Source organism: Pempheris klunzingeri, chromosome 3, assembly GCF_042242105.1.
Source record: "Pempheris klunzingeri isolate RE-2024b chromosome 3, fPemKlu1.hap1, whole genome shotgun sequence".
NCBI classification, from domain to species: Eukaryota; Metazoa; Chordata; class Actinopteri; order Acropomatiformes; family Pempheridae; genus Pempheris; species Pempheris klunzingeri.
Window position 1 is genome coordinate 1,697,548 of NC_092014.1, and position 60,948 is coordinate 1,758,495.

Consider the following 60,948-nt stretch of genomic DNA (forward strand, 5'->3'; position numbering starts at 1 on the left):
CTCATTCCCCAGATTCAAATGGTGCTTTTCCATCACACAGTTTTAGCTCTGCTCGCCTCGCCTCGACTCGGTTTGGGTCGTTTTCCTTTACAGTAGCGTACCACCTCAAAGTGGGCGGGGTCGTCATAGCAAGGTGACCCGAAACTCCAGTGACGTCATTTGTATGCGACACAATCAAACACAGCTGAGGACCTGGAGCGTTTGGTTTGTGTGGAGCCGTTTAACCTCTTCACAGAAATAATAAAAACTGTTTCCAGCGTTTTAAAAACGGAGGGTTTGATTCTTGTGAACGAGTCGCTCTCATGACTCATCCAGTGATGTCACTCCCTGGCCAATCAGTGGCCTGCAGTCTGGTGACGTCACATTGTCAGCTCGACTGGAGGAGGAACTAAGAAAGTACCTGGAACCAGGAACTATCACCTGGTGGGAAACCATAAAGACTGTGCTGGTTTGTCCTTTAGCAAAATGCTAAAGCAGCTTCGGTGTGTGAATGATGTGTTCATGGGTAAATGTGGATATAGCGTGGAGGCGCGGTCTAAACGACTAGACTAGATGCTCTCCAGCCATCAGCAGCAGGTTGTTACTGTGGATATCGGCTCCGTGTGACCTCCTCGTTTCAGCTTCACCGACCTGCTCCTCGGCCTCGTCCATCACACGGCTTACTGAGACAGAAAGACCTGTTGGGACAGTCCAGTGGAAAACAAGGCTGCTGGAGGAGCTCACCTACCAACTGATGCAGCCGTGGTCGCTCCACAGACGAGCCACTAAAAGATTCTCGTGTCACCTCCGTCCTCAGGGGACCAGGCCCGGCTCTCCGCTCCCCTTTACTGTCGACTTTACTCCGTCGGCTTCAAAGAAAAAGGGCGTATCGTTTCCGCAGGATGTCCAGCGCTGGAGGAGGGAGGCCGACCTGTCAGTAATCCGTCACCGAGCTGCCTGTTTACATAGCTGGCCTCGTTTAGAGCAGAGCCGGGCGGACGGAGGGGAGCGTGGCTGCAGATCATTCCCATCCGTCCCGTCTGCGAGCCTGGCTCCTCCAGGAGGAAGAGGAAGAGGAGGAGGACAATGAGGATGTAGATCGACATTCTTCAGGGGTGAATAAAACCTTCCTCTGGAGGCCCCTGAACAACAGAGGAGGAGATGTGGACGGAGAGTCACGTGACACGACGTGGACGCAGGTTATTCTATCGTTATTAACGCAGCCTTTTCAAACAGGCGTCAACAGAAACATCCTTCAGGATCAGGATCAGCTTTTATCGGCCAAGTATGTGAACGGGAATGTTTTCACATAAACAGAGAAAAAGGGAGAGACACAGTATACAGTGTAAATGTGTGAATATAAAAGCTTAGATGTAAAACCTGTGACAGAAGCGTCATGATGCTGGAGTAAATATGGAAGGACTGTATAGATACAACATGTGCGTCAGGCTCAGTGTGCACACAGAATCAGGTTTACTAGCAGTTAGCTGTCTACATTTCAATGGTTTTATCTTTTTTTCTTCATTACTGCACAGTGCATGCAGAGGTTATGAGCGGTCGAGTGAAGCGGCTGATTCATACAAGCTAGTTTTTGGAGAATTAAAAAAAAAAAGAGTCAGAAAACGTCATCAAGTCTCTTTTTAAAGAACTCTTTCCTACGTTCAGACCGAACTTTGGTGATGAATTTAGACTGAGAACTGTGTGATTTTAGGTTTCTAATCATCTGAAGTCACCTTCTATAAATACGTGGGTCACAATATTCAACAGTATTGAAGGAATCAGCCTGGAGGAGGCTTTTTTCATGTCATGTATGAAAAACACACTGTTGCCAATAAAGTTGGAATCAAATGTTTTTCTACCTCTTCTCATAAAATGATTGTGACAATGTGATTTATTCTTGATAAATAAAGTTTAGATCTTGTTTAACTTTATTGATCAAACTCTTCCAAACAGATCACAGTGAAACTTAAACCACAGTGAACCTTTGCAGACTGTGGATTCAGGCTTTAACTAAATTGGGGGTATTGAACAATTATTCCAACTTTATGGGAAACAGTGTAGAATATACAAATGTTGTTTTTACCTTTTCATTTTTTAATTTTCTTCAATATAAAATATATTAATACATCAAGAATGCTCTAATTATTAGTGGTGTGCGGATCGATACTGAAATATCGATACCTCAGATACCAGATATTTATGTTCTAGAATATTAACATATTTTAGTTATTAGGACTAAACGTGTAGTTCATCATTAACAGGAACACGGTGGAAAGTAACTCTACTATGGGGATCTCGTCTAAATGACCCCCAGCTGGTCGGAACTACTTTCTCTTCCGCCTGTCATAGTGTGAAATACGGCTGCGACGCTAACGAATCTTTTCAAAGGACTTAAAGGGAAAACTGTAAATATGCTGCTGAATGTTTGTTTTCAAATGTTCAGGCGAGCGTTTTAAGATGCCGTCAATTAACAGGCAACTTTTCAGTATTTAGTTTTTCTCGTATCATAATTCTTCATAATTAAACAATCGTCTTAAGCTTTTGTACAAAGTATTTGAGTTGGTATCTGATCGGAAAGGAAATCTGTGGTGTCATCACTACTAATTATAAACACCTCAAATGGAAATTTATGTCAGCAAAGTATAAAACTAAAGACAAACAGCCAAAAGTGAGTCGCAAGAATGTAAAATGTGTCCAGTGTTTTCACACTTTAAAGCCAAAACCGACTTCTCAGCTCCTCTCGAGTCTGACAACGTCTTCTTGTGCGATCGAGTGCGAAAGCGGCGGCTCGTGTCGACCCTGAGGACGATGCTGGGCTGGGACTCATTTAGCACAGGCCCGATAAAGGCACAAAGACTCCAGGGACGATTCTGCTTTTGGTTCTGGAGGTCGTTTGGTTTAATTTCCCCCTCGTTTTTGTCTGATTGTACACAGACGTCTGGTGGAGGAGCTGAAAGAATCCAGACAAAGACGTTGTATTTCAGGATTTCCTCGAGATGCTTTTACTGTTTTACGCGGTGGGTTGATTCCCAGGTGGAGGTGGAGGCACAGAGTGATCAGCCAAGAGGAAGAAGGTCAATGACGTCACACTGCAGCCCTCAGCAGATGTTGGCAGTTGGCGTTACAGCTCTTTTACAAGCCTGGATTTAAAATGCTCAGCACATGTTAACTAAACAATCTCATCTCAAAACACACCAGACTCCATTGACAAAAACAGCAATTTTACCTCACAGAACACAGGATTTGCTGGTCTAGCGCTGCCTGGATCTGTAAGCTTGTTTCTGTTATTGTGTGCTACACAAATATTGTGTTGGATCAGACTAAACTATAAAAACACCAAAGTCACACAACACAAACAAACTAACTGATCAAGGCCATGGTAGACTGGCAGCTCCTGTGTTCTGTGCTGTACTAAAATGGCTGTTTTTGTCAATGGAGTCTGGTGGTTTTGAAGTAGTTAAACCAAAAGGATCTACTAGACCAATTTCAACACTTTGTTCTACCTATTAGTCATGTAGACACCAAGGAGTTGCCCTTTAACATCTGCCACTTCCTTCCCTCCACAGCTGGTGCGGCCTGAGGTGCAACATCCCTGAGAGCTAATCAGCACGGAGTTACCCTTTAACGTTCTCACCATCTCTTCTCTGCCCACTTCCTCCAGACGGCCACCGACAGCTCGTCCAACTCGTCCCAGAAGAGGGAGCCAGCGATGCACTCACTGGCTCCGCCCAACGCCTGCGAGGCCCGTCGGCACCACTGCATCCTGGGACATTTCTACGAGCAGCACCGGCCCTCTGAACACTACTTCCTGGACCAGGTGAGTAGGGTCAGAGTGGGGGCGCCAATAAAAAGCCCATAACCCACAAGGCTTTGCCGGGAAAACGGGGGACTTCCTTCATGACCGTTTCCATCTCCTCTGTCTCCGCAGGCGATGCACATGTTCCCTCGTCACGTCAGCTTCCAGGTGGAGGAGGAAGAGATCGTACGCATCAACCCCCGCGAGCGAACCTGGCTCACCGGCTACGGGGACTACCGCCACGCCAACTCCACCCGTGACAAACTGCCCCAGCCCGACAGCCTGGACGCCTACGTACGCTTCGCCAAGAACGAGCCGCCCAAACACGACTACACCTACCCGTACCCGCTCGGCTGTGACGTGCAGCGAGGCTGCGACGGCAAAGCCGGTTGCCTGGAGCTGGCCGGCGGCCACAGGGCGGTGGTGACGGTGCAGCCGCGAGCGCTGCAGCCTAAAGGCAAGAGGCGGAAGGAGGACGGTGAGCGATCGCGCTGCGTCTACTGTCAGGACATGTTCAACCACGAGGACAACCGGCGGGGCCGCTGCCAGGAAGCGCCGGACCCCATCCAGACCTGCATCCGGCGGGTCAGCTTCATGTGGTGCGCCGACAGCCTGCTGTATCACTGCATGTCGGACCCGGAGGGGGACTACTCGGACCCGTGCTCCTGTGACACCAGCGACGAGCGTTTCTGCCTGCGCTGGTTGGCGCTGGTGGGCCTGTCGCTGCTGGCGCCGTGCATGTGCTGCTACGCCCCCCTCAGGGCGTGCTACCGCTGCGGCGTCGCCTGCCACTGCTGCGGCGGGAAACACAAAGCTGTGGGCTGAGACTCCGCCCTCCTCGCACAGGCAGCAAGGACTCATGGGAGGAGGCAGGGAAAAACGGGGGCCGCTGTGATTCTCATGTCGTTTTTTCATCGTTATCGTTTGTCTCGTCTACGATTTGCAGAAGGAGGAGATCAAGAACTTTGTCTCAACAGATGGAAAAAAATAGTTCCCTGTTGTTTTTCGTTTTTATGTCTTTTGTGACACAAAGACAGAACAAAGGATATTAATTTCTATGTAGAATTATAGAAACATATATATATATATGTATGTATATGACAGGTACTTTATATTTTTACACTCATGTGTTTTAAAGGCTTGAATATGTGTTTTTTGCAGCGTTGTGAGGTCAGTGTGAATGTGGTCGTGTTGCAGAGGGAACAGCAGCTCGCTGACACGCTGCAAAACATTTTCACATTAGCGGGACGTGTTAACACGTCATTAAGTCAGGAAAGACAAAAAACACCAGATGTGTCGAGATAATTCCACTTTAGAGGGGTTAGTTTTAAAACTTTTGGCTGAAAGTTAGATGAGAGGACGGATTTAAATCTCCCAGAGCTGGAGTCAGGACGTGGTTAGCCTAGCTTAGCATAAAGACTGGAAGCGGGGGGAAACTGCTAGCTTGGCTCTGTCCAAAGTTCAAAATTCAAAGCTACAAATTAACATGTTAAATCTAGTGTTTCATCTGTACACAGACGTAAAAGTCAAAGCAACAATAGTGGTTTCCCCTCCCAGTCTTTATGCTAAGCTAGGCTAACTGGTTCTGCACCTTTATGGGCAGTATCAGTCCTCCAATCAAAGTCAAACAGCAGTTGTCTTTTCATGTCTTGCACCGTGCCAGCAGCTCTGGTTCCCCAGTGTCCAGCAGAGGAGCTTCACCGGTCTGAAAGCTGCACCGCTGAGCTCCCAGCAAACTGAACAGATGAACCAGTTTGGCCGACCGGTAGGACCCACAGTCCTGACCGGGTCAGAAATATGACACCAATTTGACAGAAGATATAAAACTGTAGCTCGGCATGTTGGATTTAGATCTGGGTCCCTACAGTTTTGTCCTCCGTACTGGTCAGACTGGTCCGTCTGTGCTGGTTTGTGGTTTAGAGGAACAAAACTCCCAGTGAGAGTAAAGCTATAACAAGAGCTTAATGTGTGTGTGTGTGTGTGTGTGTGTGTGTGTGTGTGTGGTATCATGTACCTGAGACTGTCTGTCAAAGCGATGGGTATCAATAATGATCCTTTTGTTGCTATAAATATGGACAAGAAGGCAAATCATCGTGTCTCACAGTTACAAACTTGACCTGAAGACACTTTACTTACTTTACTTTACTTTACTACTTCACGTTAGACAATCTTAGGTCGGCCTCCTTCGTCTTAACAGAGACGCGCTTACTTTAAAACGAATGGTTTAAAACAGTTGTAGAAAGTCTAGCCGATGCCAGCCTGATCCTGGGGAGAATAAGTCGATCCCACAACCTTTTTACGAAATGAGCACAAAGTCTGAAAATCCAGATAAAGATTTTTGTAGTGAAACTTTGTCTTAAGGAGCGTTTTGTGGTGTCAAAAACATAAAAGGAGGATTATTTAGATTTTTAAAACTCGTCCATACTCTCACAGTGATTTCAAAATGAATGGTGGGTACAAAAAGTTTTTGAATTGGTCCAGTGGAACTGTTGTTATATCGCTCTCTTCAAAGCGACCAAACTCCATTGACAAAAACAGGAATTTTGCCTCGTAGAGCGCTGGACTGTGTGTTGTGACTTTGGTGTTTCGAAGGGTTAGTTCTGATCACAACTAACAGTTTAAAACACCAAAGTCACACAATAACACAAACAAACTGATCGATCGAGGCTGCAGCAGACCAGCAGCACCCGTCTTCAGTGAGATAAAATAAAGCAGCAGCTCCTGTGTCCTGCGAGGTAAAATCACTGTTTTTGTGAATGGAGTCTGGTGTGTGTGCAGAGAGCTTAAACCAAAAGGATCTTCCAGGTCTCTCTCTGTAGGGATCCTTTCCATACTGCTGTCACACACTTACAATAACAATCTGCTTGGTGGCTGCAGGCTGAGGTGATCTACTGGACCATTTAGACACCAAAATGTGTACAAATAGGACCCAGGTTTAAAAAGACAAGAGTAAAACTTGAAAGAGCTTATTATTAGAGGCTCCCCTTATTATGAGATCCTCACCTTGAGGTTATTAGTTTTAAACAGCTGGACTGATGCTGGCAGTTGTGTTAGTCCGGTCAGTTAAGGATGGAGCCTCAAGAAGCGCTTGTCAGATGGTTGAATAGCTTCGGAAACGCCATCCCTCTGCACCACACATAAAAAAGAACAGGAACATTAATAACAAAAAGAAGTTCAGTACGGGGAACAAATATACGGTGCAAAGTAGATGAATAAACAAATAAGTAAAACAATATCTATATAGAATAAAGAAATCAAGAATATCTTAAGATTTTGTGCTCATTTCACAGAAACCCTGTGAGTCTTCATTAGCGGAGCGAGAGGCGTGAACACCGACTCTCCCAAAGCTGAAACTAGTGAATAAGCTGCAGCAGTTGTGCACAACCTCAGTCCTCATCACGACTCAGAAGAACAAACCTCAGCCGACGTGTGATGTTCAAATTATTTACTGTCCTCGTCACTTTCTTTCGCCGCTTTGTTGTGTGTTTGCTTCGACTCTCTCGTCTGTCTGGTGTCGGTCTCATTCAGCGCAATTTACTTTGGTCTCCAAAGTCCTTTAATGATCTCATGGAAGTTTTAACAGCTTGTGTAATTCCTCTGCTTGTAAACGAGCCGTCTGCAGCTCCCACAGTTTGTCTTCATTTGTGTCTGAAAGCCGCTGAACTTTTTCCAAGCCATCAGTTTTTAGTTTGGTTTCCTTCCTCCGGGGCGGCTGCTGGTTTCACTTCAGCTCTATGAAACTCAGCTCGCAGAGATATGAAACTTAAACCCGTCGACGTGTCCTCGTGTACCGCAACGTCAGATCAGACTCGCCGTTTCGACTCGACTCGGCCTTTTTGGTTTTCCACCAGGTACTTTTTTAGTACCTACTCGGCCGGGGTTCCCAGCGAGCTGAGTCGAGCCGAAAATGTGACGTCACCAGACTGCAGGCCACTGATTGGCCAATCAGGGAGTGACATCACTGGATGAGTCATGAGAGCGACTCGTTCATAAGAATCAAACCCTCCGTTTTTAAAACGCTGGAAACAGTTTTTATTATTTCTGTGAACGAGGTAAACGGCTCCACACAAACCAAACGCTCCAGGTCCTTAGTTGTGTTTGTTTGTGCCGTATACAAATTATGCCGCCGGAGTTTCGGGCCGCCTTGCTATGATGACCCCCCCACTTTGAGGTGGTTATTACGCTACTGTAATGGAAAACCAACCAAACTGAGTCAAGTCGAGTAGAGTCGAGCTAAAACTGTGTGATGGAAAAGCACCATAACTGTTCAGTTACGTTACATTTGTGACGAACGATAACGCTGTGAAATGGTTGCAGTTTGGTTTCGGCAACAAAACTACTTGGTTAGGTTTAGGACAATATTATGTTTGTTTGGTTTAGAGGAGTTCGTTAAACACGGAAGTGAAGTTATGTTACAGAAAAGATGTTAAGTTACGTTTAAAACTTTACGAACCGTCGCTTTGGTTAGGTTTGTGCACCAAAACTAGTGAGTTAAGTTTAAGAAAAGATGATAGTTTGAGTTAAAAGAAGTACGTTAGTGATGTACGTTAAAAGTTATGTTACATAAGTTACATAAGTTAGTTTGAATTCGGTGAATACGTTTCCACAATAAACAGCATTGACTTCATACAGCAGGTCGGTCAGAGTCGCTACGTTATCTCCTCATTTGCACATTTTCTTGCCAAAAAAATGCAAAATCTGCCTCAAACGAGCTCAGATTTATTTTTTAAAACGAGGAAGCTTTGAAGCTTGAAACGTAGCTGTTTCTATCAACTGTTTTTTCTAATGCGATTCTTCAAAATGCTCATAAAAATACATTGATGGAAACAATTATTGTGACTATTATTATCATAAAAACTACTAAAAACTTTGGGAAATACGATCTGGTGGCGCTTTTTAAATTTTTGAGATATTTTGTGGCTCTGTAGCAAAATTTTGCGAAATGAAAAGCTTCAGTATTTCAGCCTTTATACCAGATTTGGGAATTAAAATATATTAATATGGAATATTTAGATCATATTCTTGGATCCCTGCACCAAATATTTGGAATTTTAGACTTATAATAATGACTTGAGTTGAAATAACTACATGTGAAGTGGAGTTACCTGATGTTACGAAACTTAAATAACTCAATGCTGCCTTTTGATTTCACGTGGGACATAAACAGCAGCCTTAATGGTGAAAGTCCAGTTTAACATTAGTTACTGAAGTGAAGTTATGCTGCGAGCACGGCACAAGCAAACATGTTCGCACTTTGGTTACGTTTAGGCACCAAAACGACTTGGTTAGGTTTAAGAAAAGATGATGTTTGGGTTGAAATAAGTAGAAGTGAAGCTACCTTACGTTTGCATTTCACACAGGAAGTTATGACACGAGCAAACACTGTGAAATGTTTTGGTTAGTTTTAAGAAAAGATGATGTTTGGGTTGAAATAAGGACGTAAGTTATGTTGGAAGTCACATTATGTCCGTAACTTAAAATAACTTCGGATCCATCCACCCCGACCTTTAAACTGCGTCACCTGACTTCCTCCTTTGCCATAATTACTGGAGGTCGCCTTCGTGAACATCAGTCATTTTAAAACAAACATCTAATGTCGTCGTTTTCCGTATGAGGACACAAACACACACACACACACACACACACACACACACACACACACACACACCACCAGTACGCCATTAAAATCCAACATGTTGCACCTTAAATTTAAGAAAGACACTTTAGGCTCAGTCCCGTCCGTCCGTCCGTCTCTCTGCTTGGTTTCCTCCTGCCATCGTCTCTGCAGAGAAGATTCCCATGTTTGCGTTTTTTTCTGTCCGTGGCGAGGAAAGTGAACCAAAAGCAGTTTGTGCGTCGGACGCAGCGTCTTCGGCCTGCGCTCACGTCACTGCAGCTGTTAAAGGAAAGTGCCTGAAGCCTCCTCTTCATTTCTGTCCCGGTGTATATTTCAGATAATAATAATAATAATAATAATAATAATAATGATGATGATAATAACAGTGTAGGTTGAATTCATTGGTTTGTCTTTTTTATATAATTCACGTTTTTACCTATGTAAAAAAAACAGAATACATATATATGTATATGTATATGTATCAAGTGTATGATGTACATTTTCAGTTCTATTTTTTTATTGTTTCTAATATGATGGATGTAAATCTCTTCTAATGAGACGATGAGACATGAATAAATACAAATACATCATCTGGAAACTAAAGAAACGGACGGTCTTTTAATGACTTGTTACGCCTGCAGACGAACTTTTCACTGTAACCACAAGTCTTTTATTTCTATTTTGTCATAAATGAGCACATAATGTTTATGAACAGTCTCATGGGGGGGGGGGCATTTAGTTTACTGAGGCCTTCAGGTGTTTTCCAAAGGTACAGAAAGGCTCAAATGTTACGTCCAAAGTCTCTGCGATAAAGACAAACTGGCCCACTTCCCTCCAGAAATGCTAAATGCTAATTTTTGACTTCTGATTCTGGGTAATGAATTTTTAAAAAAAGCTGTATAAGTGTCTTCCACCAGCAGAAAGATGGAACATTTCTTCTGTAATCACTAATTAGCTTCCTGTTGGATGCAGTAAAGCTTCTCTAGAGTTTGCAGATGATGCGATTTTAGTACTTTTTGAATCACAGGCATCGATAAATATTTGCATTATTCTTGAGGGTTTTTATTTCCTTTTCAAAAAAAAATGGCGGATAGGTAGCGACGCTGTAACCGTAATTCTGAGTGTGCGCCGGGACGAGAAGAGGATTCGCCAACTTCTGCTGACACGACTGGTTCAATGTGAGAGATTTCGCTTAATGTCAGAGATATTAATTAACGTCAAACATATTGATTACTATCGGACATATTGAATAAATGAGCTCGCCTGTCTCACCAAACTCACTCCTGTTTAAATTCATGTTTTTAGACCAACTGTCTTATTTCCTCTTGACATGTTCGTTATGCACTCAAAGTCCCTACAGAAGCTCCTCGTGTGTGTAAACTTGCTTGGTAATAAACACGGTTGTGATTGTTGGTTATTGATCAGCAAACAGCAGAGTAATCAGCATCGGATCCTCAGATCAGATCAACGCTCCTGTTAATGTACAGCTGCAGGAAACAAACGCACAAAGTCGTGTCTGTGTTTCCGAGTAGGATGGGTGTGTGTGTGTGTGTGTGTGTGTGAGTGTGTATGTGAGTGTGAGTGTGTGTGTGTGTGTGTGTGTGGGGGGGGTTCGGTGGTCTATCGCAGTCACATTTGTTTCAGATTTCATCCGAGTAAACAAAGCGAGGCAGGCAGACTCACTGGGGCCTCGGTAAATCAGGCCCAGACGAGCGTCCCGACCCGCTGGATTCCTCACACACACTGCTCTGCTGGGGACACACACACACAGGGTGTCTGATCTATCTGTGCAGGGCTGATTTTCCAGCCATGTTTATGGTGGTTGGGCTGTTTTTATTGTTCATCTTCAGCTCAACAACAACAATAAAGAGCCGATTCTTTTTCCTCCACTGAGTCAAACCAGGAACACACACACACACACACACACACACACAGTGTGTGTGTTGGCTGACAGAGGACAACATGTGTCTGGTACTGACCGCGATGGAAGAACTACTCACATCTTTTATCTGTTTTTCAGTTAAAGTAGTGACGCCCCTCTGCAGAAGTAAAAGTCCATCCTGCACTCAAAATCTCACCAAGCACAAAACTATAACCAGCAAAATCACACACACACACACACACACACACACACACACACCAGAAAACACTCCTAAAACCTGAACATCATCGGCGTGTCCCAAACGTCTTTATTGGAAAACGTTGAGTCCTGATTCAAAGCGGTTCAGGAGGTTTGTGGTGCCACAGTGACCCTCTGAAGCAGCAGGTTTCTGTCCGATCGGCTCTGGAAATCCTTAAAAACCCACACGATAAGAGGCGAAGCGCTTCCCCCCAGACCCTCCCTTTAATCCGACCATCTCACCGTAATTTAAGACCACAGACATGAAGACACGTGAACACCAGGCATCTATAAATCACTTTGCTTTATTTAAATCAGCGGTTGGCAGTTATGCTATAAACAAAAGACAAAAAGGACGACCAGCAAGAATAACTGTACTTGGCACTTGATGACCGTGTTGTCAAGAGGAAACTATACATTTACATTTGTCGGCCAAGTGCCTCCGATGTACACGTTAAGAGCCGAGACGGAAAACCACAAATACCAGCTTTGACGTGGTCTCCTTTTCCTGACACCAGATTCTCAATAAGATCACAAATAACCAAACCACTTTCTCTCCTGTGATCCCAAACCCACAAATTCATCTTCAGTACAGCCAAGAAAGAGGCAGCGGCGGAGGAGAGAGAAGAGCGGCCACGAGGAAACCTTCAGATTCCTGACTGACTGGACTCTTCAGTCCTCTAAACGTCCCACAGTTGGTCCATTCGTTGAACCCAGGATGCGTTCAGGGTTCGACTTCACATCCGTCACACAGTTTTTGGTCCTGATGACGTCGCCAAAATCATCCCGACATGCAACGACTTCAGCTGACGTCGTCTCCGCGGAAAACTGAGGCGTTTTTCAATGGAAAAGGTTGTAATCATATAAATCATCTCGCCTGACTTAAATATTCACGTGACGTGACAGTCGGTCAAAATTACTTCATTCCACTCTGTAAAAAGGAGTCTTGTTATTGCTGAGGGACAAAGTGAAACGATCACCTGCAACTAAAACTGATGATGTGGACGAAACAACCGGGCTGGTTTGATCTCATCACTACGACGGCGTATCAGGGCCACTGTACGTTAAACAATAACTGGAGATTGAGGTCATAAATTGGGATAAAAAACACCTTGGATGTTCTGAGATTCAAGTGATGAGTTTTCAGAGAAAAAACTTGAATATTCTCATAAATCTGGGTTTGAAAAAAAATAATCTGGTGATTCTGGGCTGAAATTATGAATTTTCGCTAAATCCAAAATATTTTACGATCCGATCTTATAAACGACGAGCAGCACGTCTGTGGTTCATTTTCCGTTTTCATCTCCAATATCCAAGATTTTATCACATAAATTTTGGAGTTTTTCCTCTGAATATTGCACCCCTTCCCCGGCTACGTAATTTCTAAAATTGTTTTTGTATTTCTTTTTTACATTCAGTGGCCCCGATACGCTGCTGTACATTAAAAATATACCGTGTTGGCTGATTGGGTTACGAGACACTGCGACACAGAGTAGAAGCAAAAGGCAAAACAGCTGAAAACGATAAATAAATCATGTCGACAGCTGTGTTAGCATCGCAAAGCTAAAGTTGATACCATTAGCTCTCATCTCATCACTTTTTAATCGAATTTCTACGTCGCTTGGCGAAAGAACACTCAGATTTAGCTCAACCAATGAGATCATTTATGATCCCAGAATCATTCGCATCATTAACTCCCACTGTTTGTCGGCGCTAAACTCCTTTTCTCCTCCCCGACCAACACGAGGAGTTACTCCCAATTGGAGGTTTCCTCTTACAAACAGGATATGTTTCATTTTGTTCATATGTGAACTATGAATTTCGTTCACCGCGCTGTAGAACTGCAGACTGACTGAACCCAGATCAGCCGTTCAGGGCAGAAAGCTTCACTGTGACCCTCAGTGAAACAACAACGAACAGAAGTCCGTCAGAGGAAAAAGGCAAAAACAAAACACACAAAGCACATTAATGATCAGGAACAGTGAAGGAAACAGAAGTAAGTAAACAAAACGTGGAATTGAAAGCGCGGTGCATTATTGTCACTAGAGGAATGAATAGCGATGATCCAGGACGGTCACATAACGGATCACAGTCCAGGATCCCAGGATCTAAAACTCTCCGGCTGGTTTGCATCGGTTAATTCCAGTATCTTTAAACCCGAGTTCTATTTCATATATCCTGGTGTTTAAATGACTGGTAGGTAGTAAAAGTGTTGGAATTGGTCCAGTAGATCACCTCAGCCGGCAGCCGCGAAACAGGATGCAATGATATAAGAGCTGTTATATCACTCTCTTCAAAGCCACCAGACTCCATTGATAAAAACAGTAATTTTACTATGTAGAACATGTGACTGTGTGTTGTGACTTTGTGGTGTTTGGAAAGGTTACTTCAGATCTAAACTAACCGTCTGAAAAAAACAGTCACAATAACACAAACAAACACAAACAAACTAACCGATGGAGGCAGCAGCAGAGCAGCAGCTCCTGTGTCCTGTTCTCTAAAATCCCTGTTTTTATGAATGTAGTCTGGTGTGTGTGCAGAGAGCGATATAACGGCTGTTTGTGGTTAAACCAAAAGGATCTTCCAGGTCTCTCTCTGTAGGGATCCTTTCCATGATGCTGTCACACACTTAGAATAACACTCTGAGCCTGTTAGTGGATCAAACAAGCTCTTTTAGTGGACCTACTGTGATCAGGTGCAGTTGTCCCAAAGGATCATGTTGCAGCCCGTTTGGTGTCTGCTGGCTGAGGTGATCTACTGGACCAGTTCCAACACTTTTAATACCTACCAGTCACTCACACACCAGGATGTGGACACAGAGAGGATCATGGGTTTAAAACTACCAGTATTACCCATTAAAGTTTTAGGTCTGCAACTAACTAATTATTCCTGCTAATTATTTTCTCTCAAATCAAATAATAATTTGCCATATGATTATCAGCAGTTTAATTTGTCAGCTGACTTAATTGATTTATCAGTCGAGCTTTGTCCTAAGAGGCTTCACATGCTCACAAACATGCTGCTTGTTTTAATTAACCTGACATGTCAAAATAAGAGGAACACCTCTGAATGTGAGAGCCATGTGGGTTTGATTGAGGGTAAATCATGTTTCTCGTTACTTTACAATCACAATTTCCCACATTATAGGACAATAAAAAGACTGCCTGCCATCTTTCTTGTAATTAATTCTTCCCCAACTAGTTTTAGGAGCTGCTCTGTGACTTAAATGGCGACGCAGGACGTTGACATGAAGTGTGACGGTCCTGGATCGAGACTAAGGAATGACCCGATGCTTCGTAGTCGCTGGGGAATGGAAACTGTTCTCTCACGACTCCTCTGTGATCTGAAATCGCTGGTTTGTTGTTGGTAAACTGGATACAGAGACAAATCAAACCCATTAAAAAGCTCCAACTGGCCCGTTTCCAAACGCCAAAACTCTGCTCACCACAACAAATCAAACCCTCCAACACCGAAGACAAGAAAACTCAAACATTTTTTTTGTCATCTCACGTCTTTGCACTTAAATCAGACCTCCTGTGGAAGATAAGAGCCGCTCAATGAGGCGAGCAAATGTTCCCACAAAGAGACGACGCGAGGACGGACAAGCGAGGCGCCGAGTTAAAAATGGCCGCCAAACTTTAAACCGGAAACATGTCGGGGGGGGGGGGGGGGGGGGGGGTGATCTGTGTTTTAAAGGACACAGCATGTAATGATCATGTGACACATTTTTCACATGGCGGAGGCCTCGTTTTCAAAAAAGGAACTTAAATGCAACACTAATAATCATAATAATAATAATAATAATAATCGTCATCATCTTCAACTTCAAAACAGCCAGGAGGTCATTGTGACCACAGGTGAGCTGCTCTCAGAAGGGGGGGGGGACTAAATTAGGACACCTGGACTTTATCAAAGTAAACTGGACTGTTTGAGCCTCTTTAATGCCTTCGGTGCTTATTTCACCTGTAAAGGAATAGTTCAACATTTTGGAAGACACGCATTTGCTTTCTCGCCAAGAGTTAGCTTAGCTTAGCTTAGCATAAAGGCTGGAAGGGGGGGGGGGCGCAAGAGTAAAACCAGCACATCGTGGTTTTCCAGGAGGACGTGAGAGGGACTACCTCTCGGCCGGCAACAACAACTTCAAAAAGTCGTGAAAATGATTCTTCCGCTCTGCTAATTATTCAGCGTGTGCACGTTTTCTTCTTCTTCTGCTCTCCTTGCAGGGGACAGACTGACGATTGTTCCACCGCTATGCTAATTCAGAGGAGAAGAAGAAGAACTGTTATCCCGCCGCGACACGTTTTCTGCTCCGTGTTCTTCTTCTTGTGCTCCTTCATTTCAATCACTCTCCTCAGTGCAGCGCCAGTCTCCCTCTAGTGGTGAGTTACAGTATGGCGACATGTTAAATGCACAAAAATAACGAACAGAGAAGGATTTTCTCCTCGTGAAAGTAGCAGAAGAAATTAATAAATGTATAAAAAAAAAATAGAAATGCTGTGTGAACCTCCGCATTTTAACGCAAAAATTTACTTAAATCATGTTTAGGTTCCTTCACAAGTCAAATTATTTAACAGAAAAGCACGCAGTGGAGGTGGAGCACTGTTTCAGCCCTGAGAGGCGTCTGCAGGTCTTCCTTTGAGGGCGGGGCAGCCTGTATGTAGCCTGAGAGGCGACACCCAGGGTGTTAAAAACCCCTCTCTGCTGCTCATTACTGTACTGTTACTATCACTACTAATGACTTTTATCAACTCTGCTCTGCTTCATGCCGGCCTGACGGTAAAGGGACAATGTTTAGAAATTAGTCAGCCAGGAAATAGTCAAGCAAAAACCCCCCACCCCCAAAAAAGCAGCTCGTCCAGGGTGCTGGCAGGCAGATTTTGTTACCTTAGCAGAGACGCTGACGAAGCCCGAAGGCTGAAATGCATCAGTTCTCTTGTGCTGCTGAACAAAAGGATAAACAGACTTCTCTGCTGACGGCTCGGTGGTTTTACACTTGGAGTCGAGCCGGCCAGGTGAGTTGTGTTTTACCTTCGGACAGCAGCAGAAGCTAAGCTAACCACCTCCAGCTGCAGCCCGACGGGAGCACTTATGAGAGCACTTCCTAAAATGTTGTACTATTCCTTTACATGGCACTGAAAACATCATTCTCAGTATTTCTGTGTTGCCAGTAAATATTCAAAAACTCCGCCATGAGACTTCTTACCCCAAATCTCCACATCCTTCATCCCTCTCTCCCCTCCTCCCTCCCTCCCCTACGGTGTGACCATCCAGACACATCAAGGTAAGCGATGCATGGATACCAGCTGACGGGGTGGATGGGTGAGGTGGGGTGGAGGGTGTGGGGGTGAGTGGGAAGTGTTTTTGCTCGTTTGTTTGCGTTTTATCTGACGGTGACGCCGAGCTTCTCCAGCACCCGCGTCCCTTTCTCCTGGTACTCCTCCCGCGTCATCCAGAAGTTGTCCTTGTCCTTCATGATGTCGGCCAGCACGGCGCCGCCCAGGAACACCATGTGCTTACGCCGCGGGGGGTCCTCTATCCTGATTTTGAATTTCTGCAGTCGAGGTGAGGAAAGGAACAAAAGAAGAGGAGAGCAGGGAGCGTTAACAGAGAACAGGAAGCGATAACAACATGCCGAACCGCCCCCACACCCCCTCCGTCTCTACGTCAGCTCCCTAAAACAGACAGAAGAAGATCGTCTTTTGATTACAGGTTGGAGCACCCCCCCCCATCTCCACCACCACCACCCCCACCCCCTGAGCGGCTGCAGCGAGCTTCCTCTCAGGGGGGGGGAGACGCAGGAACAATGAGATATTTTCAGCTTGTCATGGAGGCGGCTGAGAGCTGCTGAGGGCTGAAGACTGTGGCTTCAGCGCCGCCTGGTGGCAGGAACACGCTCAGCTCCCAGGAAGCTGAAAACTGACTCAAGGGGCAGTTTCCAGGTTTCCAGCCACCTTCCAGCTGTGGAAACCCACTTCCACTCAAATCAGTTAGTGTCTTTCTTTATCTAAAAAGTCAGTCAGACCACCATTTATTATAATAATGCAAACTGTGAAGATACAACCTGTAACGCTAAACCGAGTAACTGATTCACACTAATCAGTTTATCAATAATCAGCTATGGAAATATATTACTGTTGCTTATTAAGTGTAGCATAAAGTGTACAAACAACATAAAGCAGGAACAGCACAGTCTTGGCAGTGGGTTAGAGATCATTAACTGCTCTTTATGGACACGTTTCTCTTTGTGCATAAATAAAGATTGATTGTTTGACTGACTGAGTGACAGAAGCCACTTTGGATACATCAACAACAGCAAGTGTGCTGCACAATATAAAACGCTTTCTTGTGAAAACATTGTTTGGGTAATTTTCTGAAGGGACATTTGTCCATTTTAAATATATACAGTGTTTAACAACTGTCTCAGACCAGCTGTCATAAAAAGGAGAAAACACAAATATTTTAGAAATCTGTCAACAACTTGTTTCAAATTAAACATTGTATTATTATTTATCAGGCAAATAACAAAGTGGAACAACTAAATAGTCCTTATTCACATGTTTTAACCAGAGATCTTAATATCTAGTTTGACCTCCCTGATTGTTTTCATGGACTTTTCCACCGTCTCTTTTGTTATTGAGCTCCAAATAGTTCCCAGCTGTTCCCTCAGACTTGCTTTGGATTAAATTAGTGTGTGATCTATTTTTTAATCCAATAAATCCCAGATCTGTTCGATAGGATTCAAGTCTGGACTCTGACTTGTCCAGTCCATCAGTTCCTCTACTCCAGATTCCTTTTCCATCATTTCAGATCCATCATTGTGATTAAAGAGCTGCACATACTGGAGGGTTAACCATCACAGGAACTAAAGAAATAATCTGGTGATCAGTAATACTGTTAATTTAGGGCAGGGGAGGGAAACACCTTCCACTGGGTGGAGGTCTGATACATGTGTTAAGCTCTGTATGTATATAAAACATTATGTGACTGTTACTGATTATCTTTCCATGTAAAATAAGCTGAAGGTGAGGACAGATGTTTACGGTGCTCCAGTCTAACTCTGACAAGTCAACTGCACGCCTCATTTAGTTCATGTTCTAATTAGCAATAAATGCTAATAACAATAAGAGTCTGAGGGCTCATCAACAGCAGGAAAATCCAGATGTTTGACCTGCTGCTCCGTCTTAAACAGCTTCTGATCTATTGGGGGACGTTTCTGAGGCTGCACTCACCGACAGCTTGTCCACGTCTCCCTTCAGCACCCGCTCCAGGTACAGCTGCTTCAGCTCTCGCTCCAGGCGGGACGGCAGGCCGGGATACATGGTGGAGCCTCCGGACAGGACGATGTGCTTGTAGAACTCCGACCTGATGGGACCGGCAGAGAGACGGAGGATTAATGACGCGTTCTCGTGACGCCGCTCCGCCTTCGCCGGCTGTGAGGCGACTTCATGTTGACGTGTGAAGGTTGTTCATCATCGTCATTCTGCGTGGCGTGAAGCTCCGATCCCGTCCTATCTCTGTGAAAGCCGATCAGATTTGATTGACGGGCCGGCGACAAGGTGAGCAGCTGCTGCATCGTCTCTTTTGAGTCCAGTCTGGTGAAAACGGAGGATTTTACTGGATAAAACTGACAAACAAGCAGGCGAACCACAGAGTTTTTTATCAGGTAAAATCGTCTGTGGTTGCGGTACGCTACGTCACCACGGTGGCCACATCACCATGGCAACTCATGCTGCAAACTAAACCAGGTTATGTTCAGAGTTTGGGCTTAAAAATCAGCCGTGAAAAGCTCGGGCCTCTCTCTTTCTCCTCTCTGGGGGAGGACGTTACACAGACAAACCCGCTGAGCCCTTCATCAGCATCGGGTTGTCATGGTAACCTCCAGCATCCAGTGGGGGATGCAGAGGGTCTTTAAGCCACACAGTGAACAAACGTTACGCAGCAGATCATCCACACACTTCAGTGTTTATACGTGTATAATAATATAAATATGTATTTGGCGTTTTTACTCTTGTACATTTTATAGTGTACATTTCATTTGGTACTTTATTTTACTCATTTACAAAAAATAAAAATAATCCTGGTACTTTCTATGCTGCTACTGTAACACCAGAGTTCCCCCCCAGGGATCAATAAAGTATTCTATCTATAATATAGTATATATATTATGGCAACAACTCTATTTATCAGGTGTGTGTTGGGAAGAGTTTAGTGTTAAATGTTGTAACAATCTTTTTAAGTTAATCAGTCAAATGCTACACAGAACTTAATTCAGAGCACCATGAAAGAACAAACTAATTAATGTGAACCCTCCTGAGCACAGACCCAAAAACAGAAACATATAATATATCAATAAATTCATTAAAACAGACAGAAGACAAAGAAAACGGCTCCTCGTAGTAAAACAGAAGTGCTGCTCCTTTCAGATGAGTTCAGTTCAGTTCAAAGCACTGAAGGGGCTGGGCTGGGTGTGTGAGAAGGAGGTCCCTTAATAACCTCCTGTGGTGCAGTTATTCTAACCCAAACCGTCATCTTCTCCTAAACCTAACCGGCCTGCAGCTGGAGACAGACGACAGCTAAAGAAACCTGAAGGATGGAAGTTAACCAAGCCTACAAATGAAGCCTGAAAGACCTCCATCACCTCTTCACTCCAGTGAAACACAGGGATGAGGCTGCAGGATGCTGTGAATCGAGGAAACGAGTCCCGCCGGCTCACCTGGTGTCGATATCCGCGGCCTGGATGGTGTTGAAGAGCAGCTCGGCCACGCCCACCCCCTCCACGTTGATCAGGTGCGGCTGGAAAAGAGCTTCAGGGGCTTCGAACCTCTCGCCTCCCACCTTGATCACCCTGCCGTCCGGGAGCTGAGGACACACACACACACACACACAGGACGTCATCAGGCTGTTACACACACACACACACACACACACACACACACACACACACACACACACACACACACACACACACACACACACACACACACACACACACACACACACACACAGGACGTCATCAGGCTGTTACACACACACACACACACAGACACACACAGACACACACAGACACACACACACACACACACACACACACACACACATACACACAGGACGTCATCAGGCTGTTACACACACACACACACACACACACACACACACACACACACACAGGACGTCATCAGGCTGTTACACACACACACACACACAGACACACACACACAGACACACACACACACACACAGACACACACACAGACACACACACAGACACACACACACAGACACACACACACAGACACACACACACACACACAGACACACAGACACACACACAGACACACAGACACACAGACACACAGACACACACACACAGACACACACACACACACACACACACACACACAGACACACACACACACACACACACACACACAGACACACACACAGACACACACACAGACACACACACACAGACACACACACACAGACACACACACACACACACAGACACACAGACACACACACAGACACACAGACACACAGACACACACACACACACACACACACACACACACACACACACAGACTCTCTCTGAACTGACCGTGTACGACTCCACCAGCACCGTCGTCTCCAGCGCCAGCTTCTGCTCCTGCTCGATGTTGTAGCCGACGTAGCAGAGCTTCTCCTTCATCATCCTCACCGTCTCAAAGTCGGCCGAGTGGTTGAAGGCGTAACCTCGCAGCAGCAGCAGCTGGTGGACAGACAGACAGACAGACAGACAGACAGACAGACAGACAGACAGACGGTGACATCTTTACCAAAAATGAACCAAAAAAGAAAACCGGACGGTTCAGATCGTAAAACGAGTTTTGACATGTGAAAATATGAATCATTTTCACATCTAATTCAAGATTCCTTCAGAGAAATTACTTTTTTAAATCATGTACTTGTGTATCTGTCAAAAAGTCCTGATGCTTCACAATAAAAGCCTCCTCGTATGGCAGCTGAATGCTTTTAATGTGAAGCAGCAGGAACCTTTTTCAGCTCTACCGAGTCGCCGTTTCGGTCCCGAGAAGAAGCTTCTTCAGATTCTCGGTCCAACTGTGTGACTCGGTGCATCTTTACATACCCACATGTTCAGAAGGAAACGTAGAGACAGTGAGCTGCTGCCGGTACCTTGATGAGGTAGCGCGTTATGTCCCGCCCTGCGATGTCCAGGCGTCGGGTCAGGTGGGGCAGAGAGAAGCCTTCGTACACCGGACAGATGTGAGTGACGCCGTCACCGGAGTCGACCACCACGCCGGTCAGCAGTCCTACAACAAGGAAGAGGAGAAGCGTTCCTGCTCATCACAGCTGTTGGTTTTGTTCTTGGATCCTCTCCAGCATTTCTTATCTTTCTGTCTCGTCTGATTAATGGAGAAAATGTGTGATACACAAAATTACAGCCCGCTAAAGCGGATTGTTAAACAGCCACCTTTCAGAGGCAACGCCACTCTCTTGCACTGAATTGTGGGTAAATCGTTGCGTTTATACAACTTCATGGATTTCACGAACTTACTGGGAAGTGCGAACTGGACAAGACGAGTGCGTCAAAGCTGCCTCACAAAGAATAAATGCTTCGGTGACACGAGGAGCCGCTTTAGCCGCGGTCATCTACTCGGCCACAAAGAGCCCGGCGAGTCCGGCCGGTCCAATCAGAGAGCAGCGACCCGATCTGTGGCAGCTTTAGTAGCTCAGCACCTTCGGCCTCATTCGGCCGTACAGAACCCCGAGGATGTTAACTTTTAACACTCTCTACGGCAAAACCAAAGCCAGTGATTCACCTCAGGCTCCTGGGGGTTTGTTCACAGCATGCAGGCTTGATGAGCGTTAACGGAGGCAAACCCACCTTGAGCGTAGAGAGTGAGGACGGCCTGGATGGCGATGTAGACTCCTGTGAACTGGTACGTTTCAAACATCACCTGGCAGGAGAAACACAGAGTATCAGCCGACTGGACAAGAGCACAACTTAAGCTGCGTCGTCTTAAATCACACTTCACCTCGATGATCTTCTCCCGGTTCTTGGTGGGGTTCATGGGCGGCTCCGTCAGGAGGATCTTGCAGTCGCGGGAGTTGATGTTGAGTTTCTCGGGGCCGAAGGTGTAGTCCCACAGGTGCTTCATGTCGTCCCAGTTCCTGACGATGCCGTTCTCCATCGGGTAGTTCACCTCCAACATGGAGCGCAGCTCGCTGGCCTCGTCCCCGACCATCAGGTCCTGCCAGGGGTCAGAGGTCACCAGCTGGCATTAGAGCTTCACCTGGAGTCTCTCTGTCACAGGAGCTCACAGCCACAACTGTCTGATTAACTCTTGTAAGGTGTTCAGGTTTGTGGTCTCCGATTACATCTGTTCTGATGTTCTTCATCAAAAGAAAAATCATACAATTAATCATTCTTTCAAACTCAGACTCGTCAATATGAGCCAAGGCCAATGCGTCTGAGCTTGAAAAAATTATTAATCATGTCATTTTTTCTCCACATAACCTGACCGAGGATCCACTTTTCACCACAGTGGAAACCTCCAGATGAACCCAGTGTGTTTCCACTGGGTCCAAATTAAGCTCCCAGGAGGTTGTTTTACCCCCCAACAGCCCCTGATGGTCCTTTTCACTAACACAGGGACTCTGGCGCTGAGTATTTCGGATTAATCGAGTACTTGCATTTTATTTCAGCCACTGTTTTTCAAGGCAGATCAGTAAAAATGCGGCAACCAGATTACATGGCCGACTCCATGTGTGTGTGTGTGTGTGTGTGTGTGTGTGAAGAGCTGCAGGTCTAAGCCACACACACACACACACACACACACACACACACACACACACCTCTGTTAGCGTTGTGTGGAGGTGTGAATGTGTTTATTTGTCCTTTAGAACATAACGGCTGTGAAACAGCCAGAATACAACGTCTCTTTTCTCTGATTCTCTTCACACCTGCACAGACTGATTCTCCTCCTCATCGTCGCCGGACTTTAAGACTGAAGGAACCTTTTTAAGCTCTTTAGCTTCAGGTACTTCAGGAGGGGAAGTGAGAGCTAGAGCTGATCACTGTGATCTGAATGAAAAGAGACTTACCTTGATTTCTATGTTGCCCACTTTGGCTGTGGAGCGGATGATCGGCCGGCCAACCAGCGCCGGGAAAATGTGTTCGGGGAAGTTGGAGCCAGCGTAGCCGCACTTGACGAACTGAGACGGGAAAGAAAGAAGAGAAGAAGCAAAAAGACCTGTTACAGTATTTATAATAATTACATTTACCGAGTCACAGGTTTTACTGGAGCTCAATCTGGTTCGTTAAAGTCAGACAGAGTAAAATGATTTTACAGTCAGACAATAATTGATCAGGCCTCCGATAAACAAACACTGTTTGAACTTTTTGTTGTTGTTTTTTACCCGTTTTTACTTGTTGTATTGCACTTTTATTTGTATTTTGTACGGCGACCTTGAGAGCCTTGAAATAAAATGTATTATTATTATTATATAAATAAATGAGACTGAGAACTTTTAATCAAGTCTAGTTTTAGTTTTTATGACACTTTTCCTCAGATAATCAACACTGCAAACCAAAAACACACGATGATCATGTCAAAAGTTCCACTAATATTCAGTGTGAGATCATATGAGCCACTCTATGGACATTTGGCTTCGGCACAAACCCTCTCAGTATTGATCCAGACAGGTGACCACAGGTAAAAGCAGAGAACACCTTAGTGTGGCTGATCAAAAATGTCCTCTTACACTTGAGGTTTAACTGAAACTACACATCAGTTCTTAACTATCAATGTTGATGTTCGCACACAATCAGGCTCGACAAACACTTCTTTTCATTATTGATTATTACTCAGTTTAAAACACACAGACTTTTGTTGTTTTGTTTTTTTGGCCGTATCTGCTTGAAGAGTAAATCAAACTGGGCGAAGGTTTCTTTATTGGTCTCTTTCACTTCCTTTCGTTTTGCTTTTGAATTGAACTGCTTTTGTTTGACTGGGTTTAGTGGAAGGAGCCGTTTTCTGTCTGTGCTGTACGTTTCTGCTTTCGCTTTTCTGTACAAGGTAGAGAGTTTGTTTTGTTACCTTGAGTTAAAAGTACTGACACAGGATTATTAGGCTCTGATCTAACCAAGCAAATGGTCATACAGTTAAACTTAGACTCTTTTTTAAAAGAGCTGCTGATTAATTATTGATTATTGTTTCAGCTCTGCTACACAAACGTCCCTCTGAGGCTTGAGACCAATTTAATTCTAATGTTTAGAGGGTTTATTATTCCATTTCAGCTTTTTTTTTTACTGAGAATGACTCACCTGTGGTCAGTATTTCTCTTTTTATCCGTGTTTCTCTGATGACTTTCTTACCCTGAAGCTCTTGTTGTTGTTTTTTCACTTCTACTTTCTACTTTTCTCTGACTTTACTGAGGCAACTTCCTTATTTAGTACACGCACTTGGAGATAAACCTGTTGGTACAGAAGTCCTGAGGTGTGTATCCCAGCAGGGGCAAACACCCCCCCTCCTCTGTGTGGCCCTGGCGCGTGCAGACAGCGCTGAAGTCCAGTCAAGCTGCTGAAAGCTGCTGCACATCTGACAAGTTTCCTTAAAAGGACGAGCCGACTGAGCGAGTCACGCATGCGCACTGCTTCACTTCTCACTGAGCTCCAGTCATTTCGCCAACAAGCATCGTGTGCGACACTTTTAATAAAGACATGCATGCAGCTGGACGGGTGTCTGATGAAATCCTGCTCAGGTGGCACAAAGTGAGGAGGCTGCTGCCCTTTTTTTAACGAGGGCGGGGCCGTTTGCATGAGCCACCGAGCTAACCTGGCTAACTGGGGGTGACATACAGGAAATGGTGATTCTGCTCAGACAAAATAAGCTTCATCTCTCTGATTAAAACTCGCCCATGAAGCTTGTGTCTGCTGGTTCTGCTTCAGGCTCTCAGTTTTTAATAAACAAAGCGTAATATGAAGCTAGCTAGCTAGCTAGCTAGGGCTAACCACAAGTTCGGAAGTCAGTATTTTAAGTTATGGCTTAAACTACTCAGACACCTGAAGATGTTTAAATCCTGCCTGATGACTGGAAGAGATGGTTGTTGTTATAATGTTCAGTTTAACTGTGCAGCAGCTAGCTAGCTGTCAGTGCTGCTACACCAGCAAAGTTACGAGCTAGCCAAACTCAGCTAACTAGCATAACGAGCTTAATGTGACTCTTTTAATGTGACTTTCGTGGCTAAACGGCGGAAAATTCACAGATCTCAGCTGTGTCCCTGCAGCAGGTCTGAATGAGGAGGTGAATCCAGCTGACAGACACATTCCTAACACATCCCACCCAGGCGAGCTAACGCGTTAGCCTGCTAGCTCCTCGTTACTTCCTGTTTCCACTCCTCTCCCTTTTCTTCCCAGAACTGCGCCGCCGAGAGCGACATTTAACAAGACCGCCGGTTGTCAAACTCACCCCGGTTCCGTTGTCACAAACCACGACTTTTCTCCCTTGACTGTCCATGTTTGGTCCCTGAATTCAGCAGCAGCCTCCCACTGCCTGCACAACCAGCTAACGCCAAGCTAGCCCAGCACCCGGAAGCAACACGCCCAGCACTTCCGGCGTCGCTCCTTCAGAATAAAACCACTATCTCCACAACGAGGAGGCTGCATTTACTCCAGTTCTGCACTTAACTAAAATTTTTAAATACTTACTTTTCCGCTGCTTCGCTACAATTCAGAGGCAAATATTGTGGCCCACTTTTTACTCCACTGCAGATCCACCTTAATAATTCAAAATACAACTAACAGATACATTTTGATGTAAAAAATTTAGCTCAAGAAAAAACCTTAATTGGTGTCCTGGGGAGAAATGTAAAAGCTTTGCAAGCAAGTAGTTAAAATTCACGAACACATTACTGAGTACTTTTTATTTGTAGTACTTTAAAGCGTTGGAGCTTTGAGCTGTCAGACAAATGAGTAGAAGTAGGTTGTAAACTTGCATAAGATGGAAACACTCAAATAAAGTACAAGTACTATGAATGTCTACTCTTGCACAGTACTTGAGTCGGTTTAGTTGCATTGCTCCACTGAACACTGAGTAAAGAAAGTTTGAACTCAATGGAAATAATAATCAGAAATATGTAATTCTGATAAATATTTCTGATGGTAAAATGGTTCCACACCAATTTGTTGAAACGTCATTACTACTCCAAAAACCTTTTTAAACCAGCAGCAGCTGAATTCTTGGTCACGTTGGGAGGCGGCACAACCAGTAATAAAAACATGATGACTCAGGTGTTTATCACCAACTGTGTAAATCAGAGGGAGGAAACAGAGGAGGAGCAGAGCTTCAACGTCACACTGCAGAACTGAAAGTAAAGTCAGTCAGAGTGGCAGCCAGGCAGCCGTGGAGACACGTCTGTGTTTCTGTCTGAAGAAAATCCAGACTGACTTCATCAGGTCTCCTCAACAACACAGCAGAGCCTCTGCCAAACACTGGTGAGTACAGATGATCACATTTACAGCTTCAATCACCAGGATCAACACAAAGCTTCAGCTCCGCTCAGCAGGAAGTTCCACATTTCACACTTGTGACGTTGGTTAAAGTAGAACTACGGCTGTTTGTCCAGCGACCACTTTAACAGCTTTAAACAGCCTCTGTGTGTCAGCTCTCAGGACTTTAGGGACTTTAAACTGATTCTCTGTGGTTTGGAGTTTAGTTTCACTCTCACTTTCCTGCTGTCATTACTGTTTACTGATCACTACATGCAGCCATACTGCTTCCTGTTTCCTCTACTGCTTCACAATAAAGGCTTTCCAGCAGAGAGCCAGCAGGAGGCTTTTAATGTGAAGCACCAAGAGGAAATGGAACATGTTTCTCATCAGGTATTCAGGGAACAGTGAGGATCCTGGGCGTCGGCCAAAACAGTGATGTCACATAGATGAAACTGAACACGACTGACTAATATCATCACTTTGCACCCAAAGTACCTGAAACATTTAGTCCCAGGAATCTTTTTTCAAGGAACTTAAAGGCTCCTTCAGCCAGTTGTTGTCTAAAAGACCTGTGAAGATCAGGAAAGTTAGCCCGCTGACGCCTGTAGGCTCCATCATATCTTAAAGAGCTCATGGTACCGTACTACCCCACTGGAGCTCTGAGCTCCCAGACTGCAGCCGACTGGTGGCTCCTAAAGTCCTCTGAAGTAGTGATGGAGCCAGAGCTTTCAGCTATCAGGCTCCTCTCCTGTGGAATCTGCTTCCAGTTTGGGTTCGGGAGTCAAACACCTCTACATTTCAGAGAGGGTCAAAAACCTCCACTTAGTGATGAAGCCTATAGTTTAGGGCTGGTTCAGGCCTTGGACCAGCCTCTAGTGATGCTGCTGTAGGCTCAGACTGCCGGGGGATGTTATTATTATTCATGTATTAACTATTGTCATGTTTTCCACTGGTACCATGTTTTTAGTTTTTTGACTACACTGTTCTTCCTTTTCTTTCCCACTGTGTGCAGACATGGCTGCTGCAAACTATCTGAGATCTGAAGATCAGTTTCTGTGCTCCATCTGTCTGGATGTGCTCACTGATCCCGTCACCACACCATGTGGACACAACTTCTGCAAAACCTGCATCACTGAACACTGGAACACTAACGACCGGTTTCTGTGTCCCTTGTGTAACAAGGCTTTTACCACAAGACCTGATTTGTGTGTCAACACTTTGCTCTCTGAGATGGTCTCTCAGTTCAGACAGTCAGCTCAACAGGACGCCAGCAGCAGCAGCTCAGAGCAACAAGTGTCCAAACCAGGAGAAGTTCCCTGTGACGTCTGTGCTGGAACCAAACTGAAGGCCCTGAAGTCCTGCCTGGTGTGTCTGGTCTCCTACTGTGAGACTCACCTGGAGCCTCATCTGACAGCTTCACGTCTGAAAAGACACCAGCTGATCGACCCTGTGGAGAACCTGGACAGCAGGATGTGTACGAAGCACGATAAACCTCTGGAGCTGTTCTGTAAGACCGACCAGACGTGTATCTGTGTGCTCTGCTCTGTTTTAGACCACAAGACACATGAGTTTGTTCCTCTGAAAGAAGAATATGAAGGACAGAAGGCCGAGCTGGGGAAGACAGAGGCTGAAATCCAGCAGATGATCCTGAAGAGACGACTGAAGATTGAGGAGATCAAACGGTCAGCTGACCTCAGTCAGGAAGATGCAGACAGAGAGATAGCAGAAGGTGTTCAGGTCTTCACTTCTCTGAAGGAGCGTGTTGAGAGAGGCCAGGCAGAGCTCATCAACACCATCAAAGAGAAGCAGGAAAGAGCAGAAAAACAGGCCCAAGCTTTCATCAGAGAGCTGGAACAGGAAATCTCTGAGCTGATGAAGAGGAGGACTGAGGTGGAGCAGCTCTCACGCTCTGAAGACCACCTCCATCTCCTCCAGAGTGTCCAGACCCTCAACACCAACCAGCCTCCAGCCACCAGGGACTGGACAGAGGTCAGCGTCCCTCCACCGTCCTATGAGGGGACTGTGAGCAGAGCTGTGGCTCAGCTGGAGGAGGATCTCAGTAAAGAGATGATCAAAGCTGAGCTGAGGAGGGTCCAGCAGTTTGCAGTGGATGTGACTCTTGATCCTGATACAGCAAATCCTGATCTCATCCTGTCTGATGATGGGAAACAAGTGTATGATAGTGATGTGGAGAAGAATCTCCCAGACAATCCAGAGAGGTTTTCTAAGTCTACCTGTGTCTTAGGAGAGCAGAGTTTCTCTTCAGGCAGATTCTACTTTGAGGTTCAGGTTAAAGAAAAAACTGAATGGACTTTAGGAGTGGCCAGAGAGTCGATCAACAGGAAAGAGATCATCATACTGAGCCCTAAGAATGGTTACTGGACTGTATGGTTGAGGAATGGGAATGAGTACAAAGCTGCTGGTAACCCTTCAGTCCTTCTCTCTCTGAGGTCTCAGCTTCAGAAGGTGGGGGTGTTTGTGGACTATGAGGACGGTCTGGTCTCCTTTTATGACGTAGATGCTGCAGCTCTCATCTACTCCTTCACCAGCTGCTCCTTCACTGAGAAACTCTTCCCCTTCTTCAGTCCGGGTAATAATGATGGAGGCAAAAACTCTGCCCCTCTGATCATCTCTCCTGTACACGCAGTAGACTGATGACTTCTCTTATTTCATGTGATGATTTACTGCATTTAAGAGAGTGAATGAACATTTATAGTGTCAACGAAATATCTGATTTCATACAGAATCTGTTTGCTTTGGTGATTGATTTATATGGATCCATCACAGAGGAAACACGTCAGTTTGCTGATTTTTGGGTCATTTGTTTCTGTTTTATTACTGTTCTTCTATTTGATGTGCAGCCACAGAAAACATGCTGCTGAATATTTCACTGTGTCGTCAACAGTTCGGTCCATTACATACCTGCAGTGTCTACAGAGAACAGCTTGTCTTTGTTATGACGGCTACAAAAACTTAATGGACAAAGTCATTAATAGAACTGATGCAGAATTTTCTATGTGATGTGAAAAGTGGTTTGGTGAATTACTGGTGGCTTTGGTCAGTTTTTATGTGGTTTGTGAATAATTTGTGGTTCATGGTGAATAATCTGTAAATGTGTGACAACAATGGAGAGAGGTAATTACTGGATTTAAAGACATTAAAGAGCTGTTTCTGCCAATCATCAATAAATAGTTTGAAAAATGGGCTTTGATTCTGTGGAAATCTTCAGGGTTTTAACCGTTTGCCTTCAGCCCGACCGTGTGCTTCCTGCTGTTTGACTAAAATGACTTTTACCTTCTTCACATGTTCAGTAAAATCCACACGTCGTCCTGCTTGTGAATCATTTCATTGGTGCAGCCTGAACTCACTCATCTCCCTGGCAGGTTTTGGGGTGAGTACGGGAGAGACGGCCGGGACGGATATGATGAGGGTCACATGACTGACGGGGGAGGGCGGCCGACCAGACTGCTCCTCTTCCCAGCTTCTCACAATAAACTCACATATGAACTCATCCTTTCTGTCTTAAACTGTAACATAACACCTCACTCATCAAAAACACTTCATTCACCTTCAAACTCCTGAAAATGCTCAGAAAAGGGGAAAGTTTGAACACCTACAGTTCTGTGACAACTGAAGACCATGTGACACGGTCAAAAACTCTGGAAGAAGACAACAAGTGGCCCTTGAGTTGAGAGTTTTTGGCAGACTGACGTTTTCAAACTAAACAAAATGATGTTTTCCAACGGCACACTCTGGTTTCACTTTATAACAAGAAGAAACATCTGTGGTATCAAATACTGAGATATCACATGATGTAAATATAAAGTATTGATTAAGATGTGGTAGGAACTGATACACGATGGTTAGTATGACAGGAGTGTTGATCAAATAACCAAGGTAGTAGAAGATGTAACCAATCAATAAGCATGAAACAATGCAACCAAATATCACATTTTATACTCTGTTTTAAATATAGGATTTTTTTTAACACTTTGTTTAAAAAATGCAGAAAGAGGAAACCAGAACCTTAAAGGTGTAAATTGACGTGAAAGTATTGTTTAAAAAGTGTTGAGGAGGAGCTGGAACCTAATAGTGCCAGCAGATGGTGCTGTAGGATAAAGACAAAATAATAGCTGCTCAGTGGAAGCTCACAAGGTCGGACAAAGTGATCAGGTCAAGTGGAGTTCAGAGGGACAAACTCCTCCTCATCAAAGGTGGTATAATTTCATTGGGTGGGGAAAGATGCTAGGGGGCAGGCAGATGCTGGTTTTGGGTTATAAAAGATGGAACCTGTGCATTGTTTAGTCAGAACTGTTTGTTTGGGCTTTGTTGTCGACAATAAACCTCCACTGTGCTGAACTCTGAACTCTCCCGGTGCCTATTTGGATGATTTACTCTTTGGTTTTTGACACTTTGAAGAACCTGGATGGAGAAGATTGACCCAGAAAAGATAAGAATGACGATAAAAGTGATGAGAGCACAGAAAGAAAATGTAATGTTGATCACCATAAACAAAGTGGTGTAAACTCTTTAAAGCTTCCCACTGTCACCAGACGTTACAGTTACACTCCACAGCCTGATGGTAACGTCAGTACATGATGCAAAACACAATGTCTGCTTACCTTCATCTTCATCAGCAGCCACTGTGCAGTAGAAACTCTATGACGTCTCTATTGAGGCTAACAGACAGTTTTAGACTCTGAAGCATTAGTCCAAGACTTAAGAAGCACTCATTGTGATGATGGAATGATTTCACCAGTACAGACAGTTTAAAGTCCTGTTAAAACTGGGAATAAAGGAGCAGTTTCCTGTTTTCATCTGTAGTTTCCTGCAGTGCTTCTTCTTGCAGGCAACAACACAGACCGACAACAATAATTCAAGTTCTGTTTGCTGAAAGTCGACCTCATTGTTTCAGGTTAAATTTCAACACTGACTACAAAATAATATTGTCTGGTCTCTCTGGAATGGAATCCTGAGAACCTGGGAGCTGTGTTGTCGGGGGCTATGGCCCCTGATAGGGTCTCCAAACGCAAAGTGGTTCCAGGGGAGGGGCCAGAGTAAGAGCGGTTCAAAAACCCTGTATGAAGAAGAAGCTAAAGAGCAACGTACCCTCACCCGGGTTAGGGAATCCGGGACCCCCTTCTGGAGCCAGGCCAAGCCCAAAGGAATACCGTAGCACTGCAACCCTGTGGGTACCTGGCATGCAGACCCCCAGCATTGTAGACTGGCTGTAGGGACACAGAACATCACCTCTCTTTTGAGGAAAGAGTTGGAGCTGGTGCGGGAGGCTGAGCCCTACCAGTTAAGACATAGTTGGGCGTCGGCTCTGGAACCAAACTCCTGGAGAAGGGCTGGACTCTCTCCTTTTCCAGAGTTGCCCAGGGTGAGAGGCGCCAGACGGGTGTGGGGATACTCAGGAGGGAGTCCCCGGCTGAGTGTTGGAGTTCTCCCCAGTGAACAAGAGGGCCGCCTCCATGTGACTACGGGTTGCTGATTGTTGTGTGTGCATATGAACCTTACAGCAGTTCAGAGTATCCGGCCTTCTTGGAGGCTCTGGATGGATCAGATGGTGGGAGAGGCGGCCGGACAGACCTGGTCGGCCCAAAAGTGTAGTGAGGGTTTGCTGGGAATGTCTGGTGGAGGCCCCTGTCCTGGAGGTCTTCAACTCCCACCTCCAGAAGAGTTTCTCTTACATCCCAGGGGAGGTTGGGGACATGGAATCCCAGTGGGCCATGTTCAAAGCCTCCATTGCAGAGGTGGCTGCTGAGAGCTGTGGCCAGAAAGTCATCGGTGCTGGACCAAGAATCCGCTGTTGGATGCCAGCGGTGACGGAGTCCATCAAGCTGAAGAAGCAGGCCTTTTGGGCCTGGCTGGCTCAGGGGTCTCCTGAAGCAGCAGATCGGTATCAGGCATCCAGAAGGTCGGCGGCTTCAGTGGTCACTGAGTTCGAGGAGGCTATGGAGAAGGACTTTTGGGTGGCCTCAAGGAACTTTTGGCAAACCATTCAGCGGCTCAGGAAGGGAAAGCGGGGCTTGGCTCAGGCTGTATTCAGCCGGGGAGGAGAATCGCTGACCCAGACTGGGGATATTGTTGGGCGGCGGAAAGAACTCTTTGAGGAACTCCTGAACCCAATCAACACAGAGTCTGAAGACTCGGGGGAAGCAACACAACAACAAATAGTGTTGTCTGGTCTCTCTGGAAGACTCATCCAACAAAAACTGGTGTGTACCTTCATTTCAGCAGGGCACATTTCTGGAGGCCTGACAGCCTCCTCATATCTGACCACTTGTACATGACTCCCTGCTGCACTGCAGCAACAACAACAGGTGGACCACCGACTGCTGCTGCCAACCAGAACGACCACTAGATGGACCACAACAGAGGGATGATGAGCCCAAAGTGAGTGTACTGCTGCCATGCCGAGGACCAAACACTCCTGGTACATGTGAGCGAACACACCGTCCGTCATGTTCAGGATCATCACTCATGATGGCCGAGGACCCGACCAACAGCCTCACACCAGTCTCTGCAGGAGGAGACGCCAGCTACAGTAAAACCTCCCTCCTCCACCTGTTGGGTGCAGAACCACCTTTGTTCCATATTAACAGAGAAGACTGGGGAGTTTCCCACCAACTGTGTAAATCAGGGGGAGGAACCAGAGGAGGAGCAGAGCTTCAACGTCACACTGCAGAACTGAAAGTAAAGTCAGTCAGAGTGGCAGCCAGGCAGCCGTGGAGACACGTCTGTGTTTCTGTCTGAAGAAAATCCAGACTGACTTCATCAGGTCTCCTCAACAACACAGCAGAGCCTCTGCCAAACACTGGTGAGTACAGATGATCACATTTACAGCTTCAACCACCAGGATCAACACAAAGCTTCAGCTCCGCTCAGCAGGAAGTTCCTCTTTTCTCATTTCACACTTGTGACGTTGGTTAAAGTAGAACTACGGCTGTTTGTCCAGCGACCACTTTAACAGCTTTAAACAGCCTCTGTGTGTCAGCTCTCAGGACTTTAGGGACTTTAAACTGATTCTCTGTGGTTTGGAGTTTAGTTTCCCTCCACTTTCCTGCTGTCATTACTGTTTACTGATCACTACATGCAGCCATACTGCTTCCTGTTTCCTCTACTGCTTCACAATAAAGGCTTTCCAGCAGAGAGCCAGCAGGAGGCTTTTAATGTGAAGCACCAAGAGGAAATGGAACATGTTTCTCATCAGGTATTCAGGGAACAGTGAGGATCCTGGGCGTCGGCCAAAACAGTGATGTCACATAGATGAAACTGAACACGACTGACTAATATCATCACTTTGCACCCAAAGTACCTGAAACATTTAGTCCCAGGAATCTTTTTTCAAGGAACTTAAAGGCTCCTTCAGCCAGTTGTTGTCTAAAAGACCTGTGAAGATCAGGAAAGTTAGCCCGCTGACGCCTGTAGGCTCCATCATATCTTAAAGAGCTCATGGTACCGTACTACCCCACTGGAGCTCTGAGCTCCCAGACTGCAGCCGACTGGTGGCTCCTAAAGTCCTCTGAAGTAGTGATGGAGCCAGAGCTTTCAGCTATCAGGCTCCTCTCCTGTGGAATCTGCTTCCAGTTTGGGTTTGGGGGTCAAACACCTCTACATTTCAGAGAGGGTCAAAAACCTCCACTTAGTGATAAAGCCTATAGTTTAGGGCTGGTTCAGGCCTTGGACCAGCCTCTAGTGATGCTGCTGTAGGCTCAGACTGCCGGGGGATGTTATTATTATTCATGTATTCACTATTGTCATGTTTTCCACTGGTACCATGTTTTTAGTTTATTGACTACAGTGTTTTTCCTTTTCTTTCCCACTGTGTGCAGACATGGCTGCTGCAAACTATCTGAGATCTGAAGATCAGTTTCTGTGCTCCATCTGTCTGGATGTGCTCACTGATCCCGTCACCACATCATGTGGACACAACTTCTGCAAAACCTGCATCACTGAACACTGGAACTCTAACGACCGGTTTCTGTGTCCAGTGTGTAAAGAGGCTTTTACCACAAGACCTGATTTGAGGGTCAACACTTTGCTCTCTGAGATGGTCTCTCAGTTCAGACAGTCAGCTCAACAGGACGCCAGCAGCAGCAGCTCAGAGCAACAAGTGTCCAAACCAGGAGAAGTTCCCTGTGACGTCTGCGCTGGAACCAAACTGAAGGCCCTGAAGTCCTGCCTGGTGTGTCTGGTCTCCTACTGTGAGACTCACCTGGAGCCTCATCTGACAGCTTCACGTCTGAAAAGACACCAGCTGATCGACCCTGTGGAGAACCTGGACAGCAGGATGTGTACGAAGCACGATAAACCTCTGGAGCTGTTCTGTAAGACCGACCAGACGTGTGTCTGCATGCTCTGCCCTGTTTTAGACCACATAGGACATAAGTTTGTTCCTCTGAAAGAAGAATATGAAGGACAGAAGGCCGAGCTGGGGAAGACAGAGGCTGAAATCCAGCAGATGATCCAGAAGAGACGACTGAAGATTGAGGAGATCAAACGGTCAGCTGACCTCAGTCAGGAAGATGCAGACAGAGAGATAGCAGAAGGTGTTCAGGTCTTCACTTCTCTGAAGGAGCGTGTTGAGAGAGGCCAGGCAGAGCTCATCAACACCATCAAAGAGAAGCAGGAAAGAGCAGAAAAACAGGCCCAAGCTTTCATCAGAGAGCTGGAACAGGAAATCTCTGAGCTGATGAAGAGGAGGACTGAGGTGGAGCAGCTCTCACGCTCTGAAGACCACCTCCATCTCCTCCAGAGTGTCCAGACCCTCAACACCAACCAGCCTCCAGCCACCAGGGACTGGACAGAGCTCAGCGTCCCTCCACCGTCCTATGAGGGGACTGTGAGCAGAGCTGTGGCTCAGCTGGAGGAGGATCTCAGTAAAGAGATGAAGAAGCTGATTAAAGCTGAGCTGAGGAGGGTCCAGCAGTTTGCAGTGGATGTGACTCTTGATCCTGATACAGCAAATCCTTATCTCATCCTGTCTGATGATGGGAAACAAGTGTATGATAGTGATGTGAGGAAGAAACTCCCAGACAATCCAGAGAGGTTTTCTAAGTGTATCATTGTCTTAGGAGAGCAGAGTTTCTCTTCAGGCAGATTCTACTTTGAGGTTCAGGTTAAAGGAAAAACTGAATGGGATTTAGGAGTGGCCAGAGAGTCGATCAGCAGGAAAGAGAACATCAAACTGAGCCCTGAGGATGGTTACTGGACTGTATGGTTGAGGAATGGGAATGAGTACCAAGCTCTTGATAACCCTTCAGTCCGTCTCTCTCTGAGGTCTCAGCCTCAGAAGGTGGGGGTGTTTGTGGACTATGAGGACGGTCTGGTCTCCTTTTATGACGTAGATGCTGCAGCTCTCATCTACTCCTTCACCGGCTGCTCCTTCACTGAGAAACTCTTCCCCTACTTCGGTCCGGAAGATAATGATGGAGGCAAAAACTCTGCCCCTCTGATCATCTCTCCTGTACACGCAGTAGACTGATGACTTCTCTTATTTCATGTGATGATTTACTGCATTTAAGAGAGTGAATGAACATTTATAGTGTCAACTAAATATCTGATTTCATACAGAACCTGTTTTCTTTGGTGATTGATTTATATGGATCCATCACAGAGGAAACACGTCAGTTTGCTGATTTTTGGGTCATTTGTTTCTGTTTTATTACTGTTCTTCTATTTGATGTGCAGCCACAGAAAACATGCTGCTGAATATTTCACTGTGTCGTCAACAGTTCGGTCCATTACATACCTGCAGTGTCTACAGAGAACAGCTTGTCTTTGTTATGACGGCTACAAAAACTTAATGGACAAAGTCATTAATAGAACTGATGCAGAATTTTCTATGTGATGTGAAAAGTGGTTTGGTGAATTACTGGTGGCTTTGGTCAGTTTTTATGTGGTTTGTGAATAATTTGTGGTTCATGGTGAATAATCTGTAAATGTGTGATTGTACAATGGAGAGAGGTAATTACTGGATTTAAAGACATTAAAGAGCTGTTTCTGCCAATCATCAATAAATAGTTTGAAAAATGGGCTTTGATTCTGTGGAAATCTTCAGGGTTTTAACCGTTTGCCTTCAGCCCGACCGTGTGCTTCCTGCTGTTTGACTAAAATGACTTTTACCTTCTTCACATGTTCAGTAAAATCCACACGTCGTCCTGCTTGTGAATCATTTCATTGGTGCAGCCTGAACTCGCTCATCTCCCTGGCAGGTTTTGGGATGAGTACGGGAGAGACGGCCGGGACGGATATGATGAGGGTCACATGACTGACGGGGGAGGGCGGCCGACCAGACTGCTCCTCTTCCCAGCTTCTCACAATAAACTCACACATGAACTCATCCTTTCTGTCCTAAACTGTAACATAACACCTCACTCATCACAAACACTTCATTCACCTTCAAACTCCTGAAAATGCTCAGAAAAGGGGAAAGTTTGAACACCTACAGTTCTGTGACAACTGAAGACCATGTGACACGGTCAAAAACTCTGGAAGAAGACAACAAGTGGCCCTTGAGTTGAGATGTTTTGGCAGACTGACGTTTTCACTTTATAACTGGCTTTTTATTGCTTCTAACAAGAGGAAACATCTGTGGTATCAAATACTGAGATATCACATGATGTAAATATAAAGTATTGATTAAGATGTGGTAGGAACTGATACACGATGGTTAGTATGACAGGAGTGTTGATCAAATAACCAAGGTAGTAGAAGATGTAACCAATCAATAAGCATGAAACAATGCAACCAAATATCACATTTTATACTCTGATTTAAATATAGGATTTTTTAACACTTTGTTTAAAAAATGCAGAAAGAGGAAACCAGAACCTTAAAGGTGTAAATTGACGTGAAAGTATTGTTTAAAAAGTGTTGAGGAGGAGCTGGAACCTAATAGTGTCAGCAGATGGTGCTGTAGGATAAAGACAAAATAATAGCTGCTCAGTGGAAGCTCACAAGGTCAGACAAAGTGATCAGGTCAAGTGGAGTTCAGAGGGACAAACTCCTCCTCATCAAAGGTGGTATAATTTCATTGGGTGGGGAAAGATGCTAGGGGGCAGGCAGATGCTGGTTTTGGGTTATAAAAGATGGAACCTGTGCATTGTTTAGTCAGAACTGTTTGTTTGGGCTTTGTTGTGGACAATAAACCTCCACTGTGCTGAACTCTGAACTCTCCCAGTGCCTATTTGGAAGATTGACTCTTTGGTCTTTGACACTTTATAACTTCTGTTGCTTCTAACAAGAGGAAACATCTGTTACAGGTACCGGCTGGTACCAAGTAAACAGATTATCGATTCTGCAAACAGAACAAATGACTGAGACAGGGCAACTTTGCTTCCGCTTGTTCAGCCTCGCTCAGCAGAATCCAATTTATTCTCATTTGTGATTACAACAATAAACCTTCTCTTTATAACTCATTCACAGACCAGCTATTAAAATCAAACTCCTAATTACATGTTGTTCAGTGTTCTTACTGAATTACAATTTATATTTTAATTCACCAAATCTTAATAAACAATAACAATGTTTGTATCCTTGCAGGTTGTATCCTAACCATGAATATCATTACCATTCCTGTTCCAGTCACAGGTTTCGTTGTGTGAGCATCCAATAGCTCTTAGCATGCTACTGCTAACAGTGGAAATGGCTTTGCGGTTTTTATTAAATGTAACAGCCATTTTCTTACCATATTTTAACAATATTTACATATACAACAGCATCATAAAATATTTTCCGAATATTTACACATCAAACCAAATGTACAGGAGCCCAACGATAACCAACTGAATGGCGCGATGCAGGATGAGCATTTACCACAGCGCCATTTTGTGCTAATATGCTGATGGCCAGTAACAGATATTCATTACGTTATATATACATAAATTCTGCTACCATTCTCTTTACAGACAACCCAACTCAAACATCAATCGATATGTTCACAAAGTAAACACAACAGACCGGGATGCCGCAAAAGCCACAAAGCGACTGCTGCAAACACACAACACAAAGTGCCCCGCTGCCTCCTGCTGGCCAAAGGCGGGAACGACATGTTAATTCCCTGTAACAAAACAAATGCATTGCCTACTGTGGACACCTTAAAAGCATGTTGCTACTACTTACAAACACAAAATACATTATCATAATTGTGACGTCACACATCACAGAGCAAAAAGCCGTCTGAAACCGAAACAATCAGAACGACAATAAAGGTAATGAGCACAGAAAGAAAGTCCAAGAGTTAAGAAGCACTCATTGGGATGATGAAATGATTTCACCAGTACAGACAGTTTAAAGTCCTGTTAAAACTGGGAATAAAGGAGCAGTTTCCTGTTTTCATCCGTAGTTTTCTGCAGTGCTTCCTCTTGTAGGTGTAACATGTATTAAATGAATACAAGGATAATTATAATGAGACCACAAATGGGGTTTGAAATGGCTAGAATATCAGAAGAAACTAAATGCGGCTACTGGAGGGCAGGGATGTGCAGTAAATAAAGACGATGACAGTATTTGCAGTTGAATATGGAAAATATATTGAACCATAAAGTGCACAAAACAAAACCAAAAATCATAATATTTACAATCCTGCAATTCCTGAATAACTGGTTTAGCATTCAACCATTCAAAATGCACATTTATAATTGGCCAATAATTGCTTAACATGAGTCACAGTGCAGTCACCCAGGTCTAACTCCCTGATCAAAACACATGATCAAATGAACGAGCTTAGAGTTTTTTGGGTTTGAGGAGTAATGATGGAGAAATGCATATAATCCAGAAATATGAATGTGGTGAAATGCTCGGATCGAGAAGGTGGGATAGTAGGCAGGCTGGCAAGTGAAACTGACTGCAACAAGTTCTCTTCAGGCTCCTGGCCTTGTTTCCTAGCTCGCCATCTTGGAGTTGGTGCCAAGGCAGGGCACCTGGCCTGCATGGACCAAACAATCCATTTAGAACCTCAAAGACAAAGCTAATGAATGCTACGCTAACATAGCATGTCTCACCATATAATAGTATAAATTACACCACAATCAGACATGCATTTACAATCTTGTGTTAGCATGTTAGCATATTAACATGATACATTGGTATCCAAAATCAGCCCTGTAAGTGTCGACAAGTTACTAGACCCTTATGTTAGCATTAGCCTATACGCTAACATTGTAGCTAATGCTAACAGGCCGTCATCCATCATCACATTTAATTGACAATTCAAAACTCACCAGTTCAGCAGTTCAGTCTCACGGCACACAAGATAACAGGCCCCAACACACATGCAATGGTCTGGTTCTAAATGGTTGGTTACAAACAACATGATTTAAACCAGGAAACTGCATGATATTTGAATTAAGGTATGAAATTGTTTGGAAACCTGACCTGCAGCTGTTGTCCCCTGGCCTCTCTCCCACACAACCAAAAGGGAAATGAGGTCAGGGCAGCTTATATAGTGCCTCGGAGACAAGTGATTGGGAGTTTGAAGTCATGTGACTGTCATGTGACATGGTACATTCAAAAGAATGGGAAAAACACACACTGGGCTAAACAGTGATTTCAACCCTGGTTACACCGGCAACAAGACGGATAACGACAATAATTCAAGTTCTGTTTGCTGAAAGTCGACCTCATTGTTTCAGGTTGAATTTCAACACAACAACAAATAGTGTTGTCTGGTCTCTCTGGAAGAGTCATCCAACAAAAACTGGTGTGTACCAAAGTGAGCGTACTGCTGCCACGCCGAGCACCAAACACTCCTGGTACATGTGAGGGAACACACCGTCCGTCATGTTCAGGATCATCACTCATGATGGCCGAGGACCCGACCAACAGCCTCACACCAGTCTCTGCAGGAGGAGACGCCAGCTACAGTAAAACCTCCCTCCTCCGCCTGTTGGGTGCAGAACCACCTTTGCTCTGTCGTATCTTCTCTGATGATGATGATGTGCAGTTGATGAAAGGAAACTTCCGCTGACAACGACTTAGTGAATAAAAATAGGTTTATTACAAAAAGGTCAGTTGTCTAACAGGCACCATGGAAGCCTGGGAAGACGTTCAGCCAATTGTAGGAACAGACAGTGTAACCCCCGGCCGAATCTGCTGCCTGTGTCCCCGTCTCCTCTAGAGCCCACTCTGTGGTCACCTTTTATACTCTTCTTGACCACCTAGCTCAACATCTGATGTCTTTGTTAAAATGTAAAGGAATGTACCATAAAAACCTACAACCATCTGTGCCCAGATAAGGAGGTAAAGCTCAGGTCACTTCTGCCAAGGTCATGCTTTCCAAGGTCTGATTCCTTTAGATAAGCAGACACCAAACAGGCACCGTCATAAACACCAAGTGGACACTGTCATAAATACCACTCTTAAATGCACACACCAGATACTACAGCTCCATATTAACAGAGAAGACTGGGGAGTTTCCCACCAACTGTGTAAATCAGAGGGAGGAAACAGAGGAGGAGCAGAGCTTCAACGTCACACTGCAGAACTGAAAGTAAAGTCAGTCAGAGTGGCAGCCAGGCAGCCGTGGAGACACGTCTGTGTTTCTGTCTGAAGAAAATCCAGACTGACTTCATCAGGTCTCCTCAACAACACAGCAGAGCCTCTGCCAAACACTGGTGAGTACAGATGATCACATTTACAGCTTCAACCACCAGGATCAACACAAAGCTTCAGCTCCGCTCAGCAGGAAGTTCCTCTTTTCTCATTTCACACTTGTGACGTTGGTTAAAGTAGAACTACGGCTGTTTGTCCAGCGACCACTTTAACAGCTTTAAACAGCCTCTGTGTGTCAGCTCGCAGGACTTTAGGGACTTTAAACTGATTCTCTGTGGTTTGGAGTTTAGTTTCACTCTCACTTTCCTGCTGTCATTACTGTTTACTGATCACTACATGCAGCCATACTGCTTCCTGTTTCCTCTACTGCTTCACAATAAAGGCTTTCCAGCAGAGAGCCAGCAGGAGGCTTTTAATGTGAAGCACCAAGAGGAAATGGAACATGTTTCTCATCAGGTATTCAGGGAACAGTGAGGATCCTGGGCGTCGGCCAAAACAGTGATGTCACATAGATGAAACTGAACACGACTGACTAATATCATCACTTTGCACCCAAAGTACCTGAAACATTTAGTCCCAGGAATCTTTTTTCAAGGAACTTAAAGGCTCCTTCAGCCAGTTGTTGTCTAAAAGACCTGTGAAGATCAGGAAAGTTAGCCCGCTGACGCCTGTAGGCTCCATCATATCTTAAAGAGCTCATGGTACCGTACTACCCCACTGGAGCTCTGAGCTCCCAGACTGCAGCCGACTGGTGGCTCCTAAAGTCCTCTGAAGTAGTGATGGAGCCAGAGCTTTCAGCTATCAGGCTCCTCTCCTGTGGAATCTGCTTCCAGTTTGGGTTCGGGAGTCAAACACCTCTACATTTCAGAGAGGGTCAAAAACCTCCACTTAGTGATGAAGCCTATAGTTTAGGGCTGGTTCAGGCCTTGGACCAGCCTCTAGTGATGCTGCTGTAGGCTCAGACTGCCGGGGGATGTTATTATTATTCATGTATTAACTATTGTCATGTTTTCCACCGGTACCATGTTGCTAGTTTATTGACTACAGTGTTTTTCCTTTTCTTTCCCACTGTGTGCAGACATGGCTGCTGCCAGTTGTCTGCTGTATGAAGATCAGTTTCTGTGCTCCATCTGTCTGGATGTGCTCACTGATCCTGTCAGCACATCATGTGGACACAACTTCTGCAAAACCTGCATCACTGAACACTGGAACACTAACGACCGGTTTCTGTGTCCAGTGTGTAAAGAGGCTTTTACCACAAGACCTGATTTGAGGGTCAACACTTTGCTCTCTGAGATGGTCTCTCAGTTCAGACAGTCAGCTCAACAGGACGCCAGCAGCAGCAGCTCAGAGCAACAAGTGTCCAAACCAGGAGAAGTTCCCTGTGACGTCTGCGCTGGAACCAAACTGAAGGCCCTGAAGTCCTGCCTGGTGTGTCTGCTCTCCTACTGTGAGACTCACCTGGAGCCTCATCTGACAGCTTCACGTCTGAAAAGACACCAGCTGATCGACCCTGTGGAGAACCTGGACAGCAGGATGTGTACGAAGCACGATAAACCTCTGGAGCTGTTCTGTAAGACCGACCAGACGTGTGTCTGCATGCTCTGCTCTGTTTTAGACCACACAGGACATAAGTTTGTTCCTCTGAAAGAAGAATATGAAGGACAGAAGGCCGAGCTGGGGAAGACAGAGGCTGAAATCCAGCAGATGATCCAGAAGAGACGACTGAAGATTGAGGAGATCAAACGGTCAGCTGACCTCAGTCAGGAAGATGCAGACAGAGCGATAGCAGAAGGTGTTCAGGTCTTCACTTCTCTGAAGGAGCGTGTTGAGAGAGGCCAGGCAAAGCTCATCAACACCATCAAAGAGAAGCAGGAAAGAGCAGAAAAACAGGCCCAAGCTTTCATCAGAGAGCTGGAACAGGAAATCTCTGAGCTGATGAAGAGGAGGACTGAGGTGGAGCAGCTCTCACGCTCTGAAGACCACCTCCATCTCCTCCAGAGTGTCCAGACCCTCAACACCAACCAGCCTCCAGCCACCAGGGACTGGACAGAGGTCAGCGTCCCTCCACCGTCCTATGAGGGGACAGTGAGGAGAGCTGTGGCTCAGCTGGAGGAGGATCTCAGTAAAGAGATGAAGAAGCTGATCAAAGCTGAACTGAGGAGGGTCCAGAAGTTTGCAGTGGATGTGACTCTTGATCCTGATACAGCACATCCTGAACTCATCCTGTCTGATGATGGGAAACAAGTGAATCATGGTGATGTGAGGAAGAAACTCCCAGACAATCCAGAGAGGTTTTCTAAGTCTGCCTGTGTCTTAGGAGAGCAGAGTTTCTCTTCAGGCAGATTCTACTTTGAGGTTCAGGTTAAAGGAAAAACTGAATGGACTTTAGGAGTGGCCAGAGAGTCGATCAACAGGAAAGAGAACATCACACTGAGCCCTGAGGATGGTTGCTGGACTGTATGGTTGAGGAATGGGAATGAGTACAAAGCTCTTGAGAACCCTCCAGTCCTTCTCTCTCTGAGGTCTCAGCCTCAGAAGGTGGGGGTGTTTGTGGACTATGAGGACGGTCTGGTCTCCTTTTATGACGTAGATGCTGCAGCTCTCATCTACTCCTTCACCGGCTGCTCCTTCACTGAGAAACTCTTCCCCTACTTCAATCCGTGTCGTAATGATGAAGGCAAAAACTCTGCCCCTCTGATCATCTCTCCTGTACACGCAGTAGACTGATGACTTCTCTTATTTCATGTGATGATTTACTGCATTTAAGAGAGCGAATGAACATTTATAGTGTCAACTAAATATCTGATTTCAAACAGAATCTGTTTGCTTTGGTGATTGATTTATATGGATCCATCACAGAGGAAACACGTCAGTTTGCTGATTTTTGGGTCATTTGTTTCTGTTTTATTACTGTTCTTCTATTTGATGTGCAGCCACAGAAAACATGCTGCTGAATATTTCACTGTGTCGTCAACAGTTCGGTCCATTACAAACCTGCAGTGTCTACAGAGAACAGCTTGTCTTTGTTATGACGGCTACAAACACTTAATGGACAAAGTCATTAATAGAACTGATGCAGAATTTTCTATGTGATGTGAAAAGTTGTTTGGTGAATTACTGGTGGCTTTGGTCAGTTTTTATGTGGTTTGTGAATAATTTGTGGTTCATGGTGAATAATCTGTAAATGTGTGATTGTACAATGAAGCAGATGTTGAACACGAGGCCTGAATGAGAAGAGAACAGAAAAGCCTGTTGTTTGTCACCACCAACAATGGAGAGAGGTAATTACTGGATTTAAAAGACATTAAAGAGCTGTTTCTGCCAATCATCAATAAATAGTTTGAAAAATGGGCTTTGATTCTGTGGAAATCTTCAGGGTTTTAACCGTTTGCCTTCAGCCCGACCGTGTGCTTCCTGCTGTTTGACTAAAATGACTTTTACCTTCTTCACATGTTCAGTAAAATCCACACGTCGTCCTGCATGTGAATCATTTCATTGGTGCAGCCTGAACTCGCTCATCTCCCTGGCAGGTTTTGGGGTGAGTACAGGAGAGACCGGGACTGATATGATGAGGGTCACATGACTGACGGGGGAGGGCGGCCGACCAGACTGCTCCTCTTCCCAGCTTCTCACAATAAACTCACACATGAACTCATCCTTTCTGTCCTAAACTGTAACATAACACCTCACTCATCACAAACACTTCATTCACCTTCAAACTCCTGAAAATGCTCAGAAAAGGGGAAAGTTTGAACACCTACAGTTCTGTGACAACTGAAGACCATGTGACACGGTCAAAAACTCTGGAAGAAGACAACAAGTAGCCCTTGAGTTGAGAGTTTTTGGCAGACTGACGTTTTCAAACTAAACAAAATGATGTTTTCCAACGGCACACTCTGGTTTCACTTTATAACAAGAGGAAACATCTGTGGTATCAAATACTGAGATATCACATGATGTAAATATAAAGTATTGATTAAGATGTGGTAGGAACTGATACACGATGGTTAGTATGACAGGAGTGTTGATCAAATAACCAAGGTAGTAGAAGATGTAACCAATCAATAAGCATGAAACAATGCAACCAGATATCACATTTTATACTCTGATTTAAATATAGGATTTTTTAACACTTAACATTTAAAAATTGCAGAAAGAGGAAACCAGAACCTTAAAGGTGTAAATTGACGTGAAAGTATTGTTTAAAAAGTGTTGAGGAGGAGCTGGAACCTAATAGTGTCAGCAGATGGTGCTGTAGGATAAAGACAAAATAATAGCTGCTCAGTGGAAGCTCACAAGGTCGGACAAAGTGATCAGGTCAAGTGGAGTTCAGAGGGACAAACTCCTCCTCATCAAAGGTGGTATAATTTCATTGGGTGGGGAAAGATGCTAGGGGGCAGGCAGATGCTGGTTTTGGGTTATAAAAGATGGAACCTGTGCATTGTTTAGTCAGAACTGTTTGTTTGGGCTTTGTTGTGGACAATAAACCTCCACTGTGCTGAACTCTGAACTCTCCCGGTGCCTATTTGGAAGATTGACTCTTTGGTCTTTGACACTTTATAACTTCTGTTGCTTCTAACAAGAGGAAACATCTGTTACAGGTACCGGCTGGTACCAAGTAAACAGATTATCGATTCTGCAAACAGAACAAATGACTGAGACAGGGCAACTTTGCTTCCGCTTGTTCAGCCTCGCTCAGCAGAATCCAATTTATTCTCATTTGCGATTACAACAATAAACCTTCTCTTTATAACTCATTCACAGACCAGCTATTAAAATCAAACTCCTAATTACATGTTGTTCAGTGTTCTTACTGAATTACAATTTATATTTTAATTCACCAAATCTTAATAAACAATAACAATGTTTGGATCCTTGCAGGTTGTATCCTAACCATGAATATCATTACCATTCCTGTTCCAGTCACAGGTTTCGTTGTGTGAGCATCCAATAGCTCTTAGCATGCTACTGCTAACAGTGGAAATGGCTTTGCGGTTTTTATTAAATGTAACAACCATTTTCTTACCATATTTTAACAATATTTACATATACAACAGCATCATAAAATATTTTCTGAATATTTACACATCAAACCAAATGTACAGGAGCCCAACGATAACCAACTGAATGGCGCGATGCAGGATGAGCATTTACCACAGCGCCATTTTGTGCTAATATGCTGATGGCCAGTAACAGATATTCATTACGTTATATATACATAAATTCTGCTACCATTCTCTTTACAGACAACCCAACTCAAACATCAATCGATATGTTCACAAAGTAAACACAACAGACCGTGATGCCGCAAAAGCCACAAAGCGACTGCTGCAAACACACAACACAAAGTGCCCCGCTGCCTCCTGCTGGCCAAAGGCGGGAACGACATGTTAATTCCCTGTAACAAAACAAATGCATTGCCTACTGTGGACACCTTAAAAGCATGTTGCTACTACTTACAAACACAAAATACATCATCATAATTGTGACTTCACAATTGTGGCGTCACACATCACAGAGCAAAAAGCCGTCTGAAACCGAAACAATCAGAACGACAATAAAGGTAATGAGCACAGAAAGAAAGTCCAAGAGTTAAGAAGCACTCATTGGGATGATGAAATGATTTCACCAGTACAGACAGTTTAAAGTCCTGTTAAAACTGGGAATAAAGGAGCAGTTTCCTGTTTTCATCCGTAGTTTTCTGCAGTGCTTCCTCTTGTAGGTGTAACATGTATTAAATGAATACAAGGATAATTATAATGAGACCACAAATGGCTAGAATATCAGAAGAAACTAAATACGGCTACTGGAGGGCAGGGATGTGCAGTAAATAAAGACGATGACAGTATTTGCAGTTGAATATGGAAAATATATTGAACCATAAAGTGCACAAAACAAAATCAAAAATCATAATATTTACAATCCTGCAATTCCTGAATAACTGGTTTAGCATTCAACCATTCAAAATGCACATTTATAATTGGCCAATAATTGCTTAACATGAGTCACAGTGCAGTCACCCAGGTCTAACTCCCTGATCAAAACACATGATCAAATGAACGAGCTTAGAGTTTTTTGGGTTTGAGGAGTAATGATGGAGAAATGCATATAATCCAGAAATATGAATGTGGTGAAATGCTCGGATCGAGAAGGTGGGATAGTAGGCAGGCTGGCAGGCGAAACTGACTGCAACAAGTTCTCTTCAGGCTCCTGGCCTTGTTTCCTAGCTCGCCATCTTGGAGTTGGTGCCAAGGCAGGGCACCTGGCCTGCATGGACCAAACAATCCATTTAGAAACTCAAAGACAAAGCTAATGAATGCTACGCTAACATAGCATGTCTCACCATATAATAGTATAAATTACACCACAATCAGACATGCATTTACAATCTTGTGTTAGCATGTTAGCATATTAACATGATACATTGGTATCCAAAATCAGCCCTGCAAGTGTCGACAAGTTACTAGACCCTTATGTTAGCATTAGCCTATACGCTAACATTGTAGCTAATGCTAACAGGCCGTCATCCATCATCACATTTAATTGACAATTCAAAAGTCACCAGTTCAGCAGTTCAGTCTCACGCCACACAAGATAACAGGCCCCAACACACATGCAATGGTCTGGTTCTAAATGGTTGGTTACAAACAACATGATTTAAACCAGGAAACTGCATGATATTTGAATTAAGGTATGAAATTGTTTGGAAACCTGACCTGTAGCTGTTGTCCCCTGGCCTCTCTCCCACACAACCAAAAGGGAAATGAGGTCAGGGCAGCTTATATAGTGCCTCGGAGACAAGTGATTGGGAGTTTGAAGTCATGTGACTGTCATGTGACATGGTACATTCAAAAGAATGGGAAAAACACACACTGGGCTAAACAGTGATTTCAACCCTGGTTACACCGGCAACAAGACGGATAACGACAATAATTCAAGTTCTGTTTGCTGAAAGTCGACCTCATTGTTTCAGGTTGAATTTCAACACAACAACAAATAGTGTTGTCTGGTCTCTCTGGAAGAGTCATCCAACAAAAACTGGTGTGTACCAAAGTGAGCGTACTGCTGCCACGCCGAGCACCAAACACTCCTGGTACATGTGAGCGAACACACCGTCCGTCATGTTCAGGATCATCACTCATGATGGCCGAGGACCCGACCAACAGCCTCACACCAGTCTCTGCAGGAGGAGACGCCAGTTACAGTAAAACCTCCCTCCTCCAACTGTTGGGTACAGAACCACCTTTGTTCCACATTAACAGAGAAGACTGGGGAGTTTCCCACCAACTGTGTAAATCAGGGGGAGGAACCAGAGGAGGAGCAGAGCTTCAACGTCACACTGCAGAACTGAAAGTAAAGTCAGTCAGAGTGGCAGCCAGGCAGCCGTGGAGACACGTCTGTGTTTCTGTCTGAAGAAAATCCAGACTGACTTCATCAGGTCTCCTCAACAACACAGCAGAGCCTCTGCCAAACACTGGTGAGTACAGATGATCACATTTACAGCTTCAACCACCAGGATCAACACAAAGCTTCAGCTCCGCTCAGCAGGAAGTTCCTCTTTTCTCATTTCACACTTGTGACGTTGGTTAAAGTAGAACTACGGCTGTTTGTCCAGCGACCACTTTAACAGCTTTAAACAGCCTCTGTGTGTCAGCTCTCAGGACTTTAGGGACTTTAAACTGATTCTCTGTGGTTTGGAGTTTAGTTTCACTCTCACTTTCCTGCTGTCATTACTGTTTACTGATCACTTCATGCAGCCATACTGCTTCCTGTTTCCTCTACTGCTTCACAATAAAGGCTTTCCAGCAGAGAGCCAGCAGGAGGCTTTTAATGTGAAGCACCAAGAGGAAATGGAACATGTTTCTCATCAGGTATTCAGGGAACAGTGAGGATCCTGGGCGTCGGCCAAAACAGTGATGTCACATCGATGAAACTGAACACGACTGACTAATATCATCACTTTGCACCCAAAGTACCTGAAACATTTAGTCCCAGGAATCTTTTTTCAAGGAACTTAAAGGCTCCTTCAGCCAGTTGTTGTCTAAAAGACCTGTGAAGATCAGGAAAGTTAGCCCGCTGACGCCTGTAGGCTCCATCATATCTTAAAGAGCTCATGGTACCGTACTACCCCACTGGAGCTCTGAGCTCCCAGACTGCAGCCGACTGGTGGCTCCTAAAGTCCTCTGAAGTAGTGATGGAGCCAGAGCTTTCAGCTATCAGGCTCCTCTCCTGTGGAATCTGCTTCCAGTTTGGGTTTGGGGGTCAAACACCTCTACATTTCAGAGAGGGTCAAAAACCTCCACTTAGTGATAAAGCCTATAGTTTAGGGCTGGTTCAGGCCTTGGACCAGCCTCTAGTGATGCTGCTGTAGGCTCAGACTGCCGGGGGATGTTATTATTATTCATGTATTAACTATTGTCATGTTTTCCACTGGTACCATGTTGCTAGTTTATTGACTACACTGTTTTTCCTTTTCTTTCCCACTGTGTGCAGACATGGCTGCTGCAAACTATCTGAGATCTGAAGATCAGTTTCTGTGCTCCATCTGTCTGGATGTGCTCACTGATCCCGTCAGCACACCATGTGGACACAACTTCTGCAAAACCTGCATCACTGAACACTGGAACACTAACGACCGGTTTCTGTGTCCCTTGTGTAACAAGGCTTTTACCACAAGACCTGATTTGTGTGTCAACACTTTGCTCTCTGAGATGGTCTCTCAGTTCAGACAGTCAGCTCAACAGGACGCCAGCAGCAGCAGCTCAGAGCAACAAGTGTCCAAACCAGGAGAAGTTCCCTGTGACGTCTGCGCTGGAACCAAACTGAAGGCCCTGAAGTCCTGCCTGGTGTGTCTGGTCTCCTACTGTGAGACTCACCTGGAGCCTCATCTGACAGCTTCACGTCTGAAAAGACACCAGCTGATCGACCCTGTGGAGAACCTGGACAGCAGGATGTGTACGAAGCACGATAAACCTCTGGAGCTGTTCTGTAAGACCGACCAGACGTGTGTCTGCATGCTCTGCTCTGTTTTAGACCACATAGGACATAAGTTTGTTCCTCTGAAAGAAGAATATGAAGGACAGAAGGCCGAGCTGGGGAAGACAGAGGCTGAAATCCAGCAGATGATCCAGAAGAGACGACTGAAGATTGAGGAGATCAAACGGTCAGCTGACCTCAGTCAGGAAGATGCAGACAGAGTGATAGCAGAAGGTGTTCAGGTCTTCACTTCTCTGAAGGAGCGTGTTGAGAGAGGCCAGGCAGAGCTCATCAACACCATCAAAGAGAAGCAGGAAAGAGCAGAAAAACAGGCCCAAGCTTTCATCAGAGAGCTGGAACAGGAAATCTCTGAGCTGATGAAGAGGAGGACTGAGGTGGAGAAGCTCTCACGCTCTGAAGACCACCTCCATCTCCTCCAGAGTGTCCAGACCCTCAACACCAACCAGCCTCCAGCCACCAGGGACTGGACAGAGGTCAGCGTCCCTCCACCGTCCTATGAGGGGACTGTGAGGAGAGCTGTGGCTCAGCTGGAGCAGGATCTCAGTAAAGAGATGAAGGAGTTGATCAAAGCTGAGCTGAGGAGGGTCCAGAAGTTTGAAGTGGATGTGAACCTTGATCCTGATACAGCACATCCTAAACTCATCCTGTCTGATGATGGGAAACAAGTGAGTGTTAGTGATGTGAGGAAGAAACTCCCAGACAATCCAGAGAGGTTTTCTAAGTGTATCATTGTCTTAGGAGAGCAGAGTTTCTCTTCAGGCAGATTCTACTTTGAGGTTCAGGTTAAAGGAAAAACTGATTGGGATTTAGGAGTGGCCAGAGAGTCGATCAGCAGGAAAGAGAACATCATACTGAGCCCTGAGGATGGTTGCTGGACTGTATGGTTGAGGAATGGGAATGAGTACAAAGCTCTTGAGAACCCTCCAGTCCTTCTCTCTCTGAGGTCTCAGCCTCAGAAGGTGGGGGTGTTTGTGGACTATGAGGACGGTCTGGTCTCCTTTTATGACGTAGATGCTGCAGCTCTCATCTACTCCTTCACCAGCTGCTCCTTCACTGAGAAACTCTTCCCCTACTTCTGTCCGGGTAATAATAATAGAGGCAAAAACTCTGCCCCTCTGATCATCTCTCCTGTACACGCAGTAAACTGATGACTTCTCTTATTTCATGTGATGATTTACTGCATTTAAGAGAGCGAATGAACATTTATAGTGTCAACTAAATATCTGATTTCAAACAGAATCTGTTTTCTTTGGTGATTGATTTATATGGATCCATCACAGAGGAAACACGTCAGTTTGCTGATTTTTGGGTCATTTGTTTCTGTTTTATTACTGTTCTTCTATTTGATGTGCAGCCACAGAAAACATGCTGCTGAATATTTCACTGTGTCGTCAACAGTTCGGTCCATTACAAACCTGCAGTGTCTACAGAGAACAGCTTGTCTTTGTTATGACGGCTACAAAAACTTAATGGACAAAGTCATTAACAGAACTGATGCAGAATTTTCTATGTGATGTGAAAAGTTGTTTGGTGAATTACTGGTGGCTTTGGTCAGTTTTTATGTGGTTTGTGAATAATTTGTGGTTCATGGTGAATAATCTGTAAATGTGTGATTGTACAATGAAGCAGATGTTGAACACGAGGCCTGAATGAGAAGAGAACAGAAAAGCCTGTTGTTTGTCACCACCAACAATGGAGAGAGGTAATTACTGGATTTAAAAGACATTAAAGAGCTGTTTCTGCCAATCATCAATAAATAGTTTGAAAAATGGGCTTTGATTCTGTGGAAATCTTCAGGGTTTTAACCGTTTGCCTTCAGCCCGACCGTGTGCTTCCTGCTGTTTGACTAAAATGACTTTTACCTTCTTCACATGTTCAGTAAAATCCACACGTCGTCCTGCATGTGAATCATTTCATTGGTGCAGCCTGAACTCGCTCATCTTCCTGGCAGGTTTTGGGGTGAGTACAGGAGAGACCGGGACTGATATGATGAGGGTCACATGACTGACGGGGGAGGGCGGCCGACCAGACTGCTCCTCTTCCCAGCTTCTCACAATAAACTCACACATGAACTCATCCTTTCTGTCCTAAATTGTAACATAACACCTCACTCATCACAAACACTTCATTCACCTTCAAACTCCTGAAAATGCTCAGAAAAGGGGAAAGTTTGAACACCTACAGTTCTGTGACAACTGAAGACCATGTGACACGGTCAAAAACTCTGGAAGAAGACAACAAGTGGCCCTTGAGTTGAGATGTTTTGGCAGACTGACGTTTTCACTTTATAACTGGCTTTTTATTGCTTCTAACAAGAGGAAACATCTGTGGTATCAAATACTGAGATATCACATGATGTAAATATAAAGTATTGATTAAGATGTGGTAGGAACTGATACACGATGGTTAGTATGACAGGAGTGTTGATCAAATAACCAAGATAATAGAAGATGTAACCAATCAATAAGCATGAAACAATGCAACCAAATATCACATTTTATACTCTGATTTAAATATAGGATTCTTTAACACTTAAAAAATGCAGAAAGAGGAAACCAGAACCTTAAAGGTGTAAATTGACGTGAAAGTATTGTTTAAAAAGTGTTGAGGAGGAGCTGGAACCTAATAGTGTCAGCAGATGGTGCTGTAGGATAAAGACAAAATAATAGCTGCTCAGTGGAAGCTCACAAGGTCGGACAAAGTGATCAGGTCAAGTGGAGTTCAGAGGGACAAACTCCTCCTCATCAAAGGTGGTATAATTTCATTGGGTGGGGAAAGATGCTAGGGGGCAGGCAGATGCTGGTTTTGGGTTATAAAAGATGGAACCTGTGCATTGTTTAGTCAGAACTGTTTGTTTGGGCTTTGTTGTGGACAATAAACCTCCACTGTGCTGAACTCTGAACTCTCCCGGTGCCTATTTGGAAGATTGACTCTTTGGTCTTTGACACTTTATAACTTCTGTTGCTTCTAACAAGAGGAAACATCTGTTACAGGTACCGGCTGGTACCAAGTAAACAGATTATCGATTCTGCAAACAGAACAAATGACTGAGACAGGGCAACTTTGCTTCCGCTTGTTCAGCCTCGCTCAGCAGAATCCAATTTATTCTCATTTGCGATTACAACAATAAACCTTCTCTTTATAACTCATTCACAGACCAGCTATTAAAATCAAACTCCTAATTACATGTTGTTCAGTGTTCTTACTGAATTACAATTTATATTTTAATTCACCAAATCTTAATAAACAATAACAATGTTTGTATCCTTGCAGGTTGTATCCTAACCATGAATATCATTACCATTCCTGTTCCAGTCACAGGTTTCGTTGTGTGAGCATCCAATAGCTCTTAGCATGCTACTGCTAACAGTGGAAATGGCTTTGCGGTTTTTATTAAATGTAACAACCATTTTCTTACCATATTTTAACAATATTTACATATACAACAGCATCATAAAATATTTTCCGAATATTTACACATCAAACCAAATGTACAGGAGCCCAACGATAACCAACTGAATGGCGCGATGCAGGATGAGCATTTACCACAGCGCCATTTTGTGCTAATATGCTGATGGCCAGTAACAGATATTCATTACGTTATATATACATAAATTCTGCTACCATTCTCTTTACAGACAACCCAACTCAAACATCAATCGATATGTTCACAAAGTAAACACAGACCGTGATGCCGCAAAAGCCACAAAGCGACTGCTGCAAACACACAACACAAAGTGCCCCGCTGCCTCCTGCTGGCCAAAGGCGGGAACGACATGTTAATTCCCTGTAACAAAACAAATGCATTGCCTACTGTGGACACCTTAAAAGCATGTTGCTACTACTTACAAACACAAAATACATTATCATAATTGTGACTTCACAATTGTGGCGTCACACATCACAGAGCAAAAAGCCGTCTGAAACCGAAACAATCAGAACGACAATAAAGGTAATGAGCACAGAAAGAAAGTCCAAGAGTTAAGAAGCACTCATTGGGATGATGAAATGATTTCACCAGTACAGACAGTTTAAAGTCCTGTTAAAACTGGGAATAAAGGAGCCGTTTCCTGTTTTCATCCGTAGTTTTCTGCAGTGCTTCCTCTTGTAGGTGTAACATGTATTAAATGAATACAAGGATAATTATAATGAGACCACAAATGGGGTTTGAAATGGCTAGAATATCAGAAGAAACTAAATACGGCTACTGGAGGGCAGGGATGTGCAGTAAATAAAGACGATGACAGTATTTGCAGTTGAATATGGAAAATATATTGAACCATAAAGTGCACAAAACAAAACCAAAAATCATAACATTTACAATCCTGCAATTCCTGAATAACTGGTTTAGCATTCAACCATTCAAAATGCACATTTATAATTGGCCAATAATTGCTTAACATGAGTCACAGTGCAGTCACCCAGGTCTAACTCCCTGATCAAAACACATGATCAAATGAACGAGCTTAGAGTTTTTTGGGTTTGAGGAGTAATGATGGAGAAATGCATATAATCCAGAAATATGAATGTGGTGAAATGCTCGGATCGAGAAGGTGGGATAGTAGGCAGGCTGGCAGGTGAAACTGACTGCAACAAGTTCTCTTCAGGCTCCTGGCCTTGTTTCCTAGCTCGCCATCTTGGAGTTGGTGCCAAGGCAGGGCACCTGGCCTGCATGGACCAAACAATCCATTTAGAAAACTCAAAGACAAAGCTAATCAATGCTACGCTAACATAGCATGTCTCACCATATAATAGTATAAATTACACCACAATCAGACATGCATTTACAATCTTGTGTTAGCATGTTAGCATATTAACATGATACATTGGTATCCAAAATCAGCCCTGTAAGTGTCGACAAGTTACTAGACCCTTATGTTAGCATTAGCCTATACGCTAACATTGTAGCTAATGCTAACAGGCCGTCATCCATCATCACATTTAATTGACAATTCAAAACTCACCAGTTCAGCAGTTCAGTCTCACGGCACACAAGATAACAGGCCCCAACACACATGCAATGGTCTGGTTCTAAATGGTTGGTTACAAACAACATGATTTAAACCAGGAAACTGCATGATATTTGAATTAAGGTATGAAATTGTTTGGAAACCTGACCTGCAGCTGTTGTCCCCTGGCCTCTCTCCCACACAACCAAAAGGGAAATGAGGTCAGGGCAGCTTATATAGTGCCTCGGAGACAAGTGATTGGGAGTTTGAAGTCATGTGACTGTCATGTGACATGGTACATTCAAAAGAATGGGAAAAACACACACTGGGCTAAACAGTGATTTCAACCCTGGTTACACCGGCAACAAGACGGATAACGACAATAATTCAAGTTCTGTTTGCTGAAAGTCGACCTCATTGTTTCAGGTCGAATTTCAACACAACAACAAATAGTGTTGTCTGGTCTCTCTGGAAGAGTCATCCAACAAAAACTGGTGTGTACCAAAGTGAGCGTACTGCTGCCACGCCGAGCACCAAACACTCCTGGTACATGTGAGCGAACACACCGTCCGTCATGTTCAGGATCATCACTCATGATGGCCGAGGACCCGACCAACAGCCTCACACCAGTCTCTGCAGGAGGAGACGCCAGCTACAGTAAAACCTCCCTCCTCCACCTGTTGGGTGCAGAACCACCTTTGCTCCATATTAACAGAGAAGACTGGGGAGTTTCCCACCAACTGTGTAAATCAGAGGGAGGAAACAGAGGAGGAGCAGAGCTTCAACATCACACTGCAGAACTGAAAGTAAAGTCAGTCAGAGTGGCAGCCAGGCAGCCGTGGAGACACGTCTGTGTTTCTGTCTGAAGAAAATCCAGACTGACTTCATCAGGTCTCCTCAACAACACAGCAGAGCCTCTGCCAAACACTGGTGAGTACAGATGATCACATTTACAGCTTCAACCACCAGGATCAACACAAAGCTTCAGCTCCGCTCAGCAGGAAGTTCCTCTTTTCTCATTTCACACTTGTGACGTTGGTTAAAGTAGAACTACGGCTGTTTGTCCAGCGACCACTTTAACAGCTTTAAACAGCCTCTGTGTGTCAGCTCTCAGGACTTTAGGGACTTTAAACTGATTCTCTGTGGTTTGGAGTTTAGTTTCACTCTCACTTTCCTGCTGTCATTACTGTTTACTGATCACTACATGCAGCCATACTGCTTCCTGTTTCCTCTACTGCTTCACAATAAAGGCTTTCCAGCAGAGAGCCAGCAGGAGGCTTTTAATGTGAAGCACCAAGAGGAAATGGAACATGTTTCTCATCAGGTATTCAGGGAACAGTGAGGATCCTGGGCGTCGGCCAAAACAGTGATGTCACATAGATGAAACTGAACACGACTGACTAATATCATCACTTTGCACCCAAAGTACCTGAAACATTTAGTCCCAGGAATCTTTTTTCAAGGAACTTAAAGGCTCCTTCAGCCAGTTGTTGTCTAAAAGACCTGTGAAGATCAGGAAAGTTAGCCCGCTGACGCCTGTAGGCTCCATCATATCTTAAAGAGCTCATGGTACCGTACTACCCCACTGGAGCTCTGAGCTCCCAGACTGCAGCCGACTGGTGGCTCCTAAAGTCCTCTGAAGTAGTGATGGAGCCAGAGCTTTCAGCTATCAGGCTCCTCTCCTGTGGAATCTGCTTCCAGTTTGGGTTTGGGGGTCAAACACTTCTACATTTCAGAGTGGGATAAAACCTCCACTTAGTGATGAAGCCTATAGTTTAGGGCTGGTTCAGGCCTTGGACCAGCCTCTAGTGATGCTGCTGTAGGCTCAGACTGCCGGGGGATGTTATTATTATTCATGTATTAACTATTGTCATGTTTTCCACTGGTACCATGTTGCGAGTTTATTGACTACACTGTTCTTCCTTTTCTTTCCCACTGTGTGCAGACATGGCTGCTGCAAACTATCTGAGATCTGAAGATCAGTTTCTGTGCTCCATCTGTCTGGATGTGCTCACTGATCCCGTCAGCACACCATGTGGACACAACTTCTGCAAAACCTGCATCACTGAACACTGGAACACTAACGACCGGTTTCTGTGTCCCTTGTGTAACAAGGCTTTTACCACAAGACCTGATTTGTGTGTCAACACTTTGCTCTCTGAGATGGTCTCTCAGTTCAGACAGTCAGCTCAACAGGACGCCAGCAGCAGCAGCTCAGAGCAACAAGTGTCCAAACCAGGAGAAGTTCCCTGTGACGTCTGTGCTGGAACCAAACTGAAGGCCCTGAAGTCCTGCCTGGTGTGTCTGCTCTCCTACTGTGAGACTCACCTGGAGCCTCATCTGACAGCTTCACGTCTGAAAAGACACCAGCTGATCGACCCTGTGGAGAACCTGGACAGCAGGATGTGTACGAAGCACGATAAACCTCTGGAGCTGTTCTGTAAGACCGACCAGACGTGTGTCTGCGTGCTCTGCTCTGTTTTAGACCACATAGGACATAAGTTTGTTCCTCTGAAAGAAGAATATGAAGGACAGAAGGCCGAGCTGGGGAAGACAGAGGCTGAAATCCAGCAGATGATCCAGAAGAGACGACTGAAGATTGAGGAGATCAAACGGTCAGCTGACCTCAGTCAGGAAGATGCAGACAGAGCGATAGCAGAAGGTGTTCAGGTCTTCACTTCTCTGAAGGAGCGTGTTGAGAGAGGCCAGGCAGAGCTCATCAACACCATCAAAGAGAAGCAGGAAAGAGCAGAAAAACAGGCCCAAGCTTTCATCAGAGAGCTGGAACAGGAAATCTCTGAGCTGATGAAGAGGAGGACTGAGGTGGAGAAGCTCTCACGCTCTGAAGACCACCTCCATCTCCTCCAGAGTGTCCAGACCCTCAACACCAACCAGCCTCCAGCCACCAGGGACTGGACAGAGGTCAGCGTCCCTCCACCGTCCTATGAGGGGACTGTGAGGAGAGCTGTGGCTCAGCTGGAGGAGGATCTCAGTAAAGAGATGAAGAAGCTGATCAAAGCTGAGCTGAGGAGGGTCCAGAAGTTTGCAGTGGATGTGACTCTTGATCCTGATACAGCATATCCTAACCTCATCCTGTCTGATGATGGGAAACAAGTGAGTGTTGGTGATGTGTGGAAGAATCTCCCAGACAATCCAGAGAGGTTTTCTAAGTGTAACATTGTCTTAGGAGAGCAGAGTTTCTCTTCAGGCAGATTCTACTTTGAGGTTCAGGTTAAAGAAAAGACTAAATGGGATTTAGGAGTGGCCAGAGAGTCGATCAGCAGGAAAGAGAGAATCAGACTGATCCCTGAGGATGGTAACTGGACTGTATGTTTGAGGAATGGGAATGAGTACAAAGCTGCTAGTAACCGTCTCTCTCTGAGGTCTCAGCCTCAGAAGGTGGGGGTGTTTGTGGACTATGAGGACGGTCTGGTCTCCTTTTATGACGTAGATGCTGCAGCTCTCATCTACTCCTTCACCAGCTGCTCCTTCACTGAGAAACTCTTCCCCTACTTCGGTCCGTGTCTTAATGATGGAGGCAAAAACTCTGCCCCTCTGATCATCTCTCCTGTACACGCAGTAGACTGATGACTTCTCTTATTTCATGTGATGATTTCCTGCATTTAAGAGAGTGAATGAACATTTATAGTGTCAACTAAATATCTGATTTCATACAGAATCTGTCTGCTTTGGTGATTGATTTATATGGATCCATCACAGAGGAAACATGTCAGTTTGCTGATTTTTGGGTCATTTGTTTCTGTTTTATTACTGTTCTTCTATTTGATGTGCAGCCACAGAAAACATGCTGCTGAATATTTCACTGTGTCGTCAACAGTTCGGTCCATTACAAACCTGCAGTGTCTACAGAGAACAGCTTGTCTTTGTTATGACGGCTACAAAAACTTAATGGACAAAGTCATTAATAGAACTGATGCAGAATTTTCTATGTGATGTGAAAAGTGGTTTGGTGAATTACTGGTGGCTTTGGTCAGTTTTTATGTGGTTTGTGAATAATTTGTGGTTCATGGTGAATAATCTGTAAATGTGTGATTGTAAAATGAAGCAGATGTTGAACACGAGGCCTGAATGAGAAGAGAACAGAAAAGCCTGTTGTTTGTCACCACCAACAATGGAGAGAGGTACTTACTGGATTTAAAGATATTAAAGAGCTGTTTCTGCCAATCATCAATAAATAGTTTGAAAATTGGACTTTGATTCTGTGGAAATCTTCAGGGTTTTAACCGTTTGCCTTCAGCCCGACCGTGTGCTTCCTGCTGTTTGACTAAAATGACTTTTACCTTTTTCACATGTTCAGTAAAATCCACACGTCGTCCTGCATGTGAATCATTTCATTGGTGCAGCCTGAACTCGCTCATCTCCCTGGCAGGTTTTGGGGTGAGTACGGGAGAGACGGCCGGGACGAATATGATGAGGGTCACATGACTGACGGGGGAGGGCGGCCGACCAGACTGCTCCTCTTCCCAGCTTCTCACAATAAACTCACACATGAACTCATCCTTTCTATCTTAAACTGTAACATAACACCTCACTCATCACAAACACTTCATTCACCTTCAAACTCCTGAAAATGCTCAGAAAAGGGGAAAGTTTGAACACCTACAGTTCTGTGACAACTGAAGACCATGTGACACTGTCAAAAACTCTGGAAGAAGACAACAAGTGGTCCTTGAGTTGAGAGTTTTTGGCAGACTGATGTTTTAAAACTAAACAAAATGATGTTTTCCAACAGCACACTCTGGTTTCACTTTATAACAAGAGGAAACATCTGTGGTATCAAATACTGAGATATCACATGATGTAAATATAATGTATTGATTAAGATGTGGTAGGAACTGATACACAATGGTTATTATGACAGGAGTGTTGATCAAATAACCAAGGTAGTAGAAGATGTAACCAATCAATAAGCATGAAACAATGCAACCAAATATCACATTTTATACTCTGTTTTAAATATAGGATTTTTTTTAACACTTTGTTTAAAAAATGCAGAAAGAGGAAACCAGAACCTTAAAGGTGTAAATTGACGTGAAAGTATTGTTTAAAAAGTGTTGAGGAGGAGCTGGAACCTAATAGTGTCAGCAGATGGTGCTGTAGGATAAAGACAAAATAATAGCTGCTCAGTGGAAGCTCACAAGGTCGGACAAAGTGATCAGGTCAAGTGGAGTTCAGAGGGACAAACTCCTCCTCATCAAAGGTGGTATAATTTCATTGGGTGGGGAAAGATGCTAGGGGGCAGGCAGATGCTGGTTTTGGGTTATAAAAGATGGAACCTGTGCATTGTTTAGTCAGAACTGTTTGTTTGGGCTTTGTTGTGGACAATAAACCTCCACTGTGCTGAACTCTGAACTCTCCCGGTGCCTATTTGGAAGATTGACTCTTTGGTTTTTGACACTTTGAAGAACCTGGATG

General features: G+C 44.6%; 7 protein-coding genes across 7 annotated transcripts in view; 6 read left to right on the plus strand and 1 right to left on the minus strand.

The window, feature by feature from the left end:
- The window catches only part of LOC139199178 (sprouty-related, EVH1 domain-containing protein 2-like), an 18,702-nt gene extending 14,102 nt beyond the window's left edge, over positions 1–4,600 (plus strand). Inside the window, exons 5-6 of the mRNA XM_070828206.1 lie at positions 3,641–3,796; positions 3,908–4,600. Coding sequence (XP_070684307.1) covers positions 3,641–3,796; positions 3,908–4,600 — 849 coding nt within the window. The remainder of the gene's footprint in view (positions 1–3,640; positions 3,797–3,907) is intronic.
- Positions 4,601–16,761: 12,161 nt separating this feature from the next.
- LOC139225714 (actin-related protein 2-B) lies at positions 16,762–26,094 on the minus strand. The gene is made up of 9 exons (XM_070856548.1): positions 25,983–26,094; positions 23,617–23,727; positions 22,548–22,763; positions 22,397–22,469; positions 21,685–21,821; positions 21,110–21,259; positions 20,225–20,370; positions 18,741–18,873; positions 16,762–17,062 (listed from the first exon to the last, which is right to left on the minus strand). The coding sequence occupies exons 1-9, from the start codon at positions 26,028–26,030 to the stop codon at positions 16,892–16,894; spliced, it is 1,185 nt and encodes a 394-aa protein (XP_070712649.1). The 5' UTR covers positions 26,031–26,094; the 3' UTR covers positions 16,762–16,891.
- A 1,918-nt stretch (positions 26,095–28,012) lies between these two features.
- On the plus strand, positions 28,013–30,205 carry LOC139225715 (E3 ubiquitin-protein ligase TRIM21-like). Its single transcript, XM_070856549.1, has one exon. It carries the CDS (start codon positions 28,019–28,021, stop codon positions 29,657–29,659), a length of 1,641 nt encoding a protein of 546 aa, XP_070712650.1. The 5' UTR covers positions 28,013–28,018; the 3' UTR covers positions 29,660–30,205.
- Positions 30,206–34,838: 4,633 nt separating this feature from the next.
- LOC139198935 (E3 ubiquitin-protein ligase TRIM21-like) lies at positions 34,839–37,092 on the plus strand. The gene has a single exon (XM_070827924.1). The coding sequence runs from the start codon at positions 34,845–34,847 to the stop codon at positions 36,492–36,494; it is 1,650 nt and encodes a 549-aa protein (XP_070684025.1). The 5' UTR covers positions 34,839–34,844; the 3' UTR covers positions 36,495–37,092.
- Positions 37,093–41,528: 4,436 nt separating this feature from the next.
- Positions 41,529–44,918, plus strand: LOC139198861 (E3 ubiquitin-protein ligase TRIM39-like). The gene is made up of 2 exons (XM_070827828.1): positions 41,529–41,625; positions 42,642–44,918. The coding sequence occupies exon 2, from the start codon at positions 42,644–42,646 to the stop codon at positions 44,291–44,293; it is 1,650 nt and encodes a 549-aa protein (XP_070683929.1). The 5' UTR covers positions 41,529–41,625; positions 42,642–42,643; the 3' UTR covers positions 44,294–44,918.
- A 5,137-nt stretch (positions 44,919–50,055) lies between these two features.
- LOC139198584 (E3 ubiquitin-protein ligase TRIM21-like) lies at positions 50,056–52,336 on the plus strand. Its single transcript, XM_070827476.1, has one exon. It carries the CDS (start codon positions 50,062–50,064, stop codon positions 51,709–51,711), a length of 1,650 nt encoding a protein of 549 aa, XP_070683577.1. The 5' UTR covers positions 50,056–50,061; the 3' UTR covers positions 51,712–52,336.
- A 5,040-nt stretch (positions 52,337–57,376) lies between these two features.
- On the plus strand, positions 57,377–59,167 carry LOC139225629 (E3 ubiquitin-protein ligase TRIM39-like). Its single transcript, XM_070856424.1, has one exon. The coding sequence runs from the start codon at positions 57,460–57,462 to the stop codon at positions 59,098–59,100; it is 1,641 nt and encodes a 546-aa protein (XP_070712525.1). The 5' UTR covers positions 57,377–57,459; the 3' UTR covers positions 59,101–59,167.
- The last annotated feature ends 1,781 nt before the right edge of the window (positions 59,168–60,948 follow it).

Coding starts and splice junctions, on each gene's coding strand:
- LOC139225714 (XM_070856548.1), bottom strand. CDS start 26,030: ATGGACAGTCAAGGGAGAAAAGTCGTGGTTTGTGACAACGGAACCGGG. Junction 23,728..25,982: donor TTTGTGACAACGGAACCGGG/GTGAGTTTGACA, acceptor TTCCCGTCTCAG/TTCGTCAAGTGCGGCTACGC. Junction 21,260..21,684: donor TAACGCGCTACCTCATCAAG/GTACCGGCAGCA, acceptor TCTGTCCACCAG/CTGCTGCTGCTGCGAGGTTA.
- LOC139225715 (XM_070856549.1), top strand. CDS start 28,019: ATGGCTGCTGCAAACTATCTGAGATCTGAAGATCAGTTTCTGTGCTCC.
- LOC139198935 (XM_070827924.1), top strand. CDS start 34,845: ATGGCTGCTGCAAACTATCTGAGATCTGAAGATCAGTTTCTGTGCTCC.
- LOC139198861 (XM_070827828.1), top strand. CDS start 42,644: ATGGCTGCTGCCAGTTGTCTGCTGTATGAAGATCAGTTTCTGTGCTCC.
- LOC139198584 (XM_070827476.1), top strand. CDS start 50,062: ATGGCTGCTGCAAACTATCTGAGATCTGAAGATCAGTTTCTGTGCTCC.
- LOC139225629 (XM_070856424.1), top strand. CDS start 57,460: ATGGCTGCTGCAAACTATCTGAGATCTGAAGATCAGTTTCTGTGCTCC.